The following is a 72089-nucleotide window of genomic DNA, read 5'->3' as shown; positions in this document are numbered from 1 at the left end:
TATCAGAAATCAGGACATGTAGACATAGGGTATCTCCATCCCATCCCCTTCCCATACCTCGCAATCCATATACGGTCTCCAGACGACCGTATCAATATCATCTAGCACTCACCTCCAATGCTCTAGTTTTCCCAGCTTACGCTGAACAACTATCCCTCAATATCCATAGGCATAGGCACACCTAGCAGGCCTATCTCTATCCTCCAGTGGCCTGGCTGCAGGAATATGCTCCCACGCCCATACCTATCACAGTGTAACCCCAGTTAATAGACTGATGTATCCCAAGTAAACCACTTGATACAAATCCCTATATAAGTGGGCCAACATAGCAGACCCTGATGCGAATCGGCAACCCTGTGTCACCATGTCCTCCAAGACCAACCCCCATCCTACTGCCAATCCCTTTGACCTACGGTCGGGACATAAAAACCCACCTATGGATCCTGCCAGCACTGATGGTAGAGGAGCATAATCCAAATCAATAAACTCCTACCATGGGATCTCATACCCGCAAATATGCTCATCATGCAGAATCCGACGAAGTGCCTCTGTCCTGCCCTCCTCCATCTGCTCATAGGGTAAAAGTGCACCTACCACAGGAATCCACAGAATTCGGTAGCAATCCTCAGGTGTCACTGTGATCTCACTTGTCACCAAATGAAAGGTGTTGGTGTCACTATGCTACCTCTCAGCCAAAGCTGTCAATACACCCCGATTAATGATATACCGAGGCATCTCTAACAAAGAGGATAGTCCACACCTCTCAATAACATCCCTGTCTGCCGGTGTCAATCATGGTATCAATGACCACGGTCTCGGAAATCGCTCTCGCGATTGCACAACCCCAAGTTGCTCTTGTCACAAGCAAAACATGTCCAATATCAGTTTCCTCATCAAATCAATTCATATCAACACCAGATCAATATCAACTTGAAACATTGAAAATCTAATCAAGTTCCACATCATATCAAATCCATATCCATATCAGATCATATCAACTTATAACACAACTCAAGTTTCACATTTATATCAGCTTGTAAAACAACTCAAGTTCCAAATTCATATCAACTTGTAACACAACTCAAGTTTCACATTCATATCAACTTGTAACACAACTCAAGTTCCACAATCATATCAACTTGTAAAACAACTCAAGTTCCACATTTATATCAACTTGAAACAATGCATATCAAATCAAGTTCATATCAAACATCCATATCAAAATCCACATCATATCATATCAATATATCAACATCAACTTGAAACATTGCAAATCAAATCAAGTTATCTCCAAAATCCATATCAAACAAACCATATCGGAACTCATATTGGACAAATTATCAAAACAAATGACAACATACACGCGGCCTACCTATCACACCCATCCCAAAAAAACTAGCAAACACCTACATATCTTTCTTTATGTCATAATCCTTACCAAAATCCTACTTTCCCCAAATTTTTCTGCCTACGTGCTAAACAGTTTTATCTACACACTAAGTTGCTAGCTATGCACTATCCAACCTTCTGCATGCACTACACCATTAACCCTAAGTGCTAGCCTGCAGCTATGCGCTACCCTTCTTTCTAAATGCACCACCTAAAATACCCTAAGTGCTAACCCTCGACCCTGAGCTATCCTACCTTGGCCCTGTGCTGCAAGCCTACCCCGCTGCGCTAGGTCACACCTACGCACTACCTTAACCTACCCATGCGACCCCAGGCTAACCCTGCACGCTAGGTCTAAGGGATGCGCTACCGGCTTCCCCCTATGCTCAACCCTGTGCACTTGATGCACTAAACTATGTCAATGCGCTACCCTAACCCACCCCTGCGCTATCCTAACCTACCCGGACGCTACCCTAGTTCATAAAATCCCACGCGCTATGCTACTTATCGTATGCACTGCGGTTTTTACCCGACGCGCTAAACCGTTAAATCCGCGTGCAAAAATGAAAAACCTGACTAAAAACGACAAAACAAAAATAAAAAAGGGGTAAAAAATGATGACTTATTGGTGGTCCATACGTGGCGGGCCTCTGATACCTCCGAACGCGCTCAAATCGATGAGAAGCAAAGGGAATCGACATTTTGTCTTTTTCTCCAAGTGTCACTTTATTCAAAGTCAACAAGCACAAATGAGACAAAATAAATCACTTTTTACCTTTTTATAGGGTAAATAAAAATTAGGGTTGCGTAGACGAGCACGTAAATTGCTCGTGATCTTTATTCTAACCCCAACAAACATCATTATCGGGAGATGAATCAACTTATCGCATTCAACATAAACAAAATTTTAAAATGCCATGAACTTTACCAAATCAAATCAAATTTTCAAATTTTTGATTCATCTCTCGAGGGGGCATTATCAACATCATTTACCAGATCTGGGGCACGACATGAACATCTCGACACAACATCACACTGATCATAACCAAATCATGACGACACATCATTTTTCTTTGAATTAACATGTGCACACACACCACTTCAAAGAGGGGCAAAATGTAGACGTATAAAAATGGCCATATTCCTAAATGAATATTTAATGTTCATTTTATTCTCATTCCTCTATTTAGTTAAATCTAATTTAATTAAATCATCCACATTCTTCTATTTAATTAAATAAATTATTCATTTTATTTATTTAAATTCACTTAAGTCCTTTATATCATTTAATTGAATAAATCATTTTATTTAATTAAATCCCTTCTGTCTACTTTTTAATTAAATTTACATTTTTTTTTTGAGTAAAAGGGGTAAAAACTTTATTGAAACTCAAGAACCAGAATTACAAAGAGAGCCCGAGCCCCGGGTCCCAGGAGAGAACCATCAAGCCAGCCCCACTACAAACAACAACCTATCCCTCCATATCCTCAGTAAAAATCTTCTACAAATCCTGAGATTGATCCTCAGAAAGGTGCTCCCAACCTTCAATTTTCCAATCACTATCATGTTCCGAGGCCCACTTTGCCAGATAATCAGCTGCTCTATTCCATTCTCTAGGGATGTGGATAAAAGACACCTGCTCCATTGAAGAGCTAATGGAGAATTTGCTGAACAATCCCTGCCAACTGCCATTGGATCCCATTAACCTTATGCTCATTCAACAAATTAACGATAATTTGTGAGTCTGATTCACAAATCACATGCCTTTGACCCTGCTCCCAAGCACGTTCAAGGGCATAGAGAATTGCAAATCCCTCCATGAAATTATTAGAGTGCCTCCCTTTATGAATCGAGAAGAGGAAAACTACCTCCCCCCTACTATTCCTGCCAACACCCCCAACACCAGCTGGGCCTGGGTTACCCCTAGATGAGCCATCAGTATTAATCTTGATAATCCCATCCCGAGGGGGTATCCACCTTCCCACCCTTTGAACCTTCTTTGTAGCCCTTCTACCTCTCCTGACACAAGTTGAGGCCGGAGTCAGCTCTTGTAGGCCAAACCTACTCACAATGTCTGCCTCATCTCTACTCAACGGAAAATTCACCTCACATTTGGCTTCCACTGTCTCCCGGATCATGGCAATAATCCTATTCCAAACTTGTTGAACAAACAATCTGACCTCACGAAAGATCCTTCTGTTCCTCTCGAGCCAGATCTGCCACAGAATGAAGATGGGCCCAATATACCAAATAGTCTGGAGGAAGGATGACAAGATAGGAGGTATGTCCAAACTGCTCCAGAACTCCACCAGAGAGTCCGCGTGGACACATGAATGCTTCCACACACCCCACCAATAATGCCAAATAAGGTTCGAGAAGGGACATCTGAAGAACAAGTGTGAGGAATCTTCCTCTCCATTACCACACAAAACACAGATAGAAGGCCCCAAGAATTCCCGTTTGCGGATATTGTCCCAGGTTAGACATTTGTTCAAAGCCAAGGTCCAGGCAAAGCAGTTACACTTCGGCCAAGAAGCATTATTCCATACCTGTTTCCACTAGGTCACCTCCCCTTCCTCCAGTCCTCGGTTCAACAATTCCCAGTATCCACTAGCCACTGTAAAAACTCCCTTAGGATTTGGAGACTAGGCAAGCCCATCCCTTCCCTTGAGGAAGCTACAGTGTCTACTCTTCAGAATGCCCTGCAACTCTGCACACTCAACCTCCATCCCGACCACCGACCACTCATTAGGAGCCTTCCACCGCTCCAAATCCAGCCTACCACACCTATAAGCAGCCTTAAAGTCACTCACCCTTGACCAACCCGCCTCTAAAAACCTTTGGCTCAGGTTCCCAAGATGAGGAAATTGGTCAAGGATGGGAGGATAACCATCCCAAGAATCATTCCAGAAAAGGACATCTTCCCCCCTTCTACAAATCCAAAAGAGCCCGGACTTAATGAGAGCAACCCCCTTCTTCAGAGTGACCCAAATCCAAGAGCCCTTTCCCTCAAGCGGATGCCTAGGGATTTCCTCCTTCGGGATCCTCACCATATATTTGTTGGCCAAAATCCTAGCCTAGCCATGATCCTGTTCCACACACCACCTCTAATACAATTTAGCAGCCAGTGCTTCCCCAAAAATAATAGACTGCCTCAATCCAAGACCCCTCGACTGCTTCGGGCTACACACTAAGTTCCAATTGACCAGACTCCATTTGGATGAGGAAAGATTGCCTGTCCATAAGAATTGCCTAGCCAGAGAATCCAATCCCTTCAAGAACCACATAGGAGCCACATGAAGCATACAACGATAGATCGGAAGACCTTGAACCACCGACTGAATTAGTTGGACCCTCTTGGCAAAGGATAGCCATCTGTGAGTCCAGTGATCAACTTTTGAGTGAAACTTATCCAAAATGCTCTGCCAAGACTCCCTAGGACGTTTACCAGGGGAAATAGGGATACCCAAGTAGCTCAAGGGCAAGGAACCAACTTGGAATCTCAGTATAGGAGCAATCCTCCTTTGAATAGTTGCAGGAGTATTGAAGAAGATGATAGAAGATTTATCCTCATTGATTAACTGGCCCAAGGCCTCAAGATAAACATCCAAGGCCTTCCGCAGATTAGTAGCTTCTTTGACCCGAGCCATCCCCATTAGGGCCGTGTCATCCACAAACTGCAAATGTGATTGTGGCTGGAGGTCATTACCCCATCTCCAACCCTGAATAGTACCCAAACCCACATTCTGCTTAATCAGCCTCCCCAAACCCTCAGCCACAAGAATGAATAAATAAGGTGAGAGAGGGTCCCCCTGGTGAAGACCCCTAGAAGCACCAAATAACTCAGTATGGTTTCCATTAATAAGCACTGAGAAAGAAGTAGTCGTAACACAACTCATAACCCACTGGACCCACTTGTCAGCAAAACCGAAGGCCCTGAGGATCTTCTAAAGGAAGGACCACCAGACTCTATCATACGCCTTAGCCATATCCAGCTTGATAAACATAGCTTTTTCCCTGGATGAAGCCATAGAATGAATAGTCTCTGTAGCAATGACCACACCGTCCAGAATTTGGTGACCTTCCACAAAACCACTTTGCTCCTCAGAGATGACCCTTCCCAAGTACTTCTTCAATCTATTCGCTATCAGCTTAGAGATGATCTTATAAACCACATTGCAGAGGGAGATAGGGTAGAACTGTCCTAACCGGTCGACCCCTTCACACTTAGGGATAAGAGCAATGAAATTAGCATTCAATGCCCTAAGCATCTGCTTGTTCCTCTGGGACTCCTAGACAACATCCAATAAATCCAATTTGATAATATCCCAGAATTCTTGAAAGAATTCCACTGGGAACCCATCTGGGCCAGGAGCTTTTCCTTTCCTCATGTGAAAGACTATCCTTTCCAGCTCATCTAATGAAATAGGACACACAAGCTGCTCATTCATCTCCCCCATGACCAAAGATGGAATGCAATCAAGAACCCGATTTTCCGCCACCGAATCCCCCAGGGGGTCCTCCCTGAATTGGGCCTGAAAGAACTGTAACGACTCCCTAGAGATCTCCTGCAAGGATAAACACTGCTCACCTCTATCGTTGACTAGAACAGAAATAGAGTTACCATGTCTTCTTGCTTTTAGAGAGTTGAAGAAGAAAGCAGTGTTCTTATCCCCCTCCTTCAGCCAATCAATACGAGCTCTCTGCTTCCAATATATTTCTTCTTGAAGCTCCCATTCCTCAACCACTTTGATAGCCCTTTCCTCATCCCTAAGCAGCTCCTCGGACAGACCTTGCTCTTTGATTTCGCTAGTGATCCCATTCAAGACCAATTGAGCAACATTCTTTGCATGAAAAATATTCCCGAAGCCCTGGCGGTTCCACTGCTTAAGTTGATACTTAACATATTGTAGCTGCTTGGCAACAGAGTACATGGCAGTGCCAAAGGGTGGCTTCCCCCTCCTCCACCATTTCGCAACAAAGACCTGAAGGGAAGGATCCTGAAGCCACATAAGTTGGAACTTGAAAGAGGGAGAGCAGGCAACCTGAGCCGAAGACGAAACCAGCTTGATGGGCCAGTGATCTGACCCTCTCCAGTCAAGAATCTCGGAACTTGTGGACCACCCTCCCCCAATCTAGAAACTAGAGACCAGGAAATGATCCAGCCTCTCTACAATCCAATACTCTCCCATCCTCCTATTATTCCAAGTGAACATACCATTGCTAGGCTTAATGTCAACAAGCTGCAACAAGAATATACTATCCTGGAACAAGACTGAAGAAGGTTCCAAGCGCATGACACCCCCTTTCTTCTCACTCAACTCAAGGATAGCATTGAAGTCACTTGCCATAATCCAAGGAGGAAAAGGGGTTAGCCTTCGCATACAAGAAATATAGGACCAAAGGTTTTGCTTACCCAAAAAATCTGTAGGGGCATAGATGTTAGAAAACAGAATGGGTTCCTCAGTCTCAAGACTAGAGATGACCCTAGATAAAGAAGATCTGGATGCAGCCCACTAGACCGGATGAAATCTTGAAGGGTTCCAAAGACATGCCACCCCTCCAGAGGATCCAAGAGCCCCAACACACTGACATTTGCCTCTCCCCCACAACTTTGGCACTAGACCCATCATACTCTCTACTGAGAGTTTAGTTTCTTGCAAAAATAGGACATCTGGTGAATGATTCCTAATCAAATCCCGAACAACTTTTTGTCTAGGGCCACTGTTCAAGCCCCTCACATTCCATGAAAGCACAATCATTTAGGGGGATTGGAAAAATGCGAATCCAAAGTCTTTACTAACCTTGACTCCACCAAGTTCTCCCCCATCAATTTGATCTTATCTAGGTCCTTCTTTCTGCCAGCCTTCAAGCTCTTCTCTGAAGCACTTTTCTTAATATCTTTCTGATGCAGACCTAGGAGTGCGGAGGACTTATTACTTTTCACCTTAGTTGAGTCCAATTTCAAAGTTGTTGGAGAACCCTTCCCCTCAACCAAATGCTCCTCCAAGCCAGGAGTGGGTCCCAGATGGACCCCTACTGGCTGTTCCATCTCCATCTGTTGGCTTCCAACCACTAGCAGGGCCTGGGTAGAGTCCTCAATTACACTTTCCGGTACCCCCCCTGATGCACCTTGATCCAGAGGGATAGACCTCAGATTAACTTCCTGCTGGCTAAGATCATCCAAGACCTCGAATCTGTTGAAGGACTCCTCCCCCTATCTCTCCTGAAAGGGCCTCTTTTGACCTCGGTTCTTGTTCTTTGTCTTAACTGCAACAAAACCATCGGTGCCCTCAACCTCGACTGACATGGCAACTTTCCCTTTCTCAGCCCTATCTGGGCTTGGGTCCGACTGCTGAGATTGGCGTACCGCCGGTTTATATCTAGGACATTTACGCTGTAAATGACCGTACTCATGACACAGATGACACCAAAATGGAAGAGTCTCATAATTTAACTGCTGAACCCAAGAATAAGAACCTACACACATATCTATAGCATATGGCAGTGGTTTACTAAGATCAATTTCAACACAAATGCGTGTGAAGGTCATTACCTTTCTCCCTAGGGTTTGCGTTGAAGATCCCACTGGCCTCCCTAACAGAGCAGCAAGCATCTGTAGCACATCCTCTCGACAACATTCCACAAGAAAATGTGGTAGCCGAACCCACACTAGAACCCTATTTGGAAGCTCCTCCGACGGATTAAACCCTGCATGCCAGGGTTTGATGAACAAACCCACTTGGTTGTAAAAATATGGGCCGCCTTCAAATACCCTATGGCGATCCTCCATGCAGTTGAAAGTAACCATGAAATAGTTATTCGCCAATAGCATAATCTCCATTTCCCCTTCCGGGGCCCAAGTCCTCTGCGCCTAGTTTTCCAAAAACTGCAAGGACACCCTCATTCCCAAAAACTTGCAATAAAGGGAGTTTTTTGAAAAATAATCAATGTCTTCAGCTAACATCTCAGGCAGAATGACCAACTTCGGCCTCTCGCTGCATCTCTCCAGACATCCATTAGTCTTCCTAATCCGAGAACTGCCCACATTCCCATTCCCAGAATCAGATGAAAAGAGATTATTGTTAAAAGTCTTCATACTCTGAAGTGGGGGTTTTGAACCCACCGCAGCCCGGAAATTCATAGCTGCCGCAGCCAGCGAAGCCTCACCACTAAGTGTCGACATCAAAACAACCCAAAAAAAAAAGAAAGAGGGCCAAGCACCCCCACCCCAAAGGGGCCACACAAAGAGGCACGACGCCCAAGGCACCCCTCCCACACCACCGAAAGGAGGCCCTGCCGACTCCCCCCAACCCACGGGAAGAGAGCCACAGCAACCTGGAACCCCACTCCCGCGCAACCTCAACCTAGCCTCGCGTAGCCTCAACCTCGCCCCCTCGCAGCTAAAGCCCCGCCCCCCAAAACCCCCGCAACACCCTCCTCACCTAGCACCACCCCCGCAGCCGCTGAGCTCCCCCAACCCCCAACAAAGCCCTTCCTCGCTGCTTCTGCAACTACCCTACACGCGAGCTAGGGCCACGAAACCCTAGCTCGGTCGCTTAAATGCCCCCGCACGCACGCCATCCCGAAAAAATGTTTAATTCTTAAATTTACATTTAATTAAATAGTTTGTCCCAATTAAATAGATCTAATTTATTTAAATCCCCAACTTGCAACCAAATTGAAATAAAGCAGTTTATTTTAATTGAATCCTATTATCCCTCATCCACTTGCATTTTCCTACATCTCCCACTTGCCTCCTAACCCTCTTCCTAAATTCTTCTAGAACCTATCTAATCCTAATCAATTAACCTAAACCCATCAATTATTGCCTTTCCCTAAATTTGAGGAGGTCACTTCTCAAATTTGGAGTAAAGTCTTCAAAAGGCATTAAAGCCTTTATGCCTTCAACAAGCTAACTTGTTGAAAACCCCCAAATTTGGAAGGACTCTTACAAATTTATCCCCAAACTATTCCAAACCATTAATGGTTAACTAACCCTTAGTGGCATGATTGGAGACTTTTTGCCTAACTCAACCCTCTTCTAACCCAGGGGTCTCATCAAGCATTCATTGCTTTGACCATGGTTATCCCTTTAACCTTTGCACAAGAGTTTACCCCTTAAGTAAAAGCTTTATCCATTGGATAACCCTAATCTAACCTTAACCCTTACCTTCTAAGGTAACCATGAGGTCTTCTCAAGCATTTAATGCTTCTTACCTCTCCTCTCAAGTAGTCTTATGTTGACAATTATCACCATTTCATTGGTGGAAATTGTAAACATGGATTGATAACTTTCAATCCTGACCCTTGATAAACTCCCCCAATCTTGACCATCCATTGCCCTATTTTCCCTATAAATAGAGCTCTCATTCCTCCATTTTGATCTCCAAGTTTTTAGCATCACACTTATACTCAATTTTAGCATGCATCTATCATCTCTTTGTAATAGGAATTAATCTAATAAGCATTTTAGAGCATTTCTATTATCATTAGCTTAAATCATATAACTAGTATATCATGACAGGATAGTATTATTACTAATCTTGTCATCTTATAATCTAGTTTAACCCATTTAATAGAATCATGCATAAATAGGATGCATTTCATGTTAAAACTTAATCTAAAGCATCCCTCGTTCTTGCATTCGTCATCCCTAAGTCACTTTGCTCAGTGATCTGAGAGCAAAGGCATTGGCTTGAGGGACCTTGTGAGATAGGGAACCATGGAACCTACCTTGGGAAGTTGAGTCATTCCTCATGACTCCATAACTTGCACCAAGAGTCCCATGGGTGTGTGGGCAAGTCCTTTGAATATTTTCACATATTGAGTTTCATTGAACCGCTTTTCCCGCATACAACTAGCATAGATATTTGTAATAGATCTATCTAAAGAAATGTCGAGAGATATCAATTGGAACTATTTTCTTTACTTTCTTTTTTTTATTTTACTTTAAATTATATTTACTACATATAAGAGCAATTAAACTGTATTGTATCTACATTGTTTATTTTTTCCCCAATACAATTTTTTATTAGATAATTGACATCTAATTTTTTATATTTAAAATTTAAAATTCTTATCATTATTCAAAAAAATATTAAAATTATATATATATATATATATATATATATATATATATATATATATATATATATATATATATATATATATATATATATATATATATATATATATATTGTAATTATGAAATGCTAGATATTCTTTTAAATATCCTTTCTTTTTATTTTACGGATATTGAAATTATGAAATGGTAGATATTCTTTTAAATATTTTTGTTTTTATTTTGTATTTATATATCTATCTAAAACTTATAATTTTGATGAGGGTATATTTTGTTTTATATGGTGTTTATTTTAAAAATATTAAGTTTACAATTAATATTAATATTTTAACATGTGAATAGTTGTCAAATTTAAGATAAAGGGTAAAAGTTAACATTAACATGCTCACTCCATTCCACTCCACCTCGTTTTGCCATTGTAGAATGCCCTTGGACATTAATTAATATTCAATAATTAATGTTAATTTGTACATATCTCTTCACAAATTCCTCTTACCTTGTTGTAATGATTTATAATAGTAAAATTTAACAATACATTTTGAAGGTCATACCTCTTTACAAATTCCTCTTACCTTGTTGTAATGATTTATAATAGTAAAATTCAACAATACATTTTGAAGGTCAAGATGTTTAGGGCATTCAATCCTATGTTTTCTCTATTCCTCTCATTGCACAGTCTATTGATTTAATACCAGTTACATCTTTTGAAGTTTTTGTTGGCTTTGATTTTTCAACTACAATTCACAAACCTATTAAGTGCTTTGCTACCTTCCTCTTAAGTCTTTGTAATTTATGAAGAATGTCTTTGCATTTTGATAAATAATGTTTTTGCGTTTCAATGATTTGGAAGAAATGAAAGGAAAGGAAATGAAATTTGATGGGATTAAAAAGTTGTGAGGCGTGAGAAGAGATTGATCCTTGTTAAGCATTGTTCATTAGCTCATGAGTGTTTTCCATTCAATTTCTTGTTACCAGACCATACAAAAATTATAGATAATATTTCACCAATTTTAATTTTAAATAGTCTAATCAATAATTTATTATTGATTATTATTAAAAAAATTATTTAAAAATTATTTAATAATTTATTATTATTGTAATTAAAAATTCCATTCAATTACTTTATTACTGTTGTATAAAAATATTAAAAAGAAGAATTCTTACTAATTGATTGGAAAAAAAATCTTAATTATGAATAATTTACTATAAAGTATAAAAACCTTTTTAAAAAAGAACTCTTACTAATTGATTGAAAAAATTCCTAATTATGAATAATTTATTATTAACAAATTTATTTTCTAAACTTAAAATTGAAAAAAATTAAAATTACTTTAAATAATTACTTCATTATTTAGTATAAAAGTATTTAAAAAAATAATTCTTATTAATTGATTATCTTTTCTAACAAACCGTATACATCTTTGATCTTCTAAATAAATAAAATATTATCTTTCCACTTCCCATTTATATTTGAACAATTTGAAACACTAGAGAATGTGCAAGAAATAAAAGTATAAGAAATATAGAGGATACACATGTGCTAGGAGCATGCTTACACATTTGGGGACATGAGGGGGCTAAAGACACTTGCTAAATGATGATGGGTTTATAATTTATTATATTTAAACAACAAACGTTTAAGCATGTAGAACATTTTGATCATTTTGTTGAACTCAAAAGACACAACTTAATTAAATTAACTAATTTTTCAATATATTAAAATACAAAAAAATATAAAACCACTTATTTATCAAATATTTTTATTTAAATTAAAATAAACATTAAAACATAATTTTCAATGATTTAATAACTTCTTCCATATTATCAAAAAGACAAACTATATTGGGCACTATAATTAACATCAATATGAAGAGACTTGAGAATGAAGTGATATGATAGAAAAAAGTGATACTTCAGCTTTCTATTTGACTTAATGATATGAATTTCTAACATGATATTTTTATGGATTCTATTACATTTTCCTCATCGTGAAATACTTCTAAAAATCATAATCTATGACCTATTAAATGATAATATTGATTACATTTTAAATGGTACCTAAAAAAACTCTATTATAAAATACTATAAAAAAAAATTAGTTAACGAAAATACAAATACCAACCATATTATTATATATTATTTGTTACTACTTTTTAGTAACTTTCTAAAACGTAGGAAACTCTTTTTTTTTTTAATTAATAAAAAATAAGAAAAAATTTAAGTGAACAAAAATGCCCAGTAAACAGGCCGTTGTAACGGTGCATGTGTAGACAAAGAGTGCGTTGAGAAAGGGCACCTGACTGTTAACTATGGCAGGACAAGAGCGATTTCATCCCGTACAAAACGATTAGATTTCCATCATGTGCTAGGGAAAATGTCACCACAAAACAAATCAAGTATATCATTCATTTGAGTTATTGTTTTGCTAAAAATTCGGCGACGGGTAGAAGGAAATTCGGTAACGGGAAACCAGAAAATTTACAGTTTTGGCAGTCTGAAAATAGTTTCCGGTAACAAAAGAGTCTCACGTAAAACTTTTTGCCGGAGCGTGAGACACTCCCAGTGGGCGTAGCCCACTTAATAAGAGCCTATCGGCTAATAATTTGAAAGGGTTTAAGGCAGAGTTGTAAACCCAGCGTGGAGTCTCAATCACAGCCGTATAGCCATGTCCTCCATCTCAAAAGCACTTCCGCTCGAAATCGCAAACAACAGTAGAAATGTAAGCATAGTAATATTCATTCAGTTATAGTTATGATTATTTGTTACAATAATCTTCCGATATCTGTCTGCAGCTGTATCGGGAGTGCCTTCGAAGAGCCAAGTTTGTGGGTCACAAGGTTTGTACATTTTTCATTATTTCATATTTTTGTAGAGATTACGTAGTTGCATGGTCGGTACCGTATCTTTTCCATTGCGTTTTTTTGTTGAAAACCTCTAAACCCTAAGCAATCATTTCCTTTAGATTTTATTCTGAGTATAACCCATAAAACAATGTGTGTGCGTTTATTAACTGGACATTGACCGAAATCAATATACGTGAACGAGGGATATTAAAAATGACGTAAATTCTTTACACAATAACCGACATCTTCACATCTTCGATCTTCTTTGGAAATCACTCATCACCAAAGCTGGAGCACCAGCTTCGTTATTCCCTATAATCCGTTGGAGAAAGTGTGCTGCTGTTTTGCACCAAATTGCCTTCACAGTATTGGTTAAGGATCAGCATTTATAACTATGGTTGAATCTTGGTGATGGCTTGCTAGAATTGGTGGTTAGCTTATTTAAAATATCGAATAGGGTATATGTAAATTTGTGCCTCATAACATATTTTATTTCTGAGGCTTCTATATGTCTCCTGTACCTTGTCATTCATGCTTATTTATTTGTGCAATATGATATCTAATAAGTACTTCATGTTGTCCTTTTTATGAATTTTTTAAAATCCAATGTATTCAATTGTTGACAAAGAAGTGCCTCGCCAAGATGGCAGTCTTCTCTCAGATTTCATCTCCTTTGTTTTGAATTACAATGTATGGTAAGAACTTTTTGGGTTGCTTCTCAATGTCCTTTTTAAATGGTAACATTTACAATAACTCTACCAGGCCACTTCAAGTTCATTGTGTAGGCATCCATGTTCGAAGAAGTGTTGAGCTTCTTCCGCTTCCATTGAATAATTGGTTGAAAATGTTCATTATAAAATTGCATGGTGCAGTCTTGATTTTATATAATCTTCACTCGGTCGAGCATGTTATCAATATATTTATATATCTTCCCAAGGCTTGGAACATCATAGTCTCCACACCCAATCATTGTAAAAATTGAGGATATGACAGAGGTGACATATTTGGCATAAAACCAAAAATACTCAACCGATCAATTCCGCTCATGTGTCATGTCCATTAGTTATAACTATAAGGGCTCTAGCATTTTAATCATCTTCTCCAAGACAATGATGTATGATGCATATCATGTCTCAGCAAGTTTTATAAGTTCCTTCTTGGAGAGGGACTGAAATAGTGCATACAATGTGTAGTGATTGTAGATAAACATTTGCACCTCAACTACAATATTTATGATCCAATCAATTTTGCCCATGTACTTGAATGTATTTTTCATGGCGTTTCTCGCAAGAAGATGTCCAAAAAATATATTTATAGGTAATTGTAACCAACTTTTGCGCTACCTTGCACACATATGTCACATCTATCATGAATTGCACTATATTTGCAACGCCAACCTCTTTAATGGCATCTTTGAGTGGTTTGTAAAATATGTTGGATATTTTATTGATATCAACAAGAAATTTCTAACTTAGAGAACAAAAGACTGAACTCAACAAATTCAATTGTATAGAATACGCAAGAATTAAAAGAGAACAACAATGACAAAGAATAAGAGATTTATACACTATGGAGAAGCCCACTCGAGTGTGAAAAATCCAGCAAAATGTGAGCTCAATCTCACATAAAATCACTTCAATGGTATTACAATAGGGCTAAGGCACTTAGGTTTGATTTCAATTCTTTTTCAACTTTGGAATCAACTTCTGAGACGCTAAGTTCTGTTGTGACGTTTTCACACATCGACCCATTGCAAATGGGAGCCTCCACTTTTCGCTTTCTAGTGTAGTTGTTTTGGCTTAGTCGTTTGGTTTTGGCAATAATTATGGTATCTTTAACCTCTTGCTTCTGAGGGGATGCAATGCCTTGTTGTCAGGGTGTGATCAAGTCAAGCAATCTAGCAGCAGTCATGTCTTCCTCTAGACTAGTTTGGAGTCTTCTCAACTCTAAGTGCTCAAGTGATAGGTGAGAGTCAAGGTAGTCATTGGGTGATGCTTCACAATGCAAACTCTACGTCAAGTCAAGGTGAGTCTTAGGTGTGATGAGTAGTCAAGTGTGTAGGACACCCTTAAGTCAAGATGAAGAGACAAAAATCAATCAAGCCTAAGTAAATGAAGAAGGGTGAGGTACGAAAAGAATACAAGTTAGTTTTCCTTGGATGATGATGACTCCAATTGGTCTTTGAGTGCAAGAAATTCATAGTTGGGAGTCATTGAAGGTGTTGATGGAGTGAGTTGCATCATCCTCAAGTGTTGATGAACAATCTTGAACAAGGTGAAGTGAAATGAAGATCGATTCAAGGTGGAGGTCACACTTGCAATGTTTGCCCTTGAGTTGCTTAAATCCACGACCTAAGAGGTGAGGTGATGACTTTTGTCCTTGAGTTGCCAAAATCCACGACTTGTGGAGGTCCAAAGCCTGAAGATCTTTGAAGGCAATAATGAATGAGTTTGATGCTATCCTTAAACCTTAATGAATGATAATGAAGATGCCTTGGAGTGAATTGGATGAAGAAATCTTGATGATGAAGGTGAGTTATGAAGATTAATGTTATCACTAAGGTCTGCACCCTAGCTAAGCCTAGACTCAGCTAACTTGTGACACATGGGACTACTTGCAGGTTGTGGGTACCCTATAATGGAAGTAGACCTCCAGATGAAGGGCTGGTTCCCTTTGAATTTTCCTAAAATTACTAACTCTTGCAGAGAAAAGGGATAGAGAAATGATTGTAAATGAAATCTACTCTACTCAAGTGGTGATGCACCAAGATATTCTATATCCAGCTGTTGGAATGACTGATTTCAATTGAACAACCAAGAAAAAGCTATGTTCACAACTTCTTCGGTTCCTATGATGATCATAAGCACTTCATAAAGAGGTCATTCTCTTTCAGCTTGTATGAAAGATGATATAAATTATACAATTATACCAGCTGAAACAAAATATTGGCACAATATATAACCTGATCAAATCAAAGGAGTACTTGCTAATACGTTAAATTGATGCATATAATAATAAAGGATTCAAAGCAAATCACAATGAATACTCAGCACAATAAAATGTAAATGACAAGTGATAAGTAGGAATAACAGTGCTCTTTATTGATTTTCAAAAGATTCTGATTACAATATATAGAAATAACTCCGACTTTCATGTATAGGAGGTTATAAGAAATAACACAGCTGAATACATACGAAAAGCAGAGACAAACTTAAGAAATCTGAGTTATAAGACTCTTTTCTCTGCTGTACATACATTGAAAGGCTAGAACTCACTGAAAATGAATTGCAAGTTTGCCTTTTATTGAATTGCTGCTCCTAGAATTTGAAATTCAAAATTCTGGCTCCCTTTGACATATTGACTCAGCTGGCTAACTGATTATGAATTTTGAAATTCAAATGTGCTGGGCGAGCTCACTTGAAAACTCCCTAAAATCAGGGTTGGAACTGCAGATTTAGAGTTGATTTACTTCCAAACTACCCTTTGGATAATGACTCACCCACTAGGGCCTTCAAATCAGGGGATAGATTGCTGATTCAGCCTCAAAATCCCCCTAAAAAGGTGGGATTTGTCCCATGGTTGACCCCTCCTTTACTTATTTTGACATTTGAAAATAGATACATTAATGATGAGTTTGAATTTGGAATTCAATAACTCAATGAATAGGCCTAATCTTAAATTGAAAAGGACTTTGAATCTGAAATTCAAATATCTTCACCTCACTACTACTTAAGATCCACTTGTCTCCTCTGAATAGACTCCTTCAATCTGCCCTATGAAGTCAACTTTCATGCTAATAAACTATCCATGTTTCCTTTTGTTTATGTGGCTATGGCTGAGATCATAGCATCCCTCGACTATCACTGTCATCATTGGCATATGCATATACCCTGGATACCTTCTTTTTGGTACTGAGACATAGTGATTGTTACCTGATTCATACCCTCCTGCACTGCCTTTCATCTTGACTTTCAGACCATGATTGATCTTGGATGTTTGACTATACTAATGTTGGGTTTTTATTCACTTAATGGCACTGTAACTTTGCAAGTTCTGGGCCTTTGTCAACCTGAAATACTCTCTTGTAGCTGGACTTTTGATGAATGAGCCCTTAGGGTTTGGAGTTCACAGTCGTACTGTTATTGGGACTGGGGTATCTTAGTTTATCTATCTACTGACATTAGGGCATTAGGACTGCTATACTCATGCTGTGATTATCTTCAATGGGCTGTAGCACAACTATATTTTGTTTTGTCAGTCCTATATGATTGTTTTGTTTGCACTATTTGATGTCACTGTGAATGGCAATAAAAGACTGTATCTTTATGCCCATCACTGTTGTTTAAGAGGCTTTAGGACTGTAACTCTGATGTCTACCCTGGTGTCGATCATGTCTTTATACCTCTGCAATGAATGTATTGTCTTTTGACAATACTTTAACACCAAGGAATGCTCTTGTTGACTGTGGTTATCTTCCTTATATTTGAACTGCACTTTCACTAACTTCTCAATCATACATTGCCACCCACACTCTCTTCATGGCAATACTCTCATCATTGGCACCCCTGTAGCAATCGTTGAGTCCTCTTCATTTGTGAAAGAACTGAATTTTGTTGGTAGCCCTTCATTATTCTCTGACTGCTATGTCATTTCTAATGACTGTATTTTGATCCTTAAGGACTGCATTTTTTAGTCAACCTGAGACTGTTATTGCTAATAGACAGTCCCTGTCTTATTCTCAGTTGTCTCTTCATGAAGCTTGATGACTATATTGGCATGAGCACTCCTTGAATGAGCTGCTGAACTTGAGGCTTGTGACTGCCCTATGAACTGTCATAATCTTTTATGCCTGCTGCTATGATGATTAGGTTATCTTTTGCCACCATGAGGACCTTTACTCTGTCTTGAAATGAAATGTGTCACTGTGCATTCTTCTATCTCAGATGACATAACAGTAGCTGTTCTTTTTTCACCTCTTTGAACCTCATTGTGTGATAAGGTTGTGTCAAGCAAACTCATGTATACTGTACTATGCACCTTTGCATTCACTTTGAATGCTACTATGACGGTGTTGAAGAGGATCTATGATATGATCCTTAAAAAGATATTGCCAATCACAATGTAAAAAGTCAAGAACTCAAGGCTTTTGTCACCGTTATTGCCTCAGTGATTGCTTGCTGTCATTAAGATTTTATATGAAGAACCCAAAAACCCTGTCAACGCTTTCAAAGTGACCTGCAATTCCATGATTGACTGCTGCTTTGTGGTGATATTGATTGTCTTTAGCTATTGTGGTTGCACCTCAATCGGTGTTTTATTGTCTATTTGTTATTTGCTCTGACAGTCCACCTTGTCCCTTTTATTTTCCATCATATCGTTGGGACTGCCCTTGATCACCATTCTTACTGTTCTTGACTGTTCTTGACCCCTAGTGAGCCTTTTGATGGTATGAATTAGCTGCTACATGATGCATCTCTACCATCTGCCCTTACTGTGACTCATGACTGAGCATTGATGTAACTCTCCTCTAGGGTGATACTGCTCGGAAAATGACTGAGACAAGTTCCTAAGGTCTGAGATCACCTTTGGGAATGGGCTCATTTCTGTTTTTTGACTCATGCACTGTCTTTTGTAACTCTAAATTCACTGTCCTCTATTTGGTGCATTTTCTATTTGATCATGATGACTATGACAAATTCCATTTATAGCTGTGTCTTTATCTTATGAATAACAATAATCTCATAACTATAACTGTCATACTTTGTCTTCTTGAGACTGCTCTCTCATGCATCTTTTTGAGTGAGGGTTGTTCAACCATTGCGTGCTTAATGAAGACTCTTTGATCTTGCTACTGCTCCATATCATGATGATAATGCACAAAGGTTTGCATAAATACTGTCCTTAAAACGAGTTTTATGCTAGCTGCTCTGGGTCTTACTATAACCAGTCATTTAGTCCGTAAGGGCTGCATTCACTATCTTAGCACTGTGACTTGTGACTGTTCAAACGCTATCGCAAGCCTCTTTTGGATTATGCTTGATACTTGAGGGCCTCCTTTCATAACTCCAAATACTATCATCATGTGTCGTTAGATTTCATATCACTAAACTCAGAGATGTTGCTACTTATAGGAATACATTACAAACTGATACAACATTCTAAGCCCCTTCATTCTATTAAAGAAATGCTTAAGGACACTAAATGCAACACTAAGAACAAAAGAGCTCCACGATATAATGGATAAATGATATGAATCAGAGCATGAAAACTTTAAGGAAGGAGACCAATCTGTAATAGACAATACATAACTAAAATACATGAATGCAACTGGGCACGTGGGAAAAGCCCTACCTCCTTCACTTAAAACCTCTGATTTGATGGCTTTAGTTACTGAAAACGTGGCTCTTCCCCCACATGTTTCTGTCCCTTGAGTGTTGTTTCGATTGATGTATATGCTGCTCAGACTGAAAGACTATCAAACTTGGCAGCCATTGTTGTGAAAACTCCCAACCCATGTAAGAAAGCATCCAACTCAAGTTAATCCTTGAGTTACTTTCAAAATGCGATAGGGATAAAGTCAAAAACTTCCCTCCAATGCACTTCAATGCAAAATATGCTTTGCTCCACACATTCTTTTGGAAAGAATACTTCTACGAAAGGAATTTTAAGACTTTACAATAAAGATGGTCATTTAACAATGAAACAAAGATAACTAGGGCATTTCAACTATTAAAACCTTGCCTAGGACCAAGACCACTAATTTTCTGCATTGGCAAAATTAGAACACTATGCACAATTTTAAAACCAAAGCTAAAATTGGACAACAATTAATCCATGACTTGCTAAAATCTACGACTCGGGTGGATGGCAAGGTTGATCCATGAAGTGAAGAAGAAACGAAGAACTCATTCAATCCTTGACTTGGAGAATGAAGATCAACAACATGATGAAGGTGAAGAAATTGACTAAGTGTTGGAATTCACAAGCTTGAATGATGATGATGACTATCCTCCACTCACCGAAATCCACACCTCACCAAAATCCACAACCTAAGGAGATCCACGATTTGGAGATGGATGGCAATAAGTTTATCCTTGAGTTGATAGAATCCATGACTTGATGAGGGTGATTGCAACATCATAATGTTTGATCAAATGAACGACCAAGTTTGATAAAGAGATGAAGCGATCAAGGCAACCAATGACCTGAAGAGAAAGCAAGTTAATTGTCCATGGGTTGAGAGAATCCATGCCCTTCTAAAATCCACTATCAGCAAGAATCCATGACCCTCCAAAATCCATGATGTAGCAAAATCCACGAAATTATGGATGGATGTGAATGGCTTGAGATGGTAAGTCGGCTAGAGAGGATAAGAAATTCGCAAGACCTAAAGGGGCAGACCAAAAATCAGACCTAAAGGAGGATAAAATTTCATTCAAGAGCATCATTTGCAATCCAATTCGTTACTGATTAAAGACAGAGCAGATAAAACATTATCAGCAGGTATTCAAGGCGAATTTCCATCAGTTTTGAGGCTAATTTTCATCCTTGATCTAGGGCGAATTGAATCTCAGATCTGCAGCAGCTTCCTTCCATGATAAAGCGAAATTCTGATCAGACATTGAGGCGAGTTTTAAGGACTGATTTGATGCGAATTAGGAGACATTTCCACCATTTGGAGTAAAATATCAGCAACCCTAGTATGAATTAGGGCAGATTACAGCGAATTTCAGCAGATTGGAGGATACAAATTGCAGCAACAGAGCTAAAGAGTGAAATTAGATTCAGAGCCAGCACTGAATGAAGGATAGAGTGTTAATGATTGAATGTAGAAGAAAAGGTGTGAATTATGAGAAAAAAATCAGTAATTACATGCAGATCAGACCATTTATATGCACTTACAGACCTGGAACCTTTAAAATTCAAGATTCCTAAGTGTCATTTCCAGATTTGAATTAATTTTTGAAAACATGATTAGTGATGCATCAGGGTTGTCAAAGGTTGCTTTATTATCATGGTTTTTGATTCATTGTCTCCTTTCAGGTTTTGATGCAAGAATGGAAAGCTAGGAAAGATGAACGTTCAGGGAGGAATGGAGAATTTAGCTATGACAGGGATTTATCAACATCATGAAAGAAGCAAAATACAAGAGATGAAAGTGCTGGAGAAGGAATATGATCAATGCATTTAAGGTGAAAGAGGACTACATAACCTTGTTGATGCAATCTCTGCATGAAGGTGTCAACATTGCAAGCAGTGCAATGAAGAGCTTGAGCTATCCAAACACATCATGAAGGAGAAGGATTCCCAAGTATGAAGATGGATGAACAAAATGATGCAATCAATTAAATTCCCAAATTAGAGAAGGCCGACTTAATCAAGGATATGCAAGCTGAGGTGGGGCTGACTCATCTCCATTCATCAATCAAGCTTAACATGTCCAAGTTCTGCGAACTTGGCTCATTCAAAGGTGGAGCAAGCGACACATGTCACTGTTGAATATTTTGTCATTGATGTCATTTGCTTGCTGACTTGTTTGGATTTGTTAGTTTAATCAGTTTAGCACATCTTTGCTTGACACATCTTCTTTAGTGATCTGTGTTCAGTTGTCACGTTTGGAAGGATGGCAGTTTCATGTGTGTTGGTTTCTTTACATGTGTTGATGGTTAGGTGCTCGCAGGATCAGATGTGTCAGAATCATCTTTTGCTGGATTGTCTTTGGTTTGTTCAGTTCGAATGTTTGAAAGGACTGTTATCGTTTTGGTTCAGAAACAGAGCAGGTTGTGGAAGTTTTTGTTTGGTGAGTTGGTCTGTGATGGCAGTTTCTTTTATGAAGTCAGTTTTTCTTTACCTATGCTGCAAAAGAAACAACTGGCATAAGTCGGCAAGTTGTTTTGGGGTTATTCTCCTTGTGCTGCATTTCTTTTCTGGGAGCGTGGTTGTACTTAAAAGTTAAAACATTGTATTACCTGTTTTTTTGAGATCGGTTTTTAGCGGTCATAATGACTGGAAGTTTGTTTTGGGTGTTTTGCTTGACATCATTGCTGCTAATGCTGGGTATGGTTGCTGCCATGTTTAAGTTTTTCACCAGCCTGGACTTTCCTCGCTTTGTTCTCTTTTCCGTAGGACATGCCTGGTTTTGTTTGCTGTTCTTCATCATGATTGTGCCTGCAGAAATTTGGATGTTATCATATACCTGTGTGTACGTGTTAAGAAATGGTTAGAGCAGACGAGTTTGTGTTCGCTTGGCAGATGCTAAACGTTTGGTTGGAATGATTGATGTGTAGATATTCTGTAACAGTTTCATATGGGTGTTGAAGGTTGGCAGAAAAGAAATTGAATCATTGAAGGGATGTAAAAAAAACAGTTTTGTAAACTCCATTTTTTTGCTGGAGCGGTTCTAACTGCAGAAAGTTTTTTGGTATACATTCTGATATAGTGCTGTAGGCTAGCATGTCTAGTGGACAAGTGTATGGTGTTGTCTAAATGGATAGTATATGCAAAATTATGAGAACTTCATGTCGGTTTAAGGAATAAAGTGGGTTTTATGAAATGTTGAGGTGTCGTATGCTTATATCTGGATGTGAGTTATTTTGATTTGTGGTTAAAAAAAATTGGAGTCTGTTGAAATGTAGTGGGGTGCATTACAAGATGATAGATAATCAACTCTGTCATTGGTATTTGTGAGATTTGTTAAGGGGCAGTGAACATTTTTTATCTGGAAGGAGGAGAAGGTTGTTGATAAGGCTGGTTTGATATTCTGTGTGTGCATCTTTAAGTGGTACGATTTTCATTCAGTTATGAAAGGGTAATGTTTTAATCATTGAGTGTTGAGCATTTAGGTGACAGTGGATTTAGAGCTGAATAAGAGGTGCTGTTTTTATGAATTGATGTTCGTAAATATTTTGGCAGAGATTTGTATAGTATATTGAATGTTACACTTAGTGCTGCTGGAAAATGCAGAGGACTCTTATCAGTGATTTTTCCTTTTTCAAAAAAGGTCATTGTTTTCTTTATTAAGTTGGAGCTCAAACAGAGGTTGGTGCCTCTGCTGTACGGAGTAGGTGCTCTTGTTTGTAATTGGGTGCATTAAATGTAATTTTATCATTGGTTAAGCATTAAATGTAATGCAAAGTTAGTTGTAACTAACCCTAATTAGGGTTTTATCTTTGGCCATTGATTTGGATTTGATTCTGACCATTCATTTGTAAATGGAAGTCTATATAAGGCTTGCTCTCCTCATTTGTAAAGGTTAATAGTTAGCAACAAAAGTTAATAGCGGGTAGATCATTAGAAGTAGTAGTAGAATAGGAGAAGGAAGAAATTCTTGCCAAGCATGTAAATAAACATACTTTTCATTGAATTTATGGTGAATGGTGGTTTTTTTTTTTTGCATATTGTATGGTTTCTTGTTATATCCTCATGTTAGATGAAGCTCATTGATTGTGATGGAGTAATGTGTGGATGTTGATAATTCTTTGATTCATACTATTTGTGGGTGGATGATTTTCAATTACAGTGATAGTTTGCTTGAACCTTTAAATGTGCTTAAGTTCAATTGTGGATATGTTTATTCAAGTTATGCCAGTGTATTGGGTATTTGGATGAATGTTCATGATATGAAAACCTTTCATTTCCCTTGGAAGATTGCATCGGTTTTGTGTAGTTGTTGGCAACATGGCGAAGCAAAGCTTGGTTTGAGGAATGTGTCCATCCAAGCATGCTCTAGTGCTATCATTGATCTTAGGAGTAGATTATATTTCTCTAAACCCTCAATCCCTTTTGCCTTTTCTTTTCAAATCAAGTAAGTCTTCATGTTCCAGCAACATTAATGTTCAATGTGAGTCCCCCTTGTGATTCCAGCAAAATCACATCAACCATTGAGACTATCCACATGTCAAGACCTGACTTTATAAACCTCAGAGTCATCTCAAGTGTGAAATATCCCCTGCAGTTGATAGGCTGAATATGCAAGGAATATTTACAAACAGTTGGCTGTCAATCTGCGTGTTATGCTGTATGATTGTTTCAGAGTTTCAGACTTGTTTTCAAAGGCATCAACCACAAGTTTTCATCAAAGTATGACTTACAAACAGCTTCTTAATGATAGTATAATCCCTTGGGATGAATGTGCAACTAGTTTATGATATAATTATACCAAATTTGGATGCAAATCATGCACCCACAGCTGACTGCAATTTCATCAAACAGTTGGCATGAAACCAATGGACAATGAGCAAATGATAAGCAAACGTATTACTCCTTATTTATGAATCAAATGAGCCAATGCTCAATCACTTAGCAATTAATCAAAGGTTTTCTCAGAAAGTCTGAAGATACACGGCAGCCATGGTCATATACATCTAACTGAGAAATACAAGGAGATAGTGATGCCAAAAGAACCTGATAAGAATTGCCTAGTCTTAATTTGGAGAAGCAAGCAATATTCCAATCTTTGGAGCCTCCAATATGTCAAATCAAGCTATCTTCCAAAATCGCCCCTGCTGCTGGTCTGCAGATCATTAGCAAATCGGTCTCCTTCCAGTCACTATACTTCATTGTCAACCTTCCCTAATAACAGCGCCCTTTTTCAAAGGTAGATTTGATGCTTGAACAAGGCTATATAAGCAAAATCGTGGGTACAGGTGGACTGGTTCATACTAGTTCTCAGATCTGATTTGGCCACTGAAATCTTCTTATTTCTCCTCCCAAATGCTCCTAAGGGGATCGCCTTATGTCCCCAATTCCAGCGCTGTTCTCAAATGAGGGTCTCGATGCTTCCACAAGATGATATTTGCAAAGTCGTGGGAATGAAGGAGATAATTCGATTTGTCTCAGACCTGTTATACAATCAGCTATCTCCCAATTCCTCCCTTCAATCAGTCTTCAAGGAAAGTCGCCTTTCTCTTCAATAGGAATCGTTGCACAAATATGCTAAATATGGATGGTCTGAAAATACTATGAAATGTCTACCATGAGATGCACAAGAAACTCATTAAGCACAATGTGAAGGACTGAAGTTATCCTCCACTCTCAGCTGCAACCCCTCGGAGGATCTCTCACCACCTCAGTTATGCAAATCATAGGGAGTTTTCGTTCCCAAGTGATTAAGTCTGCAGAAACCCTTGGCTCCACAAGTCTACACAAGAGAAAATATCAAATAACCAATGATGAACAATGAACCAACCCCCTCTATTTATTCTTTCCTCCTCCAATCAATTGGTTCCTTCTAGAAGATTCTTCTCTAACAAACTCATATTTATCTTATTACACTATTATTTTATTACACATTAATTAATTTAATTGCACTTAAAAATATTATTACATTATAATCAAAGTGCACACGTCACAACATACGTCTAATCTCCTTATCTCACCATAGAATCAAGTAGACACAAGATGTGAAGCCATAAGTTGCTGCCAAAACGACCCCCTTATCCATCCCCTTGGCCTACGAGGGTCAAATGATAGGCCAAGCTCGTGAATGTCTGCAAACTAAGGAGAAGGGGACATTACAAAGTGATCACATAATTCAGCATTTGGAAGATTTTGTTCAAGAGAGGATAGAGTTTTCAATACTTTATTCTATGTTCGAAGTGTCATAAAACACACATCAACAAGCTCCCTCACGGTTTAACTTCTATTTTGATTGCAACAAGCACTAGAAACTTAGAAGCAACAGTCCAAATACCCTTTTCTAGTCCTCTAATTGCATACAATGCATCAGGCTTACATTTCTTTGGTGTACAATGATCATATGTAGCAACATAAGGCCTTTGGAAGTTGAACAATGAAATTTTAAATGGAAAACTGGAAATTGAGACATCATGGGACATCATTTTTTGTGTAGAGCAAAAATATTGCTTTTTGTAGATCAACAATTTCACTTTTGCATCAATAGTTTGAAAATTGCCCTTATGGTTTTGAAAACGTACCAACAATTTTTAATTTGCAATGACAGTTTTGACTTTGCTGATTATGGCAAATGACAATTTTGCCATAGTCTAAAATACTCATTTTTTGAGCTGTTTCCTTTTGCCAAAAGTTGCATGTTGCATATTGATGTCCCTTACTATTTGATGCATACTTCAACAAACAAGAGCTTGTGCCCTACTCCAAAATCTCCTCAACAATGCCATTACACACAAACATGGATCCTTTCATGGATCGCACCTCCTTGATATGAAGGCTTTTGATCCCCAAAAGCTATGGAATTGATAGATGAGGGTGGATGAACCCCTCTATTGGCGGCATGATTTCCACCTTGCCTTTCACCATAAGATGAACATAAGCCAAAATTTGGAACACTTTAGTCCCAATCGTTTGGGTTATGAGATGATGAATTACTTGAACTTAAGAAATGTAATAGCATTTGTTCTCTCCAAGAGAATAATCGTTGTATTTTCACTCAACATCTTCCAATGAAGATTCAAGACCTCATTAGGTTGCTCTTTCTTGCCTCTATTGGCAAATGAAATGGAGCTCGTTCTATTCTTGAAGAGAGGGTACTTGTTTGCCCTTTGATAATGTTGGAGCACCCAGGAAACAATCTGTAAACCAAATAAACACTTCCCAACACAAGAGAGAAGCAACACAAAGATGCTATTTCACCAATGAAATTGAGATGATTACAAATGTACAAAGGCCTTGCTTATAAAGGCAAGGCGAGAGTAGGTAGAGGCAAACAACTGTCTAACTACTGCAAACAAAAATTAAATTCACTAAAACATAATTAAATGTATACCTAATATCTAATATGTGTAATGTCGGTTACCTAAGTGGAGCTTAAGTAAATCTAAGTGGGATTAAACCACTTACACTAATAGATAAAACACTAGTTTTTGGTCATACAAGTAGGGTCTGCCAAAAGCAACATCGCAAACATTCAAAGTAGCAACATGTACAACAAGTTCATCAATAAAATTGGAGCCAATTGAAATATTCATTTTACATTGCTTACTAACTAGCAAATTAAGACCATTTTACGGTACTTGGGGGCCATTGATAAGTTACAAGGCCAATTTTGTCAATTGAATCATGAGTAGTCAAGTTAGTTTGTTAACAAGAATCAAATAGTGCATCAATCTTTACACCCTAAACTTGAGTCTTGACATAGAACAAAGCTTGTTGAGCCAACAAACCAACTTGCTTAGTAGTGTAGGTAATCCTCAAATCAATCAATTGTAGCTAGTGTACAATGACTATTATTGTGTTTTGATTATATGGGTTATCCAACTATGTATTGATTGTTTGTCGGCTCAAGTAGCTATAAGCATTGGTTGATTGATTGTTGTGCTCCTCTTAGCAACCATCAGACCCTTTAAATAGATTGTGTATCATCAAGGAAAGTAGTATGATCTAGTTAGATTGACTCTGATCCTTGGTTGACTATCTTTGGTCTTCTTCTATAATAATTTCATGTGTGAATAAAGATATACTTTACTCTTGTATTTGGTATGCATTGTCATCTCTATTATTAATTCATGTATTTATTTTATTAGATAGAGCAGCAAACATCAGTTACTTTAAACTTTTTATTCTTTTGAATGGAGAGATCAGATATTCTTTTATCCTTATTACCTTGCTTATAAGGGCACTTGTCAAGTTGTAGCTTCCAACATGAGGATTCTTCACGACCATTTTTATTACAATGATGACAATCTACAAATTTATTCTTAGTGCTTGTGGAATTTACCTTCTTAGTCTTGGCTTTTTCTCCACTTATCCTAGGAGAGTATGGAGGACTATCTACTTCAAGATAATGTGCATGAGAACATATCTTGTCCGTGCCCTCCACTTCGGATAGCAATACAAGCGTATGGAGATGATTATGAAGGACTCCAATGTAATTCATTAAGACCTTGTCTTGCACGTATTTACCCATTTTTACAGCCTTTCTACTTTATTCTTGTACACTTCTCCCATCTTTTTGTTCTAAAACCTGCTATGCTGTACATTTTTCCTTTTTATGACACATGGATAACATTGCTTTTTAAATAATTGTTCAAATTGATCCCAAGATCTTATCGGAACTTCTATTTTTAGTGCCATAGAATACAAGAATCTCAAACCAAGTTAAAAGATGCTTTCAAATCTAAACCTAACAAAGGAAATCTTTTGTTCTAAGGTAAGAGGTTGCATGCTAAAGTATACCTCCCATTGGGCCAACCAATCGTCAGGATTTTCTGCATCTACATCACCTTCGAATGACAAAATCTCAATCTTAGCCTCCACCAAGACTAGAGGTTCGTTTGGAATATTCTCTTTACCCTTCAAAGTCTTCTGTTGTTCATTGGAGTTGGCTTTACCTTGGACCAATCTTTCCATGAGGATCTCCATTGATTGCAAAAGGCTTGCCATGACATTTTCCATCTTGAAAAACCTTGCTTGAGTTTTTAATATTCTCTCTCTTTCTAGGCTTCTCAACTCTCTTCTCCATTGATAAGATTCAATATCTCTTTGCAAAGGTAAAATCTCTTTTCAACTCAACCTTGTTGTGGGCATTAACCTGCAAAACAATCACAACAACCGCTTCCACAAGGAATGAAACTGCTTTATAACAAATTGATCCATAAATTTTGATGATATTCCATTCAATAGTTTATCAACAATGGATTTATAACTTAAAGAGCAAAAGATTGAACTTGATGGATTTATAATTTAGAGAGAAAAGATTGAACTTAATGGGTTTGTAATATAGAAAGCAGCCCTTTGTGAACCAAGAACTTTTAACAGAACTGCCATATAAAGCGGAGGCCAAGACATTCAACTACATGCAAGTGATATATTCATTTACAATATTGACCATTGGTTAGCTCAACTTGAGATATATTTTAGTTTGCAAAATCTTTAGTGAGAAATGCCAAATTTCTTTTAGAAGGTTGAAATTGGCTTTTCATGCACTCACTTGGTTTGAGTCTTATTGTCTGGATTTAAGGAAATTACCATCTATTTCTAAGTGGAATGGATTTATGAAGTTGATTAAGAAGCATTTTTATTGTATTGTCAATACTCAGAAAGGATTATTAATTGGCAGTACTATATGCAAAGACAAATCCAGCATGTATAGGATTATACAAGTGGGTTTTGAAACAAGGCAATCTAAATTGTAAGATGCTTGCAACAATATGACATCAAGATGAAGTACATTACAGAATTGCATGGTCATGTAAGTAGGCTTGTGTTACTAGCTAAGCCTAAAGATATAATTGAGGCATTACTCAAGCTCATCATCTTTAGATGCATAAGAAATAGATCTCATCCTTTTGGTTGAAAGGACACTTTGCCTTTATCCTTGGTTTTGGCAGTTCACACTTGTTCTGTAGTGGGTGAGTTGTTGCTGCTCCCAAATTGCTGTTTCCATTTGTCTTGCTGTAGGAGCTTGTTGCACAAGTTAGGAAACTTCAGATCAACATTCATGGATGTAATGTTGAGCGTTTCAATGAAGTCTTCGTAGGATCATGGTAAGCTTTTCAGCGTTATAACCACCATATCCTCTTCTTCCATCTTGTGACCACTAGCCTCCAATTGATCCTGAATATCCTTGATCTTCATAAGATGCTCTTGTAGAGACATCTTATCGTCCATCATGATTGAAAACAACATATACTTCAAAAAGAATGCTTGGCTCTTGCATGACGTTTCATGGAGATCCTTCAGATGTGTCCAAATCTCTGAAGTTGTCTTGCTAGATGACACTTGTGGAAGCATGTCATTGGTGACTGACAACTTAATGAGCATCACTACTTCCCGATTGTGCTCATCGAACTTGTCATGGTCTTTTCTTGCAACCGTGAGATGCGGAGTTGTACCCAGAACAACTTGGTCTAGACATCAGTATTCAAAGATTGTGAGCATTTACAAGTTTCCACATGTTGTAATTCTTCCCATTGAAGCGCCAATTATGTTCCAACATTATGTTGGTCAATGACGCCATCCATCTCGTCTTTCAATGCACAAAAAATGAGGTAAAAACTTTCTTCAGCTACAAACTTATTAAAAATCAGCAAAAAGTCAATTTTTTTGTCTAAACAACAGTCAGACCCTGTTGGCACAAATCCCAAGGCACTGAAAAAAGTGGAAGTACCTTCTGACACAGATCTGAAGGCACTTATCATAGAAAATTAAACTTCTGATTTTATTTCAAATAAAATAAGTCAAAAAAATAAATCCCTTGCAGAAAAATCCATCAATGTCTACAGAAACCCTAGGTTGAATGCAAAGAAACCCACAATTTTAGACAAAAAGCTATGAGTTTGAAGAAAAGTTCACAATGCATGGATAAAAATTAGCCGCTGATAATAAACACCAAGGGCACTGCACAAGAACCCTAGCTGTCGCCACAAAAAAAAATCTCTAGTCATGGCTTCATGTGGTCTGTGCAGACCCAGCATGCAGCAGAAAAAACCCTTGCTTTGATGAACATGAGATGATGTAGAAAAAACAGGTGATACAGGCCAAGTGAAACAAAAAAAAAAACCTTCGTCGCATGTTTTAGATGAAGAAGATTGTGTGCAAAAAACACAGGAGGTTGCATGACCAATAAAGACAGAGAAACGCGTCAATTTAGAGGAAAAACGTAGCACAAGTTGTAGCGAAAACTCATTGCGAATCTGCTAAAGAACCTCCAATTTTTTTCGTTTTCCAAAATCTCCGCAATTTGTAGAGAAGAAAGAGGGTTGTGGTGCTCAAAAACCTGGAAGTAGCAGAAAACCTCCACGAAAATCCATCTAGAAAACTTTCAATTTTTTGTTTTTTAAATTGAACTAAAAAACTTCTGAAAACTTTCTAAATTTTTTTTTTTGGATAGCCCACAAATTGGTTTTGAAAAAAATTGCCAAAAATCTGATTCAGCTCCGATACCATGATATGGTAATTGCTTAATTAACATTGGAGACGAAAGACTCCATATAAAGGAATTACAAGACAATGTTTCTAAACGAAACAATCGCAAACGGAAGATAGGAATAGAAAGTAAATCAACTAATATTTCAATAATGACCATTAAATAATAACTAATAATACTTTAATAAATCAAACCAAAAGAATGATTATTACTAGTGGAAAGTTTGTTTTGCATCTCTTGGGAGATGAGCAAAATGATGAGGTAGTTGAGTATAATTTTTTTCTAGCACGTCTTCTAATTAAGAGGACAAACTAGTTAAAAAATTGTTGCAGCAATTTATGGAAGTTTTCCAAGAGCATTAGGGTATGCCACCTAAGAGAGTGGTAGCACATGAAACCCATATGCTACCAACTTATCCTATCTCTTAAGTTGGTCTTTATTGAGAATTGTTGATTGAAGCTGATGAAATAAAGAAACAACTTCAATCTTTGTTAGACCAAGGTGTAATTAGTCATAGCACTTTTCCATGTAGCTATTGTAATTGTGCTTAAAAAATGATAGGTCATAGTGGATGTATATTGACTAGAGGGATCTGAATAAGATAACCATCATGAATAGGTACCCTCTTCCATGATTTAATAAATTTTTGGGACTAACTTCTGCTTTCTAAGTACTTCATTGTAATGTCCCAATTGAATATAAAACTTGTCAGCTTTCAATAGCAATGCATATAATCTAGCACTTTTTGATCATCAAGATCCTAGAATGGTTTGGGTGAGAGCATATGATGGCTAGAATACAAATAATATTTAAATTTAGTATGCTAATTGGTGGTAAGCTGCACAATTTACAATGCATGCGATGACAAACTATGAATGATAGATATCTTGGTGGCTAAGCCATCCAAAATTCCATATAGATTTCTATTAAAAAATGAATTGACAAAGAATTGCACAACATTATACTATGAAAATATATCTAACCGCAAAATGCTTAGATATTATTAGAGGCAATTGATCACTTAAGTCTTAATATGATCATGTCATGCCCCCCTTGTTTGGAATGAGAGACATGAGAAAACCTATTGCCTATCTTCATTCCTGTAGGCTAAAGTATAAAGTAAGGGAAATGATTAATAATACTATTTTTAGTTGGGCCCAGTAATTTCTAATTTAAGGGGCAACTTAATAATATTATTATAATAATAAAAAATGTGTTTTTAAACGTTAATATTAAAAAATTATTCTTAAATACTCGTGAAGGGAAATTTAATCTTCGGCCCAATTTTAATCTCGAGTATCATCTTGTTCTCATTTTTGCAAATCAACTTTTTAGGAACTTGAGCATTGTGTTCCATTACATAGCAAAAATTCTTGGTTGATTGGAGGTCTTGGAGGACAAAACCCTTTTGGATTTCTACTCTCAAATTTGAGGATGAAAACCAACATCTCCAAAATTTGCGATTGCATGTTTGTTGATTTTGACATGTTTTAGATTTGGAGTGATTGGTATTTTCAAGTGATACTTTAACATCACTAGTCTCCAAATTTTTCAAAGTTTATTATTGCTATTTCATCATCATTGGTTGTTGTCACATTGCCAAATTGAGGCACCAACGTTACAAGGAGGGTTCTAAACAATTTTGGGGTGATTGTACCTCATTTGGTTAGCATTAATTTCTTTTTCTGGCTAATTTTATTGTTGATATCATTGTTATGGTTGAAAAACTCTGCGAGTACTTGCAGGACTTGCGAGTACTCGCGGGTCATTTGCCTAGGCGAGTCACTTGCAGGAAGACTCGCAAACGATTTTATGCAATACGCGCTGCAATTTTTGGCCCTAAAAATCGCAAAATCGCGCAGTTCAAACAAAAAAAACTTGTCCAGAACGCAAACGAAAGAACATATTTTTTAAGTTAGGGTTTTTGGGAGCAATTCCAAGACACGACGATGGAGCAAATCTAGGGCACGACGACAGGCACGACTCCAGGGTACGATGATGGTGCGACTCCTCCATTTCTAACGATTCTTGCATTTGTTCAGAATGGCCTTCATTTCGCTCATCGATAATATTTCATTATTTCCCCTATGCAAAGATCGATGGCCATAACCAGTCACAATAGCATCGTTAGCATCATATGATATAGTCAAATATTAAATCAATTGATAATGGACTTTTTTAAAATTAAAAATAAAAATAATAATAAACTATAAAGTATACATAATAGACTTCAATAATTATTAAATTTTTTTAAATATATTAAAAATTAATATTAGTTAAATAGTATTCTAAATTTCTATTAATATATGTTTATTCTAATATAATTAAAAAATAAATTTAATGACATTAGTTTTATACATGTGCATTTTTAAAGAATATTTTAAAAAAATGTACTTTCAAATGTTCGATAAAGTTGTCGAGTTATTGTCGAATTTTAAAAAAATTTTGGACTTACTGAGTCCGAGTTTTTCAACTATGGTTTTTAGTAGAGTGATTGCTTGATATGGTTTATTTGCTGATATGCACCTCGGTGCAGCCATAGAAATCCCTTCCATAGTTGTACTACTCAGCCACCAACAGTGCAGTAGTCTGTGAAGTGGCAAATAAGGAGAGTAGATTTCTTTTTTTTGACTGCGCGGAATATCCATAGCCAATTCTCTATTTGTCATTATGAGAAAAGTGATGATGCGCGGGCCAGATTCATCCATCTCTCAACACTTCTTGTAGTATGGTGGAGAAATTGTCACTAATGCTAGGCATTCAAAGTTACGAAGGCGTGGTTGTAGGAGCACATACGAAAACACACTTTTTAGGTTTGTGCCAAAGGGTGGCTATCTAGCATTAGGTATATTGGGATCTAGGCATATTTGTTGATGAAAATATGAGAGCCCAAGAACTTCAGAATTCATTTCTTCCTCCCATAGGGGGAATTATAGCCACAAGGAACAAGCTACTTGTTGATGGTGTTTTTATGTACAATTGAACACGGAATAAAGTATTGAATACTCTATCCTCTCTTGAACAAAGACTTCTCAAATGTTGAAGATTAGCAAAAAGGATCACTTGAGACGACTCCAAGGTTCTCGATGTTAGGTCTTGACGTGTTGGAATGCTTCAATGGTATGATGTATTTGCTGTACCTGCGAGGGGACTTACGTAGTTCTTTGCTCGATTCAAGCTCAATGGAATGATGTTCTTCAAATGATGTTGCAATATCACTCTTTCCAATACTAATGATTTTTGATTAAAAAAAAAGGAGTAAGGTTTCGGGATGCTATGCTAATATTGGGAATGCAAGACAATGGACAACTTCAAGTGAGCTCAACTAAGCTTTGTTTTGACATGCCATAAACATCTCCACAATGCTAGTGCAATCTTCTAGGGATAGCTTGGTGATTACCAAATCACTACCACAAACATAGACACCTTCAAGATGAAGCATGTCAATGATGGAATAGCAATTGAAGTTAAGCTTTTGGTAAGTTGAGTTCAATTGACCACACGGAATACTTCACCATCGATGGAGTACTAGTAGTATGAACAATGAGCTTCACTATCAATCATGCACATGCATCTCTCATTCATCTCAAATACTTAAAGCAAATTCTATTCTAATTTTTTAATCTTTTCGATATAAAATTTCTCATAAAAGGAATGAGGAAACAAGCAAATGCTTCAAAAACTCAATAAGTCACCAACACTTCAATAATTTTATTAAGTTTTGCAGCATCGAGCAATAATTCTTCAAACCTCTTCTAATCGATCCCTTACAAATGAAATGAGTTGAGCTTATATAGAGCTCTCAATTACAATGAGTGGCCAAGAGTAAATCTCAATCAAGGGCCCAAATTTTACCACCTAAACCCTGATTAGGGTTTGTTATAACCAAAATACCTAATTATTGCAAATTATTAAATATCAGCCAATGGGAATATGACATCCATTTAGCACAAAATACAAGGAAAATCCTCCAATAGGAAAAATGACGTCACATAGGATCATAACAAACTATCTTTTACAATCTTGTGGCCCTCATCTTTATCTCTTTTTGCAAATTCAACAAATCTGGACGTAATGAATTCAATCTCAGTTATTGAAATTGCAAGTAAGTTTTTCAACTGTTCTTCCGAGTAACTGACATCATCCAACCTTGAGGCAAAGGTTGTTTCCCATCCTGGCCCAAAATCTCGTCTTATTGGCAAGTACTGTGAATGAGTGAATATCATCCAAATTCCAATTGCCTCGCGGAAGGTGATCCGTCTGTTCCAAAGAATATAATCTTCACTCTCTTAGCTAGCTGATCGGCATCAATGCCGATTCCCTCATTCTTCTCCTTCTTGAGAGTGATCTCTGCTACTTTCAAAATCTTGTCATATATCAAATTTATTGCTTGATCAACTTGCGTGCATCCATTGCTGAAATCTTCAAAAATGACCTTTCTCATGCAAATCAGATTACACCACAGTTGGAAATCAGGTAATTGTCCATCTCTCAATACTCCTTGATTCACCAGAGTCTGCTCCAACATCTTTCTCATTACTTGCAATATAGGTATGGTAAAGTCTCTGGTGTAGACGAAAGTACTATATGCTGTCATGAGAGCTTGAGTTCTTTCAAGAATACTCACAGCTTTATCAAATATCTTCATTAACTCCCTTTTGAAAGTATTATTAACCCAAGTATCCATCAATTGTGCCAAAGATTTCATCTTTTCAAAGTTGTCGATTGAGTCTAGAGGAAGCAATGGTGGTGGTAAAGGATCATGCTGCCTCAATGGTTGCTTGAATTGTTGGAGGTGACTTCTCAATACACTGTTTTCTTTTTCCAACTTCTTGTTCTTCTCCTCTTCAACCTTTAGCATGTCATAGACTGTTTTCATTGTGTCATTTATGTTTTCCAATGCTTGATCAGTGGTGGGAGGGTCCAGTTGGCAACTAATCTACCTCTTGCTCAAATCAGCAACTATAATAGCCGGGGGGGCCACCCAACTATCGAGTCCCTCACCGCACATTCCATTCAGCTTACGGGCCTAACCATATAGTTTCTTTGCCCTCATCTTCACTCCCATGGGCAGATTACGGGCGGGCCCTAGAAATTCTATGGCCGCACATTCCATTCAGATTACGGGTGGGGTTCGGGCAGTCGCTTCGTTGCTTAGTGGCGAGGGTATCGAGCCGGCTTGGATCGATCCATCGATGCCTGGATCGCCGCCCCCACCCGAGATTATCTCTGCATCGAGGGCACTTTGCTTGCTGGGGAACTATAGGCAGGCTGTTCAACGGCCCGCCCGCCCTTTAAGAATAGTAGGGGCCCGGCAATATACATACCCGGGCCTTCCTCTTTGTGACCTTTTATTTATCACCCCATTGCAAATGGGGACCCCCTCTTTCTTGCTTTCTGCGTCGTGTTAGTTTAGGGTTTTGGCAATTAGGTGGCAAATTTTGAGTTTTCAATGCCCGAGTCTCAAGTTTTGATGTGATCATGCCTAAAGTGTAAATATTTGCCCTGATGGGGGGCGTTTTTCCCCAAGTGAGTTTGTGAGCAAATTTAATGGAAATAAGTGCAGATATTTGTCTTGATGGGGATTGAATTTCCCCAAAAGGGAATTTATTGACGAAAATGTGTGGATTGGGCATCCAGATGGCCCACGTTTTTCCCTAGGATGGATTTTCGAGATTTAATGAATGAAATGAATGCGATTTAATGCATCTAGATGAAGGTAGATTTTCCCCAAATGGCACTTGTGATGAGTTATGTGGAAATTGAATGGGGATTTTTATCCAAACATGGGACGTTTTTCCCCAGCGGGCCCAAATTTGAGAAATGAAAATGATTTTAAATGCATAGTGTGCCAAATTTAATTGTTTTTGCCTTAACAACAATTATTTAGTGACCAACAACAATTATTTAATGCCGGAAAACAATTATTTAATGATTAAAATATTTTTCCAAGGCAAATCGATTTTCCTAGGCATGTATAAAAAGGTATTTTTTATCCCACATTGCTTCTGTGGTGAAGTTTCAAGGCAAAATATAGTTGAAAGAGGCCCAGCCAGCAATATAATAATATTATATCTTGCTGATTAGTGTTCCCAGCTGGGCGATTTTTGCCCCCGTGTCATTTTTTGACACCATTGTTGAAGAAAGTTGCAGATTGGAGAGGATTATTTGCCCAATCAGACCTGGGCGCCTCCATTGGAAGGGAGTTGCAGAGATTTTTGTGGCTGATTGAGCCACATCTGGTGAATTTGAAGGGTGGCACCAGTATTGGGAGAGGCCACGATTTTGCTTTGTGGCTGTTTGCTTCGCTTGTTGGGGCAATTTTTGTTGATTTTGTTGAGTTCCATTGATTAGAGGGGCTGCCATCACACTCAGATCAGAACTTGACACCATGGCTGGAAGTTGTTTGGACACCATTGTTGGCTGGAACTTCCATTTCCAGGCCTGATTTTCACTTCCAGCCTTGGGCAATTTTGTTATATATCAATTTTGGGGAGTTTGGAGGCATTTTCTGAGGATTCCATTGCTGGTGTAAGTCTGAAACACCATTACCAGCAGTATCTTTAGACAAATTTTATTACCAGCAGCATATTTATGCCCAGACATGGCCATTTTCAGATTCAGATAGGTAAAATCAAAGAAGCATTAATCGTTTGGGGAATTAATTGGCAAAACAAAAGTATAAGATTTTTTGAAAAAATCGGGAATTAATCGGGAAAAAAATGGCAAAAAATCGGGAAAAAAAAAAGTAAAAAATTATAGAAAAAGAGACAGAATACTTTTTAAATTTAAGGGCATTTCCATAGCACAGAGATGTAGGTATCGAATTGGAATCAGAATCGGGGTAAGTGGGTACAATACATCGGTATGTAAATTTTTTTTGGAGGAACTCGGTACGTTCGGTACATCTGTACAAAAAACATATTAAAAAATAAATATATTTTTAAAATTAAATATAGTATAAATTAAATATATATTAATTATATATTAGAAATGTTATAATATACATTATAAATTTAAAATAAATATTATTATATTTACATTTATTAATTGTCTATAAAGATACAAATTTTTAATTTATAATTTTTAAATTATTTATATTTCTAATTTACAATTTTATTAAATTATATAATTATTCTATATAGTTTAATAAATGACACACTAATATAATATATAATAATTTTAATTTACAAATTATTTTATATATATTAATTATATATTAAAAATTAAATAATATACATTATAAATTAAAAATAAATATTATTATATTTACATTTATTAATGGTCTATAAAGATTCGAAGTTTTACTTTATAATTTTTAAATTATTTATATTTCTAGTTTACAATTTTATTAAATTATATAACTATTCTATATAGTTTAATAAATGACACACTAATATAATATATAATAATTTTAATTTACAAATTATTTTATATATATTAATTATATATTAAAAATTAAATAATATACATTATAAATTAAAAATAAATATTATTATATTTACAATTATTAATGGTCTATAAAGATGCGAATTTTTAATTTATAATTTTTAAATTATTTATATCTCTGATTTACAATTTTATTAAATTATATAATTATTCTATATAATTTAATAAATGACACTAATATAATGTATAATAATTTTAATTTACAAATTATTTTATAATGTTAATTATTAAATTATTTTTAATTATATATTAAACATATAGTAAATAATAATATAAATGAATGTAAGGATTGTCGCTTATAATTTTTTTTATAAATACCTATATAAAGTTTATAATCCCCTAAATTAGATGTCATAGTTTTTAATTTAGAGTTCAGATTTTAATTTAAAGTTCTCAATAATATAAAGTTACCAAAAATAAGGAAACGACGGAAAGCTTATTCTCATATTTCTCAAGCTTTATCAGTTGCAGAAACGTTATTTCCAATTTTTTATTTATAATTCCCAGGTGAAACAGCGAGACAAGGTGAGGCTCTTATTCAAAATGCAAACAAATTTTTTTAAGGTTTCAATTTTCAGTGGTACAGAAAGTCATTAAGGTTTTGCAGAGGTCAAAACAACCGGCAAAAAATTAAGGACAAAAATTTCGAACCCTAACTGATTCCATGCAAACTATACCCATAATCGGTCTATTTTCACAGGTGATTTTTAGGGTTTATGTCATTTTTTTTAGCCGAGCAGATATTTCGCAATTTTTAAACACGATTTTGTAGAGTTCTACCTGCAATTAATCGGCCAAAGTCATTGACTGATAGTCAACAATTTTTTGGCCCGACTTTGGGGAAAAAATCGGCATTTCTGACGATTCACGATTATTCACGATTAATCGTGACTCAATGCCGACTTTGCTTCTTTGGGTAAAATATATCAAATGCAAACATTTCACATGGCTGCAACGCTGATTCATGTTAGTTGTAGCTTGTCTTCAAACTTGTTGGAAGCCATTGTTAACCTTTGAAGGTGTATTTAGACATAGAAAGTTGAAAATCAGACCTTCGCACACCTTTTTCCAAGTGTAATTGGACTTGCGGTATACTTCCAGACCCCAGCTTGTCTTCAGACTTAAGTTTACATGATCAGACCTTATGAAGTCTGAGAATCAAGGGTTTATGAGGGTTTTTATACCCTATTTTATCAAATTCTCATTCTATTTTCAGAATTTATGATGAATATTATTGAAATTTCTGATTTTAGTCCCTAAATTTGTCAAGATTATTAAGAAATCAGAACATGTAATTCTGAAAATAAATTATTTTTGTGTTCTTCCATGATATTGACTTCTAGTTTCATACATGCACCATGTCAAAGGCCAGGATCGCTGCGAGGAAGGAGCAATTGAGGATAGTGCAAGAAGGTTTCTATTTAGATTCACAGTTGTCATCCTGATGGAATAAAATTACGAATACAAACATGGAATTCTTGGACATGGAGCGGATGCGGCAAAGGATGTTCAAAGTGAAGAATCAACTTCCTTCCACACTTTCCACCAATATCATGAAGCGTGGCATTTACTAGGCGGCTGACTTTCCTCAATCCATACAGTGCAGTAAACTAATTGTGGAGTGTGCGAAGCACTATGACTCGATGCCTTGAATGATCAGATCACCTAAAGGAGTCGTTCTTGCATACCTTGCTGAGGATGCGATTGTGGAAGTATTTGGGATTCCCAGGAGTACAGATATGCGAGAGAATACCAAGGATGAATATGAAGCTAAGTTCCTAAGGAGAGTGGATGCATGCATGACAGTTATGAATAACGAGTGGATAATTGAACCTAGACCTCACCATTGTAAGGTTCCCAAGAGGCTCTTATGTATGGACTTTAAAGATGAATATAGTGACCTGATATTCTTGCTCAATCGAGTGATGGGGGTGCCTCAAGGTGCCTTATTTGAGGGTTGGATGTTCTATTTTATCTAGGATTGTATAAGAGGGGTAGTGGTCGATTGGGCCAAGATTATAAGCAATAATCTCGACTTCCAGTTGAGAAAACCAAGTCATTTGGAATGACTTCCTACCTTGTGTATTTACTTGCAAGATTTGTCACATACAAGGGATTGATATGCAAAGGTGAAGTTGGAAATGGACCAAGGCAATATAGAGTTTACGAATGCTATCCACAACTTCACATGCACAAAATTGAACATTATAGGAGGGTGAATGATGCTTTCACCATGTACGTCACAAGGCTACTACAGGGCAGAGTCCACAAATGGTTGTCCAAGGCGGCAACAAAGCTTATTGAACAATATGGATCATGGTACATTCAGTTTCCCGCCTTCACATACCTACATATTTAGTGATTCAGATCCGAACCTTACAAACTTCGTAGGTATCAGACAAACAAAATGATCCTACTTGAGGTGGTGAGACAACTTCTAGAATTTGATTTTATACAGAAGGAGAAGCGCAAAACAGGGATAAATCTCCCTATTGCATTAGGGAAGACTTTGGAGGTGTGCCACAATGCGGCTGCAACTAGTTCAGTCATTGGGGAACTTGAGTTCTATCGCCTTGGAACATATAAGAGCAAGGATTGATTTGATTTGCATAATAATGTCGTGAAGATCGGAGGAGAACAGTTCATACATAAGGTTGACATTGGGGATTACAGGACTAATCTCATGGATGAGCAAGTAGTAAGGAAGAGGATGTGGTCCCAAATGTTAGTGGATTTCATAAGGAAATGTGAACTTTTGTCCATTCCTGATTAGGTAGTTGATGATAGTGATCATTCTCATCCGTAGTATGAAAATGAAGTAAACAAGCCCATCTTATTGCCTAGTTGGACAGAGCCTAAGGTGGTGGACTTGAATGAACTTATGAGAGAAATTATTGATTTCTCCAGGGAATGGGTGGACAAATATGTGAACAAATTGATAGAAATGGGTGTCACTCTCACCTATGAAAAAATGAGACAAGTGGAGCCTTCTCTTGATGATGATGAGAGAACACCTACATATATAAGGATACATGCAGATGAGGAGAGTCATGCTCCCAAAAGAAGGAAGGGTATGCCTGGAGAATCCAAAATGAAGGGCAAGGAGATTGTTAGTCAACAATCAAAGAAGAAGAAATGTAAGCCTAGCACTCCTTTATCCACCACCAGTTCCTCATCAGTAAAGGAAATTGGTATACCAGAAAAGAGTAAAGAGTTTGAACAATGTTCCAATATGGAGATCTTGCCGAAAAATATTTAGGAATTACAGGCTATAGTGCAGTTGGCACCGTCGAATGAGGATGAAGAGAAACCAGGATCTCCCACGGTCCATTTGAATGTTAGTTTGGGCAACAACGTGTTTGATTTGACTAGGGATAAGGAGGATGATGATGATGTTATCTCGGCATTGAGAGGACTGGATCGAGAGATGTGTCTTGATGATGGGATGGGTATTTCCACCATTCCAGATTGGTTATTACAGAGCATGGAGAAAAGTAAGATGGTAGGAACGTAGACTATCGAGAATATTGATGATGTCTTAGCAAAGACAAACAAAGAGAAAGAGCAGAAGAAGGCTAAAATATTTTCCAATGTGGCTAGAGATGAGATAGGTGTGCAAATTGCACAAGTGGCTATCTCGATGGGTGATGCGACCAAAGGATGTGGCCACTCCCATGGATTATCAGATTACTTCGATTGCCCCTTGGACAAACTACAAAGAAATAGTAATTTCAGGAACTTGATGATACGGTCCAGGCAATTAGGGCACGATTGGATAGGGAGATTGAGAAAAAGAATATGTATAAGGATGAAAATATGAAGCTTGAGTAATATATTGCAGGGATGAGTTTCCATAGGCGCGAGGATCCGACTTTTGTCTCGCCTATTGTAGTTGATCGTGGATTTCACTATGATCATGAGGCAGCAAGGAATACACATACAAAATTTGGAAAGTGGATTGAAGATGTTACAAAACAGGCGGATGATTTCCTAACTCAGTTTGTCCAAGCATTTGACAAATCATCAATGCTCACATTCAGGATACGATATTTGGAAGGAGTTTAGGATGATTTCCAGAGAGTGCATGAAAAGACAATTCCTCGCCTCAAGGTGTCGAAGCGAATCCCGATGCCCACATTGATCCATGAGTGAGTTGTGTGTGAGGGAGATATTTATGATTTTCAGGGATGGTATTGTTCATTGGCCATGCGGAGATCTACTTATGAGCATGCAAGGAAAGATTGTGCAGAGCTGGAAGGATCAATCCAAGAGTTTCAATTCAAAATATTTTCATCCATTGAAGAATTGCTAGGGGTAGATGTCAGTGCTTCCAATGGTCTACACTTAGAGGAAGTGAAAGATAAGATGAAGTTCATGTACTTCAGCCAGTTGGATTCTTTCAAGAAGAATCAAATTGATGATTTGGTTTCCCTGTTGATCCACATCCATAGTTTGTAGAGACTTATGCCAGATTGGGAGAATCAAGAATGTTTTTGATGCTTGTTTGGATGCATTGGATGTGATGGATGCACAACAGGAAGCTTTGCCTAGCATCACCATGGAGGTGCTAGATTCAATTTTGGCTAGATTCTTGGAATATGTTGTTAGAGAGAGGAATGCAGGCCGAAATCTTCTAGAAGATTCCCTATTTGATGATTAGGCGTCATTCCATTGGATCACATGTTGGTGATTCCTTTTTTGATGTAAACTCTAATTAGGGCAAATTTAGGGTTGTGCTGGCATGATCTTGGCCCTTGTTTCTAAATGAATCTTGGCCATTCATTTCTTTTGAGACTCTATATATACCCCATTGCCTCTCATTTGTAAGAGAGATTTTTGAGAATTGTCACCTATATGCTGTAGATTTGAATACAATCATTGAAGTTTGGTGATTTTGTTTAAGTGTTGTATGCGTTTGTGGTTCTCATTGTATCCAAGATTAGAATAGAATTTAGATTAGAATTTGTTTCGAGCATTTTAGATTGAATGAAGGAGTTATTGAATATATTTGTGTGGAATCCATTTAGTCCATACCACTAGCTTCTTGCTGATTGTAAGATTGCTTTGCGTGGTCAACTGGAATTTAATATTGAACTTCACTTCAATTATTGCACGTCCATTGGTATGCATTGCTTTGATGGTATTAGTGTTGATGGTGATAATTTGAACATCTATAAGATTTACGTTAGATGATTGCACTAAGCATGTGTCAAATTGTTCTTTGATGGTGAGACCTTGCTTAGTAGGATTCCATAAAATCGTTCATTGCCTCTTGCATTCTAGGTTTTAGATTAGAATTCCAAAACCCTTATTCCTTTTGTCCTTTTTTAAAAATCCTTGCTAGATTAGATGAAGAGCTCAATTGCAAATTCCTAAGTCATCGTCATAACTTATTCCAATTCCTAATGCATGAAAAGATCTCCAAATTTGAACAATTACGTAAGTCCCCAAGTGAAAACAGCATATCACATCAAGCCATTGAGCTGCCCACATGTCAAGAACTGACTGTAGAAACCTTGGAATCGTCTTAGTTGATTAGATATTTAGCATTTGAGGTGATTTTGCTCAAGAGAGGGTAAAATACTTTGGTATTTTATTCTGTGTTCGTATGTGCATAAAACCCACATCAACAGGACCTAAATCAACAGTCTCCAAGTTTGTTGTGATCTCGTCCTCAGGCTTATCTACTCCTAGAGTGGCAGTTTGTATTATCCGATATCCTTCACCATCTCTTGTCATATTTGACCTCTTCAATGCTTTCTTCTTTTCAGTCTCTTGAGTTCTATCTAGGAAGCTGCCCAAATCAATAGGATCTTCCTCTTCTATCCTCTTTTGCTAATCTCTTCCTAAGCCATGCAGCGATAGCTGATCTCTCTTCTCCTACCTGCACTTCATTCAATTGCTGATCTTCTCGGGGTGGAGACGTAACTTCTTGATCTTCATCCTCAATACTCACATATGCATCGTTGCTTGCCTTATCATGGACTAGTTTAGGTGAGACTGTCTTGTCTTGACCCAATGATTGCTTTCTCTTGTTCGTCCTTTCACACCTGCTATTCTGAATTGTAGACTCCTTGGACTCATTCACTCCATGATCAATGTTCTCTCTAGGTGGGCGATCATCTTGGGCAATTGCCTGATTCATTTCTATCTCATGCACGGAAGAGGCACTGGTAGAAGGCGGCCTGAACTTGACTTATGCTTATTCTTGGGAGGCTCTTCTTTGTTGGTTTCTTTCCTCTTAGATCCTTTGGAATGAGTCGACCAGGTAGCACTTCCACTTTGGCTTTCACTTTCTGTATCATCATCAAAAGACTCTTACCTCTCACATCAATTTGAATGTTAGCTGGGTGCCTTGACTCTTCAATTTATGGATTTGGGCATCTACCCAACATCTTGTATATGATAAGACTGGTTTCATTAAGTCTTTCAAGCTAGTGCTCTCCACCTCAATCCAATTGACATTCACTTCTTTGTCTTTCTCTTGCTCATATATTTGTAGGAGGTGCCTTCCACTATCTTGTGCTTGATCGAGAATGTCAAAGACCTTGCTTGCTCTGACAATGTCAATCTGTAGCCTCGAACACATTCTTTTCCTTATGTCTAAATCATCTTGAGCATTCATGAAATGATCTTATAATTGTAACTTGTTCTTGTGTCTTCTTCCACTTGATCCCTTGATGCTACCGTAGGGATCAAAGCTATCTGTAGAAAATTATGGGATTAGAAGGAGAGACTTCAATTCTTCATGCACTTTCTCCACGACTTGCAAGGATGGGCACACCTCCAATGACTGTCCGACTGAAATGGGAAATGGAATCCTTCTTCTGTACTTTGTTGTATGCCATCAACTGCTTCACCAATTCAAGCAATACCAACTTGTTAGTAGGATATCTTGGTAGCATGTAGCACGGACAAGAGCATCCTTGCATTCTTATGTAGGTGAACTTGGGAAACTGGATAAACCAAGCACCAAACTTCTTTATTAGCTCTTTCGCTTGTGGGAATAATCTTTGATGCATGCCACCTTGCAAAGTTCTTGTTATGTGCATAGTGAAGGCATCATTCACTCTCTTGAAATGTGTCTTGCTAGGGTAATGGAGCTGTATGTATGATTCACGTGCTCTCAATTCTCCAACTCTTGTGTTGATTGGACCTCTATAAATTAACCTTGCATACTCATAAGCTTTGGCAAGCGAGTATATGATGTATGAGCTCATGTAGAATGTCTTTGTTGGCACAAGTCTCTTGAGCTATATATCAATGTAATTGCTTATAATTCTTGCCCAATTGATCCTTTCTTTTCCAATTGATATGATTTCCATGAAGTAGAACATCCAATTCTCAAATTGAGATGCCTGAGGGGCTCCTACAATTCAGTTGAGCAATGTGATCAAATCATCGAATTCTTCCTTGAAGTCAATCCTGTGGAGTTTGGTGGGTGTCTTGGATAAAGAGGCCTACAATAGCCAATACTTTTTATTTATGCCAAGGCATTTGTCAGGATCATCATCATAGAATGCCCGCACTGCTTCCTTGCTCTTGTAGATCATGTTGTTGAATTCAGGTATATGGAAGGCTTCACTAATAGCTCCTTCGGAAAGGTAGGCAAGTTCTCTGCCATCAAGTGCCACTATCATCCTTTTGCTTGCATCATAATGCTTTGCACACTCAACAATCAACTCATTGCATTGCACTGCTGGAGGGAAGCATGCTGCTTTCACAATTCTGCTCTCAATCATCATCTTCGAGTATTCAGAAGGCTTGGTGGTGTACAACGGTCCAAGAAACTTCTTCATGTTGATTTGGCCAAGGTTGGTATCCATTGCCCCAGAATGATGCAATCTTGGACTCCATTGCCTCTCCCTTTGAGTCCTTGATGGGAGTCTGTCAAGTTAATACTTATGATATGATATTAATACTTACAAGTGAGAATTAATCACCTAAGTTTAGCAATTTCTGCTCTAGAGCTGATAATTCATCAAAATCTTCAATATTGCTAAAACCCTAGGTGCTTATGTTAAAACCCTATCTTGCAAAACTTGATTCTATTTGAACATGATCATCTAAGCTAATGAATTACACCCTAAAATGTGTTTAGATGATTAGAATGCAATGGATTAAAGCTTCCTATGATTGAAATCGATAAGCAATAAGGTAGACCAGCGCTGAATAAGGTCTGATTTCCTAGAAAAATGATTAAATGAACTTGTCTCAGACCTGCAAATTGATTAAAAATGGGCTGATAATCGATCTTTTGGCAAAATTGCCCTCTCTCAAGGCTTTGCTGATGTCAAATGCCTGGAATTCGTCCAATTGCTGATGTAAAGTTGATAATCTTTCTCCAAATTCGCTTTTTGATCAGGGATAGGTTGGCCAAAGTTTAATTCACTGATGTTCAATAGTCACAATGTCGCTGCCCTTAATGACAAATTCGTTGATTCAAGAAGTCAATTCGCTGTGAATGATGATCAAATTTGATGCCTCCAATGACTTCGCCTGAGACTTAAGGAAGATCACTGTCAACAAGGAATGGATTCGCCCTCTAGCAATGGGAAACTTGACAATATGAAACATCTGATATGTCTGATTGGAATCGCTGTCTTCACAAGAGCATTTGCAATATCGATTTTGTGTTTGATCAAATGTAATGATCAACACAACTTTATAGTTGTTTGAAAGGGTGCGATATCTAATCACAAGGCCGACTTGTGATTACCATTTTAATGATTTGCAATTAAAACAAAAGGCAAACTTGTGATTACCATTTTAAATTTAAATAAGAACGTTTCCTTCAATATCGTGGGGCCCATTCAAGGTGATAAACACGTCAAAATCCACCCTCTTTGCAAAACAATTTTTCTTTAAGTCGCACATTTTGGGGGGTCAATGACAATAACTCATCTCTTAAGTTGCACTTTCAGGGGGGCAAAGGAAATCATCAAACTCTTAAGTCGCACTTTCAACGCGGCAAAGGAAGTGATCAATTCCTCAAGTTGCACTTTCAGGGGGTCAATGACAATAACATAATCCTTAAGTCGCACCTTTCACATAGCAAAGGAAATCGCTTTATCCTTAAGTAGCTATTTCAACATAGCAAAGGAAATGACTCAAACCCTTAAGTCACTCTTTTCAAGGGGAAAAGGAAATGCAATTCAAAATGCCCAAGTTGCTCATTGGAAGCCTGTTTGGAAATGGAATCGCTCAGTTCGTTGATCTTGATCAGCGAAGGAAATGAAATATCTTAGGTCACTATTTGGAGGGGGCAAAGGAAATGATAAAAACCTTAAGTCGCTGATCTAGGCAATCAAAGGAAGTAATGGAAATGCTTAAGTCGCACGTTTGATGGGTCAATGACAGTCCTCTAAAACGCAAACTTTTGCCGTCTTGATCTGATTTGCTCCAAGCCTCTCATGATGATTTCAACTTCAGCTCCCTTTCTTAGAATGTTTGACCTCCAAAATCATCTTGCCTTAGGCAAATTTGCACCTCATTTTCATCAAAGCAAGTGAAAAGATGTGAATCCTTAACTCTCAAAATGCTGGATGTGAGATCAACTCCAACTTACTCATTCAAAGGATCGCTCCTAGCATCTAACCTAACAAACTCCTAAAACTGAAAGCAAAAGAGGGGGTCCCTATTTGCGATGGGGCGATGTGTGAAATGGTCACAACACTACTCCTTCACAGCCAGCAACCAACAACCTATATTACATGCATATTACTAGAGCACCAAATGCTCGAAGTAGAGCAACAACTCCTACAACCGATACTTACTCAAACAACCATTTAAATTCATAGCTCAAGGAGCCTACAGCAGAGCTGCAATGAGCCTATTATGTAGAGTATAGATTGTATGGGAAATGATGGAAAGGCTATTTTTTTTATGCTGTGGCAAATCAGCAGATATTTGGCTAAAAGAAACCTAAATCTTATTCGATGTTATTGTGATGAATGGAAATTCGATTTCCTGAGCAATTAGGGCTTCATCTTGGGGCGGAATTGATGGATTCGGAAAACCTTCCACTCTTTTGTTTGTTGGGGCACTTTCTTCTCGTCTCACTATATGAACATTCCAACAAACAGGATAAATTTTACCCAAGGAAAAGCTGTACAAGTCTGAAACTCATTCATTATTGCCTTATTGGTCAGATCTGCTAGTTGTACAGTTGTACTAAGTGAGTGAAAATTATTCATTTGTAAATCTGAATTTGTGTTTTTAGTGCATTATATGACTCAATGTAATTGTTCCAACAGCTGCAAATCAAAGAAAATCAATTTTCAGATGGTTTCAAGTTGATATTTTATTATTCCAATTTAGATCTATATACATTAGATACCTTAGGGTTTCATAATTTCTGTTCATTTGCAATTTGAAGGTTTAACACTGATTTCCAGTCATTTGCAGAATTGGTCAACGTTATTTTCAAGTTCAATTTGCTGTTTGAGTTTTCATTTTGTTTCAGAAATCACAAAATACAAAAAAAAGCAGAAATTTCAAGAAAATAAAAAAGGACATTACAGATCAGCACATAGGGAAATATTCGATTGAGATTATTGCTTCTGAGAAAGTATGAAACTTAATTTCTTACTAAGACTATGATTACCAGTATCAGAAATACTAGATGGATATTTATGAAGCTGAATTTTTACTTACAAAATACAGACTTGCAGATGGAATAACACCCAGAAATGATTGAAAACCTTAATGAAATGCTATGAATCAAACACACAAAAGTACAACAGGACCATTTACTTCATCTGACCTTTCTAATACTAAGCAGTTGGCAGACAATAGGCTGTTACAGATTGGTAAAGTGCTCAGGAATAGAATAACATGCTGCAGAAACTACTAGAATGCTGCGATGGATATTAGCTTAGTATCGTGTCATAACTATGGCGCTCAACATAAGATGTACAGCAATCACAGCTTTTGATATGCTGGGATTATCAGCCCAAAACAACTTTCAACACATTTCTTTGATCATCTATAGGTGCAATGGTCAACCTCTGACAGATCCTTTGCTGATTCAACTCCCTTTTACAATTTAATCAGCACCCTCTTTCTTTGTACAACTGTCTTAAAAAATGAGATCTTTTTGACTGTCCTCAGACCCAAATGGCAACTTGGTAGCTGGTAAAAGCAGTATGGTAGGGCACAATAAAACTGATTTAATCAATTAACAAACAATAAGGTGTATAGTAGTACTTCGTTTTTTTTCTCCCAAACAACCAATAAACTTTACGCTACTCTCCCAGTACTGCATTTACTTTGCAATGGTATTTGATATGATAAAATAATGTATGGCTGGGTACAAGCAAGTACTGCAGCTTGCTTAGTAAGGTACGAGACACAACGCATGCAAGAAAACAAATTGGACACTATGCTGAAACTCTTCTCACATTAAACTGATATCCTTAATAGCCTTCAGGTTTGCCTTGTCCTTTCTGTTGAGTGGAGGGCACAATAAAACTGATTTAATCAAGTAACAAACAATAAGGTGTATAGTAGTACTTAGTTTTTTTTCTCCCAAACAACCAATAAACTTCACGCTACTCTTCTAGTACTGCATTTACTTTGCAATGGTATTTGATATGATAAAATAATGTATGGCTGGGTACAAGCAAGTACTGCAGCTTGCTTAGTAAGGTACGAGACACAACGCATGCAATAAAACAAATTGGACACTATGCTGAAACTCTTCTCACATTAAACTGACATCCTTAATAGCCTTCAGGTTTGCCTTGTCCTTTCTGTTGAGTGGACTTGCCTTTGCCCTTGTCCTTGGCTGAAAAGGTCTGTTCCACACTAACTGAACCACTGCTGCTACCAAACTGCTACATTAAGATGGCCATTATATCAATATTACAATACTATTTTAATACCCTCCCTTAATGGTCATTCTACTAACTACTCTATATAAGACTGACATAATTTGCAGGTCATTTGGCCCTGAATGCATAGAAGGCTGCCCCCTTCTTCTCAGAATGCTCTGCGACATGAGCTTGCTGAGACCTTCCCTAGTTTTGTAGAACTTTTGGATATGATCAAGATTCAAGCTTATCACAATCTGTCGACCGCAATCCTTCCAACCTGATGTTGGGTAGCAAAGCCATCCCTCCCCTTATCCAGAGACATCGAGATCGGCTTCTCAAAACCATGCAAAAAACCCATCTTGACTTTTTTTGGAAAAAAATCATAAAACCTAGAAAACAACAACACCAGTCATAATTTTTTGTGGAAAAAATTAGAAAACCCTCCAGCAGAGAAAGAACCCACGATTTTTGTCTGAAATGTGCAAAAAACGAATAGAGAAACCATGATTTTTGAAGAGAAAATTGTGCAAAACACTCCATAATTTTTTGTGGAGAAAAATTAGAAAACCCATCTATTGGTGTTGGAAATAAGCCACACCCGGACCGACGATGGACTGGTCCAAGAGGGGCCGGTAGCTCAATGGTAGAGCACTCCAACAATGTATGGAAGGTCCTACGTTCGAGTCCTAGCTGGTCCATGTCTCAACATGGTATTAGAGCCAGGTCCAGGCTAGGAGCCCCAAGCACTCGAGAGGTGTGGCTTAAGGGGGGGGGGTGCTGGTGTTGGAAATAAGCCACACCCAGACCGACGATGGACTGGTCCAAGAGGGGCCAGTAGCTCAGTGGTAGAGCACTCCAGCAGCGTATGGAAGGTCCTAGGTTCGAGTCCTAGCTGTTCCATGTCTCAACACCATCCACGATTATTGAGGAGAAAATCATACGAAACCCCCTAGTTTGTTCAAAAGCTTTACTTGTGGCCATCACGAGTAGTAAATAGAAATAAAACTCCTTGATTTTTGTGGAAAAAATCAAGAAAAACCCTTCTATGATTTGTTGTGGAAAAAAATCAGAAAACCCACTAAAAAAATTCGCCATAAAAGAACCTAAGCTTTGATACCATGAAATGATTAAGATGACTATTATATCAATATTACAATATTATTTTAATAAACATTTGTAGAGGTGATGTTCAGTGTTTCTATGAAATGTTCATATGACCATGGTAAGCTTTTCAACGTTATGATGACCATATCTTCTTCCATCTTGCGACCAATGGCCTCCAATTGATTGCGAATGTGTTTGATTTTCATCAAATCATCTTGCAAAGACAGTTTCTCATTCATCATTACTGAGAACAACATATCTATAAGGAAGAAGGCTTTGCCTTTATCTGACGTTTCGTGCAGAGATTTAAGATGAGTCCATATTTCTGCAGGGGTCTTGCTTGAGAGAACTTTTGGAAGCATTTCATTTGTGACAAATAACTTGAGGAGCATAACAGCTTCATGATTGCGCTCATCGAATTTGTCCTGATATTTACCTGCAGTTGTTGGACGAGTGTATGTACCAAGGACAATCTGGTCAAGGCCCCTGTACTTGAAAATTGTGAGCATCGGTTGTTTCCAATTGTTATAATTTTTGCTGTTGAACCTCTGGCTACTTTCCAACATGATGTTGGGTAATGAAACCATCCCTCTTGCTGTCCAAACATTATTACTCCCCTAGTGAGTCCAAACATTGAAATACAAAAACTCCCAAAGTTTACAAGGAATTGGTTTGAGGATTTTGTCAAGCACTATAAAGCGTGTGAGACTATATGGATGGCCATTAACTAGGAGGATAATGGTTATTGGCTGAGCGTTTTCAACAATGCTATGGGGTATAGCCATAGATTGGTTCATGGAGCTTGACGCACCATCCACATCCTCTTGGGACGTGTTGAAGAAAGCATTCAAGGCGGAATTCAATTTTTTGTGGAATGACAATGAGATTGTTGCAAAAATGTACAACACCAAGCAAGGAAAACATGAGATTACACAAAGCTTATAATTGTAGGCTCAAAGAATTGTTGGTGAAGTTGGAGAACTAGTTGGTGGATGGATTGAGGAAACAATGGTTCATTGAAGGATTGATTCCTTACGTAAGAAAATGAAGTGGTGCCTCCGTCCTCATATGTTGACACCTACAATCGAGCAATGGACATTGAGAGAGAGGAGAAGACATCTTCCCGAGGGAAGGGAAAGATAGGCGATGATGAGAGCATAGAAGACATCAGTGACGAAGAATCAAAGACATTTCAAGCCCTATGGCAAGACATGATGAGAATGACGAAAGAGCTCAAAGTTGAGAAAGAAATTTCAAAGGAGACTAAAGAATTATGGTGCACCAAGTGCAAGGTTGAAGGTCACACCACAGTAAACTGCTTGAAATTATTTTTTCTATGACATTTGCAAAGTGATGGGACTTTCCATCAAGGAATGCCCAGACCACTTGAAGACAAGAACCACACAAGTGCTCTTCACTCAAGGGGAAGAATTATTCCCTTGACCACACCTCCAAAACCACAAAACAATAATACTAATGCTTCTCTTGGTAGATACCGCAATAGATGGATCTAACAATCATTTCAACAACAGTGGATCAAGAAGTGAACTCCAAAATGGTGCCTAGGGAAGATTGATGATCGAGTGCAAAAAATGTAAAGGATGGGGACACTTTGCCAAGAAATGTCAAAGCAATCAAAATAAAGCAGGGATTTTGTGCAAAAGGTGTGGGTAAGTGACCATGGAGACACCGATTGCTTGAAGCAAAAGGGTATTAAAATGCTAGTTGGAAGAACAAGACGAGGCAGTTTTGGCAATCATCAAAGCACAAATGAGGAATGCTCTATACCCAGACCCTTGTACAGAGAAGGAATGACTTTGAGAAGCCAAAGCAGAAGTAGTAAAGGTGATGGCCAAGGAATGAAGAACCTTCAATGAAACTGCAAGTACTTCATTACAGTTGGAGTTAGAGAAGAACATAGTACGATAGGTGCTATAGACAACTATACCAATAAAGGTGATACACCTTCAAAGCATGCCACAATTGAGAGTGGCGATCACCAACATAGTCATTGATGACCAAAATTAAATAAGACATGATAATAGAGATGCCACCCAAAGGAGGAAAAGTCATCAACTCAATGTTACTATTAACTCAAGGAAGAAGCCGCCCATTGTTCAAATGGAGATCATGGGGAAGAACTTGATGAACATTGTCGTCAAAGGATCAAAAGTCAATTTACTGCCTGAAGATACATGGAAGTGCCTCAGGAAGCCAACCCTCTAGCTACTGACGTTCCAACTAGTAGGCATCAACCAACACATAATCAAGTCGCTGGGGACAGTGATAGCGCATAAGGTAACAATAGGGACCCAACAGTTCTTGCAAAACTTTGTGGTCATTCTAGTGTAGAAGAAAGTGTATGAGGCGTTGCTTGAAGGAAGATGGCTGATTGTAGCCAAGGTGGATCACAATTGGAAACAAAACACCCTCTCCATAGAAAACAATAGGAGGAAGCACGTCACCGACTTGAGGAACTAGGCATGAGCAAGAAGATTGCTTCTTATGATTTGGAGTTGGAAGGATGAGAATTAGACATAAAAGAAGAAAAAAGATTCATGGAACTAAATGATGGAGTTCTTGACCTCCAACATTGCTCCAATGACAAAACAAGCTCTCTTAATGGAAATTTTCATTGTCAAATGGAAGACTTGTTGTGACGTTTTCACACATCGCCCCATTGCAAATGGGGACCCCCTTCTTTTTAGGCCCTGCCGGTTTTCTAGCTTGCATTTTTGTGGTCTTTTCGCAGCAGTCTCGTCAGTCTCTTTGCTTTGTAGATGTTCGAGGATCATATTGGTCAAGTCTGCCTTTCGTTTGAGCAAATTCGACTAAAATCTATGAAATTCCGAATATTTCCAAATCCGGAAGAGTCAGAAGGCAGACAAGTTGGATAAAAAATGGTTAGGTTTGGAACTCCTATTCCAGAAGAGGAAAGCATGCAAAATCATCCAAGTCCAGAAATTCACATCAATCCACCAATGTCATCCTGATCCGAAAATGGCCTGAAATTTGACTAAGTCTGGAAATTTGGAAGATCTTCCAAAATGCAGAATTTGCATTATGATTCCTATGGACCTGAAACCACTCTCAAACATCCTGACAATATATATGAAATATAACTTAAAGTATCCACTTATACTTAAATGTTATATTTCATATTTATATCTTGACGAAGAGCCTGGAACTTGTGAAAAAAATCCATGTGTCCATGGACATGGCCAAAATGCGCCCAAGTCAGGGCTGGGGTGCTAAAACCAAGAATGAATTCACAAGTGGAAAAATCCACCTCTCCATGGACATGTTGAAAATGCGCCCAAGTCAGGGCTGGGGTGCTAAAACCAAGAATGAATTCACAAGTGGAAAAATCCACCTCTCCATGGACATGTTGAAAATGCGCCCAAGTCAGGGCTGGGGCGCTAAAACCAAGAATGAATTCACAAGTGGAAAAATCCACCTCTCCATGGACATGCTGAAAATGCGCCCAGATCTAGGCTAGAGCGTTGAAACCAGGAAGGCATTCATAGGAAGAAAATCCATGAATCCATGGGCGTAATGAAAATTTCACCTGAGCTAAAAGAATTGGAATTTCGCTTAAGGCATGAAATCCAAGGAGTCAAAAAAAAAAAAAAAAAAATTCCCCTTGGGCAAATTTTTGAATTTGCTATTCTTAGATACCGAATCTCGAGCGAGTGTGGAAAATTTTATAGATTCGGAATCGTGGCAGAATTCTCCATCCAATGAACTGACTCCTAAATTTTAGGAGGATCCCTAAAAATAGGGATGTTGAAAAGGAGACATGGACAATTCACAAAACAATGAATTCCTTCCTTAAGGACAGAATTCCAAGAAAGATGAAAATTTGGCTAAGTAATGGAAATTCCTTCCTTCAGGACATAATTCTAGGAAAGGTGAAAAATTGACAAAGTGTTGGAAGTTCCTTCCTTCATGACAGAGTTCTTAAAAAACGTGAAAATTTGGCTAAGTGTTGGAAATTCCTTCCTTCACGACGGAATTCTTGGAAATGTGAAAATGTGGCTAAGTGTTGGAAATTCCTTCCTTCAGGACAGAATTCCAGGAAAGATGAAAATTTGGCTAAGTATTGGAAATTCCTTCCTTCGGGACAAAATTCCAAGCAAGGAAGAAATACGCCCAAGGATGAATTGAACATAAAATTTCTAAGGCAAGGAAGGAATCAGGGATGAACTGAACAAGAAATTCCCCCTCCAGGAAAAAATTTGAAAAATCCATTCTCGGGCATCAAATCACATCCAAATTTCAAAAGTTTTACAGATTTGGATTCATAGGAGAATTTTCTCTCTCCTGGACTGCGGATCCCTAATTTGGAAATTTTTCTAAAAAATAGGAAATGTGCAGAATTGATGAAAAACCTTCTCTGAGCAAGGAAAGTTGAAGAGACTTCAAGAAAATTCTTCCTGAATCGAATTTTCCCTCCCCAACCATTCCAGATGTGCAGGAGCGGATATACGACAACAGAGTCCATTTGCATGGCGAGGATCTATTGAACGCATGGTAGTATGGTGGCGCATTCATTGCCGGAATATTTGACCAAATGGCAACCTGGTCATTGCATGTTGAATTTATGGCAGATTCCTTTTGCATGCAGCCGCCGCATGTGGAAATGATGGAGCATTTATGACATAATGGGGTGATTTTTGCATGGATGAATATTCAACACATGTTGGGCGAATTTGAAGGAGGTGGTGCATTTAATGTGCAATAGATGCTATTTTGGGTACTTTTGAATTAATTGTATATGGGCATGATGGGTTATTAATTGGAGATTCCCACCTTGTTGCATCTTGAGTGGAGAATCTTTTAGGGAAAACCCTAATTAGGGTTTTGCATGTGGCCAGGGCTTGAAGCCTATATAAGGGATGGCCCCCCTCATTTGTAAAGGGGGGAGCTTTGTATGAAATTGTTGTGATAAGTTTTGAGATAATAATAGTGAAACATTGTTCTCTGATGGTGTCCACTTAAATTATTTTTTCAAAGTTGCGTGGTTTCACCTTCCTCACTTAGATTAGAATTAGTTTAGTGCTTTGATTCCAATGGAGAATGTAATGGTGTTTGATGAATTTCCATGGTTCATACTTTTTGCATCTTGCTGATTGTAAGTTGCAGTGTAAAGTTAGCCTGAACCCCCAAATATGTGCTAAGTTCAATTGTGAATAGTCGTTTGGATTGCGCCGTGTTGGGTATTCAGATTCACTTTTCTCAATATGAAAATCCTCCAACATCCTCAGAAGATTGCACTGGTTCCTGCGGAGTTGTAGTTTATCTTGGCGAAGCAGAGCTTGGTTTATTTGAAATTTGTCCACCAGAGCACTATTCATTGTTATCACTGCCCTTAGGAGTAGATTTAGATCCTTCTAAAACCCTTTCCCTTTTCTTTCAGTTCATTTTAGTCCATTCGAAGCAATAGCATCGCAGAATTGCCATATCTGATGGAGTTCCAGTCACAACAAAGAAGTGAAAGAACGATGCACATGTAAGGCCCCTTGGATTACCAGCAATCACATCAGCCAACTGAGTCACGTCCACGCATTGAAGGAACCTTGGAGTCGATTGTTTGAACTTCTTGCAATCTTAGCATGCAATCGTACTTTGATCAAGAGAGAGTGAAGTGACCATTAGGCAACTTTATTCTGTGTTCGACGCTGTCATAAAAAACACGTCAACAAGACTACAAACTCTTCTAACTCAATTGCAACATGTTTCAAATCTAGGAGATTGAAAAAGAAGATGACAAAGCCACAACAAATCGGATATTTCCTTCAAAGTATGAAGAATGCAAGGAGGGAGCAGCCAGGTTGGATGATACGTCAACCCATAGCTTTGAGTAGGACAAAATGATCAAGTACAAGGAAGTGAGAATGAAGAAAGTGAAGTTGGAAGACAAAGGCAATCCACAAACATTTATGGTTAGAGACAATTGGAACCTAGTGTTGCAATGATTGGATTGATATTGAAATGAGAAATTCAATCTCTTATTTATACATCCTCTTAACCTTGATTTGCACCTCTTAATAAAGCTGACTTGACATTTGTTTGTTTGGAATTTGAAATTATTTGAAAACCCCTTCTTGAAGTGGCCGACTTGCTATTCATCCAAGGAGAGTGCACTTCATAGCGTGGAAGGAAATCATGGAGCGCATTCGCACTATGGGCAAGGATTAGTGCTCATGTTTGAGTGGAGTTGAAGCATCCTCAAGGAACTTTTCAAGCGCATTCCTTACGTGTGGAAGGAATTCATGGGCAGGATTGCACATGAGATAAGAAATTTGCAAGTGTAGGTGCACTTTTGCCTCGGAAATTAACATCACATTTCAATAATTGCTAACACATGTTCTTGGAAGCCGACTTGAAATTACACTCTTTCTGCAATTTGTTAAGCATACTCTGGGCGATAATTCATGAAACAAAGGGAAAACCTAACCTTGAGTGCACTTCACATGTGAGGAGGAAATTTGACTTCCCTAGGGCATGATTGCACTTATGAGTGGAAATTGCGCCCTCCTTAGTGCTCTTTCCTTGAGTGGGATTGCAATAGGGCACTCAATGTTTTTCTAGAGCGCACTTTAAGCATGGAAAGGAAATTTGATACTTGGAGCGCAATTCCACCTACATTTGTCAAGAAATTTCCTTGATTGGGGTGCAGTTTAGAGGTGAACAAGAAATTTTTTCAAGTGCACTTTCATATCCTTTAAGGCATTGAGTGCATTTCCTATAGTGTCAAGGAATTTTTGCTTGGGAGATGAGCGTGTTTTCATCTTGCCCAATAAATTATTGCTTGGAAGGCGCAATCCCATCGTGGCTAAGCAACTTTTATCCTTGGAGTACAAATTAGACATGCAAAGGAAATTTGTTTGAGTTTACCCTTAAAGACTTGAATCCACACTTCTACATCTTCAATTTTCTCCCTTTTGACAACATTGTACCCACGACAACTTCTTATTGCATTTTGACGACTTTGACAATTTTTACCAACTTTTTGACAATATTGACAACATTTTGCAAAATTGTCGATGTTGTGCGTTTCACCCTTGACTCATAGCTCTGATGCTTTATCATGAATCCTGTCTTAGATGTTTGACTTAATCACTCCTTTGAGAGTAAATCAATATTGCTGCCAAACATACTAAACCCTAGGCAAAACTCTAAAATTCTGAAGCAAAACCACGTAGGAAAGCAAAAAACAAAGGGGGTCCCCATTTGCAATGGGGCGATGTGTGAAAAGGTCACAACAGGTAGTAATTTGAATTTCTACTGCAATATATGCTTTTGACAGTAACCTTAATTATGATCATTGGGAGGGCTTCACACAAGTGCTATAGAGTAATTTGATTTGTAAATGGCCAACAAATTTATTCCCACTGGTTTTAATGGTGCAAAAGATCATTTTCAACAGCCAATATACCACCAGCAATTACCAACCACTGACCTCCAGCATCAAGCATCAGCCACCAATCGAAGACAAGCTACTAAGAAACTGCCAACTAACCACAAGTGGTTAGCTAAGTGCTGAACTAATCTCCAGCAATACTGACTGTCTAACAAGCCGTGACACCTTGTCTCCAAGGAGACACCTTACAAACCAACAACACTGTTTTTAAATCTTCAATTTTATGCTCACTCGGGAGTGAAACCCATGAATGCCTAGTTCTTCTATCTCCATCATTCATCTTTATTTCTCTTACCATCATGCTATGAGTACTTTCTCCAACAATGACGATTTCATTAATCATATTTTTAAATTTTTGCAAGTGTACATCCTCCAGAGTCCCCTTTTCTGGCCCCCTTGTTTTCTTGAAGATATCTATATCAAGCTACTCAAATCTTGCCCTTGTCAGCAGCTCAGAAAAATCTGTGCTCTCAAAAAATGATTCAATTTCAACTCATAGTTGATGTTGACTGCTCAAAGCATGCTTGGCCCATTTGCATTCCCCCCAATGACTACCTTCTTTCTTCTAACTATTGTTGCTGCATTCAGGCCTTTGAAGTTGGCAAGCAAACATGCAACTGCTTTTTACAATGCAACCATCTATAACAATTTCATGTGTTATGTTGCAAGTAGTGAAAGCCTAAAACACACAATTTTGTAAGCGTATTTATACTTATTTTTTATCTATTGGTAAAGTGAAAAAGCAGAGGGTGGTGACAGAGAGCAATGAAGGTAAGTTTGATTAAAATTAAAACACCTCCCACATAGTAATTTAAATTATAGCTTCATATACTGTCATTTATATAAACCTATAAAGTACCACCAAAATGTTTTGAAACCCTGTAACACAAAACAATTAACTTTGAACTTGTTTCAAGAGGGAGAGATTCATCAACCAGATCCCAAGGCTGATCTTCTCACTACTGTTTGTAGCCAATGAAGATTTTTTCCGTGATGGCATGAAATATTCAAATTCCATTCTAAATGCTCGAGGTGTAAGAACTCTTGCAGGTTCCGACTTAAATTTCCAGCTATAGACACTTAGTAATTTTGTCAAACAATTCTCGTGCAACCTCTATGTACGCTGATCCCAGATTTCAGTCCGATTTGTTTGCTTAAATGGGCATGGAATATGATTTGAATGCTTGCAACTAACACTACAATGTCTAAGCAAAGAACAAGAGACAATTGCAACTTCTCTCGGTCATTTCAAATGCATATATAAGAAATTTAACATGTAAATGTGCACCTACAGCCAATTGTCATTTCCACAAACACTTGGCATGCAACTAACAAATTAACTTATAACTGTAAATGCACTATGTATTCCTTCGATTATTCAATTGCTGTTCATAATACACCATACCCGGACAAAATGGATTGCTTGGCAATGAAAACCCTCGTCTTTTAGCTGCTGCTGAAGGTGTACGGCTGCCTTGGAAAATGTGCCAGCACTCAGATTGAAGTCTATGTACCCTCTGGTTGCTGCGTATTGTCTTCTTGCACCCCTGCAACCCCTCTCTAATTTTCTTAGAATTTATTGACAGCTGCAAGCATGAAATTGTACTTCTTGAAATGGTACGGCCAACACATGGTACGGCTACAGCTGGAAAAGTACGGCTGTTTGGGATTGATGCCACATGTGGTAAATCCCTTCACAAATTCAGTCTCTCAGATTTGCAGATGTAGATTCAATGATCAGCACAAAAACAATGAATTTCTTCACCAATTCGCTCAATGAAAACTTCTGAGTGAAGCTCTCCCTATAGGCTGCAATTCGGTAGATATTTCACTACTTCAGAGCAACAATGCATTGAAGATTTGCACGTTCTCCAATGGTCTGGAAGTCTGAAACCCTAGGTTTCTTCCTCTTCCAAAGAAATCAACAATTTCACAACATAATAATCATAATAGTTTCAATTCTCTCGAGGCATTATATATTCTCCACAAAAAGTTTGATTTTCCTCCATAAATGCATTAATTAATATTAAATGACATTTAATATAAAAAGTGCACCAAGTCATTCAATATTTGTCTTGATAATTGAGCCTCATTAATTAATTCATATTGGCCCCATCTCATGATGCCACGACCCTAACTTAAGCTATAATATAAAATCATATTATAACTTAATAATATAAGCTCAAAACCAATAATGTTTATTTAAACTAAATAAACATTAATAATATCTCCATTATTACTCAACATTTTTGAGCGCCGTCTAAACTGGGAGCTGACGTGATGAAGCTGCATACGACCATACCCCTTTACTAAAAATAGCAGGGGTCCATCTCTAACATCTTTGACTTACTATAAATAGTAAGTAATGCATATGAAGTCCAAATGAAGCCAAATGAAAGCCAAACTTACAAAACTTTGACCACTGGAGAAGCTGCATCCCTCAAAGGACCCTCTATCCAAAATTATTAGCCTAGGAGGGTCAGAATGATAGACTAATCATCCAAAATCCATGCCTGCTAAAATGGGGACATTACAAGAGGTGCTCCAATGCTATGTAACTTGCTTCACGAGGACAACAAATCAATATATTAAATATTACTCTAGCAAATTGGCTTGAAGTCAGCAGTGACTATTTCACACAATCATTCATGGAGTTGTCAATTTCCCTTTCTTGTGAACTGAGATTTTGTCCAGAAAACCAGATTCATTGCATTGAAGCCCAATAGAACCTTTTTTACATACCACAATTTGACATATAATTTGATTTGGGGAAATTTTAATATATTGATTAAAATAATCAATTATATTATTATGATCATAATCCAGCTTGGCAATATTTGCCACTTTACAGTGGAGATACAATTCACACGCAGATGGTATGTACACAGAAATGTACCTTCAACATCAAGAACAAAGTACTTGTCACATTTTTATGAAAATGACTGAAGTGAGATCTGTGGGTACCGTCACACCTGATCTTTTACACATCAATTATGCTCACTAAAGCAATCCTGATGTGAAATGAAGGCCGTTCTCACCTGACATAGAAATTTGAAACTATATTTAAAATTATGATTTTTATCAGGATTCAACTGCCTAGTTTTTGAGTGAGTTTGACATAAAAACTCGGCAATTGAATCCTTATAAAACATCATAATTTAACACTGCAAAAATAATATTTCCTATTAATCCATAGAAATTTAATCTTAATAAAAATTATTGTTTCGTCTTTTCAATTCATGATATTCGTCCATTTCTGTTATTTCAAAACATGATAATGATGAATTTATTGTTAAACAGAAATCTAATAATTGCCAGAACAGGTTTTGTCATACACTGGGAATTAAATTTTGAGACAAAGGGAATTGACAGGTGAATTATTCACAGTTAAACAGTACTGAAAGCCCTGTACTAAGCAATAGAATTGTTGTTTATAAGAAAATATTCTTATCTAATGAAAATTTTAAGTCAAGTCAAAGATCTTTTCTAACAATAAAAGCATGTGTGTATCTGGACAGCAAGGTAATACCGAGCTAGTTGTTGATATGGTTCGACAACAATTCAAGAAAAATATGCATGAAACAGATCCAGAAAAGATCCAAAAGATGAAGGATGAGTAAGTGCATCTTTTCCTGTCTTTATTATATTTTTTGTCTATCGTGTGTTATTGTTTAATGGACATAGTAGTAGCCTAATCATTATCATCTTACATTGAAAACAGTTTTGACTGATATCTTGCTGTTGTGATGGCTAGTGCTGCAAGAGGCCTTATCAATCACATGCTTTTTGAAACTGAAAAATTGATAGGAAAGAAACTTTTTCAATCCTAAGGGGACACTTCATAATATATTTTAGACGGTCACAGCTATCATGGTCTATGCAATATACACTTTTAGTTCTTGTGACAAACGGTATTGTTGTGACATCAGCAAAAACAGAACTGCAAATTCAATTTGCAACAAATTGGAATTTATTTGGTAATTTTAATTTTTTTTACAATTGAAGATACCTTTTTCAGTAAAATCATTCAAATTGAAATCTATTGTACAACACTATTCTGTTATTTAGAATTAACAACCTTGAATTTATATTTCACAATGAATGGAGATGATTAGTCTAGATAGGTCATTAATTTATCGTGTTAAAGCAAATGTAAGAGAGTAAAGCATTATTAATTACACTCCTTTGCATTTATTATGTCATCTTTGGGCAATGGATGAGAGTAAAGCAGTACTAATGACAGTTGTTGCCATTTTCAGGCCAAGTAGGTTTCCAAGTAGTCTTGTGTTTAAAGATCTCAAGCTACTGTAACTTAGTGTTGAAAAAAGCCTTTGGTAAAAGGCTGCATACTCATCATGATGACTGAAAACAAAGTGTATTAAGGCTTCTTATATGCATAACTGGATTACAACGAAGATTAACGATTGTCTAATCTCCAATTATTGTCTTGCTATATTACTAGCCCTTGCACCAAAAGAAGGTGCAATGGTTATGCCGATAGTAAAATATACATTATATAATATATTGGAGAACACAAATCAAGGAATGTGTTAACTAAATTTGTTCAAATTTTGATTCCAATTTTGTCTAATATTGTGCGAGATTGATACCAACTGATCACTACTATTTATTGGTATTTTAAAAAAAGTAGCTAAAAACATTTTTTAGTATATTTCCATCCTATGATAGTAAAAAGTCATAAATGCATAGTGATTAATTTAGTAGTGAATCAATGGTACTTATTTATCTCAGCAATGTGAGTATGTCAAAAACATATTAATATTACATCCTAACACTATTTAGTCAACTCCCAATAGCTTCTTCTTCATGTCTTTTCACAATCATAAATTCACAACTATCAACAACTCTTCTCTTAAGATAAAATAATTCTTAAATACTTGAAAGAGCTATCAATTTTGATGGATTTGATAATAAATTAATTATATGCTATTTGAATAGCTTCTTCATGTCTTTCTGCAATCATTATTTTGCAACTATTAGCAATTCTTCTCTTAAGAAAGCATAATTCTTAAATACTTAAAAGAGCTATCAATTTTGGTGCAGTTAGACAATAAATTAATTATATGATATTGGATATTATTGAAGATTGCACACCTTTTAGACCAAATAAAAAAAACTGTCCATGATATTGAATTCCCATTTTGAATTTTGTATCATCTTATTTGGCTTACCTCCCTATATAAAGCTAAATAAAGAGCAGCAATGTGCAACAATTAAAAAACAAACAAATAACTTATGGCTTTCAAAAAGAAATCCATGCATTAATCTCTATAGAAACAATAGCATGACCACATCATAACCAATATACAATACTACAATATCTTTGCCTTTAATTTACTATCAAATTTTAGGGGCAGATTTGTAAGCAGCTACTTAATTTGGGGCCCCATTCTGATAATTTGAAAGACACCTTTATAGATGTTGACTGAAGTTAAATGAATAAATCTACTAAAATGTAATAATACATTACCTCGTTTATTGTCAATTTTTTGAGGTTTTGAAAATTACCCAGCCGATTGGGGTTAAATGAATAAATCTACCAAAATGTAGCAATACATTATGATGCAGAGGCAGGGGCTGGAATAGCACATTCACAAAGTTTGAGGTGCTCATAAGGTTTTAAGAACTCAAAATTTCAAAACCTCACTCCTAGGACAAGCTAAGCTAGTAGCCCTCTTGAAGGAGTAATTGACCTTTAATGTTTGACAGGGGCTTGATCTCCACAGACTTAAATACTTTTTGGATACCCATTAGGCTGTTATAAAACATACTTCAGATAGAGCACTAGTTGTTTAGGACCATATGTCACTTCTATGACTGTCCTAAAAAGAGCTAATAGGCCTAATTAGGCTTCTAGGATACCTCACTCACCAAACAAAGTATATACTCTTCAAGGAACCAACTTAAGACCCCAAATAGACTTGAATAGGATAATATGCCCAATGAATAGGATCTTGTCTTTTGTTATATCAAACAAGGTTTGACAGTCTTGGATGCTTACTCACTGCTGTTAGGACAGTCAAGTCCTAATATGCTTGGTCTCTACTCTCCTTGGGCCTTACAACTTGGAAAGATGCTAGCACCTAATCTCCATTGATGCCACTGATTAGCATCTCACCCAAACAACACATTCACCGTCCACAAACCCACCACAATCTCTTTTTTTTATGCTGTTCTCATGAATTTCAGAGTCTAATACATAGAGATATTGGGCAAATCAAGGAGTCTTCACACCTGCAACAAAGAGACTCATGCCCTGCAAGGAAAACAAATAAAAATACATCCAAAACTGAGCATTTCCACCAAGTATCATGGCTTCAACCTGCGGAATGCTTCTTATTCACATGATGAAAGCTCACGGTTTACCCTAGATGAGGGTTTGGAGCTGTTCTTGAGAAAATAATGAAACACACGTAAAACTAACTAAATACTATCAAGCTTATTCTAATGGGGATTCAAGCTACTATCATCCACCATTAATGAGCTACATGTTCAGACCGTACAAGATCAGCAACAAGAATAAAAATCACTAAGATGCAAGGAAAATGATAATCTTATTGATTCTCTTCTGTTTCCTCAACCTCCAACCCCTCAAATGAGGTTCTAAACATTCTTTTAAAGCCTAAGCATCCTCCCCATAACTGATCACCAGCCAAGAAGCTGACTTTTGGCTTTTCTAATGATTTTTCACAATTTTGGCAAAAATATATCACTTTCTGCCAATATTTCCAAATACAAAAGCATTGTCCTATCAAATGACTCTCTAGGACTCATGATCACCTAATTTGATCTAGTTAGATCTTATTACAAATAATCACACCAAAATTTTGAATACATATTAACTTGAGCCTCTTATAGGCCTTATTATGCTTCAGGTGCTCCTGCACCACATTACCTCAAATATTGCCATTTTTTTGAGGTTTTGAAAATTACCCAGCTGATTGGAGTTAAATGAATAAATCTAACAAAATGTAACAATACATTACCTCATTTATTGCCAATTTTTTGAGGTTTTGAAAATTACCTAGCATGTTGAGGAAACCAGAGGCAAATGGCAGCTTGCATTTTCCAATTGACATTTTCCTAATTGTTTTGGTAGCTGATACATTCACATCATGGAGAGATGTAGGACATTTCAACTTAAATGAAGATGATCAAGAATAATTGTTTCCTTCCAAAGAACAAAATTGGCAATCGATTATATCGAGTTTTATCAATTGGGGGCAATCCACAATCAACGTTTAGAAGGAGTCGTATTTCAACTTCAAATAGTTGAGGTTTTGAGCATATGTTGTCAAATTATTTAACCCATAACATTCATCTAGTCCCAATTTTGAAGTTGTGGGCATAGTGCTATAAAAATTTCAACATTTTTTTGTGTCTGGGACAAAAAAATTTAGAGAACATGATGCGAGACAAGGAAAACCTAGACAAGACTCGAGAATTTGATACCAACTTAATATCCAAGTTTTAAAGCAGCGAGATAGGCAAAAAGAGTAGTAGGGATGATACCACTACTTATAACAATTGCTTTCACCCCTTTTACCCTTATACCCTCAATCCATTCCTCAATCTTTTCAGTGTAGCTCTATAAAAAATTTGCCCTTATAGATGTTGACTGACATATGCTAATAAAAATGCTATTATGGGGGATGATTCTAAGTTCAAATAAAATTAAAGTAGATGTGGCAGATCCAATTTGGATGGCATAGTGGGCATACAACCATATTAAGATTATTAAGATAAGTGATGTCAAATTGTTGTATTAGACTACTCTTCCTTGACATTAGATAATTAGCCCTTCTTTTTTTACCTAATTTCCTTATAGCAAGGAATTGTCTTTTTTTAAAAGACAAAGGTAATGGTAGTTTTGTAGGTTGTAGGGAAGTAAGATACCAATTTGCTGCATTAGACTGTTATTGTTTATGTTGGGAATTCTCTTGTATGTTCTTCCTTGAAATCGGACCATAATTTTTTATACCTAATTTAAATTCCTTACTCAGTATAATTATACCTTGTGTGGAATAGATTATCTTGGCCCAAATGTAACTTCTTCTTGTGGCTATTGGTCTAAAATCAGTGTCTTACTTGGGATAATTTGTGTAAGAGGAGTTTCTGCGGGCCTTCAATGTGTGTTGTTTGCTGTAATAGTGAGGAGTCTACCTCCCATCTTTTCTTCCAGTACTCGTCTAGGAAGATTTGGCACTCCTGGTAGGATTGTTGGAACCGTCCCTATTGGCATGTTTCTTCCCTTGCTGAATTTTGGGACCAATGGGGCTAGGCTCCTATTCGCACCCCATTTCTCCAGGTTTCCTGGTCTTTGGGATCCTCTTTTATTATTTGGTACATCTAGATGGAGAGGAATCGTCGGATTTTTCAGGATGCTAGGTTAGTTGTTCAACATGTGTGGTGGAAAATTCTTCACTCTCTTCGAGAAACTGTTTTAGCTAAGTGTGACCTTGTTGGAGGCCCGACTCCAGGGGAGACTGATATATGTAACCAATTTAATCTCCCTCTTCAAGAAGATACTCTTGTTCCTGGTATGTAGATGGCTCGACAAGTTACGAGAAACAGGTGTCATCATCCTTTACAGAAGATCTCTAGAGTAGGTAATTGGAACCCTCCTCCTCATGGTGTTTTCAAAATTAATACTGATGGGTCTTCTAGGGGTAATTTGGGGTATGTTGGTATTTGCCACATGGGACGTGATCGTACTGGGCAAGTCCAGTTTCTTTTTTCTATCTACAAAGGAGTTACATGAATAATTATATGGAGGCTCTTGCTATTTTGGTTGCGGTGAAATGTTGTTGTTCTCTTCGCTAGCAATAGATTGTAGTTGAATTTGATTCCAAATAGTGGTGACTTTGTTGAATCAACAAACCTTTGATGGTGTTAGTTGGCAGCTTCAGATTGTTATTTGACAAATTCTTTCGTTGTGTAACTTCTTTGAGTCAATCACTTTCATTCACATTCCTAGGGAATGGAATGGGGTGGTTGATTGTCTTGCCAAATGGGCATCTGACTTTATGGAGAGTTGGTCTATTGAGGATATGGGCCAACTCTCTCTAGAATTGTCTCACATGTTGGATCAACTTGTGGATCGTGATACATCTTTGTAGTCTTCTCTTGGTTGGGCAGTTTGCCTTCTTTTGATATACTTCTCCTTTTGTTTTGAATAAATTTTTACCCCTTTATTGCCAAAGAGGAAATTTGAAAGTGGTTAATTATATCGTTGTACTTTAGTTAGAATTCTATAGGGTTAATAATTATTAAATACACATCAAGCCTCTAAAGTGCAAATTTATTTGAGTTTCATGTGAATTTATAAAGCCAAAACCATTGCTTTATTATGTGATTTAGATTTGAGCTATATGAAATGTGAGTTTGGGTTCAAGTATTATAAGATTTGAGTCACATTTAATGAGAGTTTGGATTTGAGTTCTATAATTATCCATATCCTAGTACAAACAATCAAAAAACATCATAATAATCTCAATTGAGATATGATTATGGATTTTTATGTCTGTTATGTTCAAATCACACACACACACACACACACACACATCCACTATATATGATTAAATCACATTTAGGTGAAAATTAATCAATAAAGCAACCAATAAATTAATTACTTTAATATTTATAATTTATATATATCAAGTGAATTGTGTTCATAGAGACTACTCCCTTTGAATAAATAACTTTAATTTAGTTTTTTGTTTGTACACCAATCTTGCAAATATGGGTGCATAAGAATACTAACAAAACTAAACCCACACAAGGTATGTAGAACTCGCATTTGGAACAACACTACAATTAGCTAGATGCAGTGAAGTCTAAGAAAAAATGTATTGCCTAAGGGCTTTGCTTTCCCATCCTAACACAGTATCATAAAGTCATCCTAATTGGCAAACTTTGCTTAATGCCTTCTTTTCCCAGTTATTGTAGTTCAATTGTTTTGTTTTGCCTTAGGAGGATTATTGATTTTAGGCCTATAACATTGTGAAGAAATCACCTCCAATGAAAGACTCCTTGTATTGATCATCCCATTTGAAGTCCAAAGTGGGAGAGACAAAACCCTTCTATGTGTCGCACCACTAAGAGGAGCGTTAAAGTGACTTTGCTAATTTTGGAGAATTGACATCTACAACTACTTTCTTTATAATAGGAAAAACATGTTGATGATTAAGATTTGTTCATCTTCACCAAGTTGCTTGCTTTAATAGTTTTGCATTTTTTGGTTGGAGAACATTTTAGATAATCACTTAAACACTAATCCCTCATAATCAAACAATTGGTTCTAAGTTTTGGTACTATTTTTCATTCTAGTTTTTGTTGGCAAAAGTTTGGAAATGATCATTTCCACAAGAATTCAAGAAAATGTGGGAAAAGAATCAGATTTAGACTTAATTGACCTCAAGATGATTTTCCTAATGGATTTTCCAATCAAATAGAGAGCAAGAGCCCTAAAAATGTAGCAGCAAGTTGGGTAGTGAAACCTGGATTAGAATAATAGTAAAGGCCTCATAAGGGGGTTGAGTTTTGGGTAGCATGTTTTCATACATAAGTTTAAGATTTGTCCCAACCCCAAGATTCCTTTTGAAGCAACAATCCTTATCCTCAAGGATTAGACAAATCATCACAAAGAAAAAGCTTTTAATATAAGGTTTGATAGAAATTTCTCCTTCAAAGAGAGGTTGCTGGTTTTTTAAGATCCATTTATTAAGCTCTTATGCTTGTGAAAATGACAAATTAGAGTGTGTTCTCAATGTGTTGCTTCATCCTTGTCATCCTTACTCTTTTTGGAATAATTTTCATCTATTGTGCTTCATTCATTTGAGCCAAAGAGATCCTTTGCTTTTGAGTATGAACCTTTCTTATGCAAGGCATTGTGTGAGGAAATAAACCCTTGAGATGATGAACATAGGTAGGTAGAATCTTCATAAGGGTCAGCCTTGCATGTCTTTATAGGTGAGGTGTAATGTCCCCATTCGGGATTCACCTTGATTTAGTCCCAAAACAACAATTCTAACTTAAAGTAAGAAATGTAATACATTTATAAATATAATTTCATTAATTCTGAAGACATTTTACTATAATATTTAATTCATAATGCTAAGAATAGTTTCGAAGTTAGACTTATCTTGATAACTTCTTCTGATTTGACCATGGGAGACATACTATGGCTGAAACGATGAGGTTTGCAAATATCAAAGTGTTGTTCTTGAATTTGGTTATGGTTCCTCACACAAGGTGATAGATTCTGATGACCTCGTTCATTAATTAATATCTCATACAATTTCATTTATTTGCTTCATTGATTTATATTTATTCCCCTTAAATTGTCCGCCTTTCTATATTTATATCTACTCCAAGATGCTTTATAAATATGCTAAACTGTGCTTCATAAATCTGTTATAATCCTCATCTTATATTTCCTTCGCAAATTCTTCTTTTGACAAATCTTCTATTATATTTACTTCATATTATCTGCTGATGTATATCCCATCCATTTCATTTCTTACCCCACACCGCTCTCTTTTATATCCTCATATTAGTTGAAGGAGCATAGCCTTTGGAATTAGATATTTCCTTTTATAAGAAAGATGTCTCTTTAAGAGCCAATCATTATCTAAATGCATAATTGTTTCATTAAACGGTCTCAATGAATCGCTGCCTTATGTTATGGGTAATAAGTGTCTTTGATATACCTCTGGTATGTTAACGCTGCTATATAGGCGCTGCCCTCACTAATCTTCTTTAGAGAATTAATCGCTGCCCCTTGATCATGCTGCCTTAATATTATTCTCCTTAATAGAATCGTTGCATTCAACTTGTGTAATCGCTGGCAGTTTATCATTCAATTTCTATTGCTTTTGAATGCCATGTTTGGCTAGGGCAAATTAAAATTCATCCGATAATATCATGGTTCCATGTCATAGATTCTGTATTATAATTCTGAAATGATCTTCTTTCTTAAACGGCAGTCCATACCCCCCAATGGATAGATTGAGAACATCTTCTTATATCATGCGTTTGGGACTGAGGAGACATATCCCATGCCTCTTCGTGATGATCACACCATTTAGTTATTGTATTATTGCCCTCCTTCATTATCATTAATCACCAAATCGACGATAACTGGTTATCCTATAAATTAATCTATAATATTCTTTTGTTATCTTATAAATTAATCTATTTATTACATACACTATTATGTATCGAGGTGTATGGACAACTGGCTCGAACTGACCAATAGTCCCTCCTTGGTATCGTGCCTTCATGCACCATTCGATCTGCTGGGAATAATTGCTAATACTGGTCTAATATACCGAGGTACATGGGATAATTGGCAGATCGTAGGATATTGGCATTTGTAATATTTTGAATGATCGTTGTTGGCTTCACGATCTCAATCTTTAATATATGTGATGATATCTTAGCTGGGATTCTTCCTAGGATTCATCACGGCTTTCGCTGATGTTATTGCTCCCTCTTACTCGGCTGACCAAAGGGATCCCTCCCTTCTCCCTAGGAATTGTAAAATTTTGCAGCTATAGCTGCACAGCACAGGATAGCTAGATCTAGCTAAGGAAAACACTTGCAGAAAAAGAAAGAGAAGCTAAGAAATTGAAATTGTATTAATTCATTGTACAAATTACATTATGTCAAAGCATGATTTTATACAAATCATGAACCAATGCATGAACATGGATCATGCGGAAATTGTTGGAATGGAATGGAAGAGGCAACTTGAGTTTAACTTGTTGTTTACACGGTTTGCTTAGTTAGGCTTATGCAATATCATGCAATTATAAGTGATGCCCGTAAATCATGGAGATGACTGCAAAAAACTGGAATTACACCGCTAGCCACTGCATGCATGATATACACCGCTAAACTGGAATTACACCACTAAACCTACCCTACCTCACCCTCCGCCCACCCCTCCTCTCCCTCCCTTAAGTCTAACTAAGAAGAGATAAATCTAATGAAAGGAAAGAGGAAATAGGGAAAACCCAGTGGGAACAAACCCCCCCCCTCAAAATAAACACTAACTTTGCATGATACCTAATGTGTTTTAGTTTCCTTCACCTCAAGAAGGTCTCCA

General features: G+C 37.2%; 1 protein-coding gene across 3 annotated transcripts; it reads left to right on the top strand.

The window, feature by feature from the left end:
* The first annotated feature begins 12723 nt into the window (after window positions 1-12723).
* Window positions 12724-63526, top strand: LOC131038355 (uncharacterized). 3 transcript variants are annotated; one of them, XR_009104408.2, is made up of 5 exons: window positions 12724-13193; window positions 13267-13311; window positions 62476-62573; window positions 62712-62934; window positions 63217-63526. XR_009104408.2 is itself a non-coding variant. In XM_057970754.2 (4 exons), exons 1-4 carry the CDS (start codon window positions 13140-13142, stop codon window positions 63266-63268), a joined length of 249 nt encoding a protein of 82 aa, XP_057826737.1. In that variant the 5' UTR covers window positions 12724-13139; the 3' UTR covers window positions 63269-63526. The 3 variants fall into 3 exon arrangements, 2 of the variants coding, with proteins under 2 accessions (XP_057826737.1, XP_057826736.1); XM_057970754.2 differs by lacking the exon at window positions 62712-62934; XM_057970753.2 differs by lacking the exon at window positions 63217-63526 and having other exon boundaries at window positions 62712-62965.
* Window positions 63527-72089: the final 8563 nt, after the last annotated feature.

Source organism: Cryptomeria japonica, chromosome 10 (assembly GCF_030272615.1).
Source record: "Cryptomeria japonica chromosome 10, Sugi_1.0, whole genome shotgun sequence".
Lineage (NCBI taxonomy): Eukaryota > Viridiplantae > Streptophyta > Pinopsida > Cupressales > Cupressaceae > Cryptomeria > Cryptomeria japonica.
This window is presented reverse-complemented; position numbering and strand designations above follow the sequence as displayed.

Excerpts from the sequence above, each read along its gene's own strand:
- LOC131038355 (XM_057970753.2), top strand. The coding sequence starts at position 13,140 with ATGTCCTCCATCTCAAAAGCACTTCCGCTCGAAATCGCAAACAACAGT. Across the intron at positions 13,312-62,475 it reads CCAAGTTTGTGGGTCACAAG|CAAGGTAATACCGAGCTAGT; the intron begins GTTTGTACATTT and ends GTATCTGGACAG. Across the intron at positions 62,574-62,711 it reads ATCCAAAAGATGAAGGATGA|TGCTGCAAGAGGCCTTATCA; the intron begins GTAAGTGCATCT and ends TGTGATGGCTAG.